The 72,089-nt window shown below is 35.0% G+C and overlaps 4 protein-coding genes across 4 annotated transcripts in view; 1 reads left to right on the forward strand and 3 right to left on the reverse strand.

The window, feature by feature from the left end:
- The first annotated feature begins 3,504 nt into the window (after window positions 1-3,504).
- Window positions 3,505-18,451, forward strand: LOC132548053 (adenosine deaminase domain-containing protein 1-like). Its single transcript, XM_060211878.1, has 13 exons — window positions 3,505-3,680; window positions 4,026-4,153; window positions 5,037-5,316; window positions 5,844-5,956; window positions 7,328-7,440; window positions 11,282-11,402; window positions 11,855-11,996; window positions 12,549-12,678; window positions 13,122-13,289; window positions 14,216-14,331; window positions 14,657-14,836; window positions 15,364-15,592; window positions 15,778-18,451. The coding sequence occupies exons 2-13, from the start codon at window positions 4,046-4,048 to the stop codon at window positions 16,022-16,024; spliced, it is 1,947 nt and encodes a 648-aa protein (XP_060067861.1). The 5' UTR covers window positions 3,505-3,680; window positions 4,026-4,045; the 3' UTR covers window positions 16,025-18,451.
- A 4,060-nt stretch (window positions 18,452-22,511) lies between these two features.
- LOC132548038 (elongin-B-like) lies at window positions 22,512-28,589 on the reverse strand. The gene is made up of 4 exons (XM_060211858.1): window positions 28,559-28,589; window positions 27,004-27,147; window positions 26,010-26,109; window positions 22,512-24,217 (listed from the first exon to the last, which is right to left on the reverse strand). Exons 1-4 carry the CDS (start codon window positions 28,559-28,561, stop codon window positions 24,102-24,104), a joined length of 363 nt encoding a protein of 120 aa, XP_060067841.1. The 5' UTR covers window positions 28,562-28,589; the 3' UTR covers window positions 22,512-24,101.
- Window positions 28,590-35,752: 7,163 nt separating this feature from the next.
- LOC132548041 (lateral signaling target protein 2 homolog) lies at window positions 35,753-39,262 on the reverse strand. Its single transcript, XM_060211863.1, has 4 exons — window positions 39,215-39,262; window positions 38,662-38,865; window positions 37,675-37,804; window positions 35,753-37,050 (listed from the first exon to the last, which is right to left on the reverse strand). The coding sequence occupies exons 1-4, from the start codon at window positions 39,260-39,262 to the stop codon at window positions 35,753-35,755; spliced, it is 1,680 nt and encodes a 559-aa protein (XP_060067846.1).
- A 21,994-nt stretch (window positions 39,263-61,256) lies between these two features.
- The window catches only part of LOC132548062 (tetratricopeptide repeat protein 28-like), a 113,909-nt gene continuing 103,076 nt past the window's right edge, over window positions 61,257-72,089 (reverse strand). Inside the window, exons 7-17 of the mRNA XM_060211887.1 lie at window positions 71,090-71,230; window positions 70,653-70,930; window positions 69,151-69,400; window positions 68,379-68,547; window positions 66,832-68,149; window positions 66,486-66,717; window positions 66,164-66,240; window positions 65,521-65,629; window positions 65,154-65,261; window positions 64,663-64,874; window positions 61,257-64,476 (exon numbers count right to left, since the gene is read on the reverse strand). Of these exons, the coding sequence (XP_060067870.1) occupies window positions 61,675-64,476; window positions 64,663-64,874; window positions 65,154-65,261; window positions 65,521-65,629; window positions 66,164-66,240; window positions 66,486-66,717; window positions 66,832-68,149; window positions 68,379-68,547; window positions 69,151-69,400; window positions 70,653-70,930; window positions 71,090-71,230 (5,696 nt within the window). The 3' untranslated portion in view covers window positions 61,257-61,674. The remainder of the gene's footprint in view (window positions 64,477-64,662; window positions 64,875-65,153; window positions 65,262-65,520; window positions 65,630-66,163; window positions 66,241-66,485; window positions 66,718-66,831; window positions 68,150-68,378; window positions 68,548-69,150; window positions 69,401-70,652; window positions 70,931-71,089; window positions 71,231-72,089) is intronic.

Genomic DNA, 72,089 nt, shown 5'->3' on the forward strand with positions numbered 1-72,089 from the left:
TAACGGGAGGGTGTTTATAGTGGGTGTAGTTTAGGAGTAACGGGAGGGTGTTTATAGAGGGTGTAGTTTAGGAGTAACGGGGGGGGGGGATGAATAACGCGAGGGTGTGTTTAGAAATAATAGAGGGTGTAGTTTAGGAATAACGGGGTAGTGTTTATAGTGGGTGTAGTTTAGTAGTGGGTGTATTTATAGTGGGTGTTTAGTGTTTGTAACGTGGGACGGGCCTCTGTGCAGTATATCAGGAAATCAACACAAGAATGCAACAAATGAACATATACACAAAATGAAAACTACAGACACCCAGTCACACTCACAATCACTCTCCATTCATACACTTTAACAGTAAAGATGGCTACAGTCTCTTCACAGAACGACAAAGTCCGAGTTGTAAAGGAACGACTCGCTCAGTTCCCAACACCAAGACGAATTGCTGACAAAGCAACCGTATCCTGATAGGGCGGTGACTAGCTTACATATTACAGCCGAGTCGCTACATGACAGCCTGTCCCTGGAGACAATCCTTCTTTGCAGTTGACCTAGACCCTGAGTGACTGAAATGTAACGTTGGTCGGTCCCGTTACTGCACGGCGAAGACCTGGCGCTCCAGCGGTGCTGACCTTCTGTAGGCTCTATGGTGATTTACCCATCATGTGAAGCTTAAAACAAAAACAAAAGACCACTAAACGTTCATCCTTCCACCCATGACTACAATTACATATAACTCACAAAGTTTCTTACAACTAACCAGTAAATTAACATTATTTATAATCAATACTCTATTATTTGTTTGTGTAATACAATGGGAATACACGACTACATTTTACAATTCTACGGTGCGTGATAAAATACACAATATCAAAATTCAACAAAACAACCATATCGTTACGCGAAACATACACGACGCTAACGGCCTTCTATAGAATTTATACCGTGACGCTCTCACAACGGTTCATGCGCACACGACTTCCACTCACGGCTTCCATACTTTTTTTAACACGAACGTAACCACATTTCTACGTGTACTTTACGGTTTTACAACGACTAAATAACTGACAAAATAGCCACTCTAGATGTACAATAACAATTTTCAAATGTATCCAGCCTAATTCAACGTTAAATCCTAGAAAATAAACATGCATCGTAAACACTGAAAGCTACGCATGAACGAACACGCACCGACAATAGTAGCTTGACCTATAAGAAGGACATCGTAAATATGGCAATAAACAACCACATAAAACAGCATAGAATACTTACCCCAGTCAGATGTCTGGGCTTCATTTCCACGACTAAACAAAGTCACTCACGCCATAAAATCGGCAAACAGGTGACGAAAACAGAACAAAGGCGTGCTGGTCACCTGGACAGTCAATGTCCACTGTTCCGCTCACACTCGCATACCCGCTCACGTGACCAACTCAATAACAATGCACAGGTAAACATACAGGTGTGCGTGACAGTGTTTATAGTGGGTGTAGTGAAGGAGTGACGAGAGGATGTTTATAGCGAGTTGTTTACGGTGCATACACTTGGTACTGTTGAGGAGTATTTGGAGGGAACATGTATGTATATTGGGTATGGTATAGAACTAAGAGGGGCGGGGATGGTGGATAGGGGATGGTAATGTTGAAAAATGGGTGTAATTTTGTATAAGGTATACTCGGGGTTGATAATTACAGGTATAGTTTAGACGTAATGGGAGACGTAATGAAAATTCATTGCAAATTAGGGGCGTAAGAATATCGATGTTGTTCTGATATACACCGGTATTCATACTGTTTACATTGATAAATTTCGTTGATGTCTCCTAGTGCGTACTACTTCTAAACATTTTATACACGAAAACCAGCCATGTCATCTATTTGCTTTGAGTAGTGGTAATGAGTCGAGATATTAATCGAATTCAAGTGCTGTACCTACATCACCTTCCGAAAATCATTAGAATTCATATCACACATGATCACCTTGAAAGTTGTTATTAGAAATTACAGTAACGCCTCTTCTTCTCCGTGCATGCTTGATATGAAGTTAAGTTTTCGCGTTAAAAAATCGACACAGGTAATCAGTGTAAAAGGGAACAGCAAACACTTTCCACATTTCAAACTTCTCAAGTTCCAAGTACTTATAGAATTTAGTTACATGGAGTGATCCTTTGATAGTATGGACCATGTTGTTACTAGTATTCAGTAATGCATATTATTATTGTCAGAACTTTCTGGATTTTAGTTACCGAAAATTGATCTTTTATAATTACTCTACATTTTGTGATTTAGATTTTTTAATAAGGAATTGACATCAATGATGTAACAATAATAAAAATATCCTGAAGAGATCGACCTTAAAAGTTCAAAATAAACACCGCTCAAAAACAGAACGCATTAAACTTATTGTATTTACAATTGAAATAAATTGAAGTCTGACCGACATCAGCTAAACCATCAGATACACATATTTTAACACGCATTTTAATAGCATAAATAAATATTAAATAATACTCACTGATCGGACATGTCTACCCTGTTTCTCCCTAAACACTAAATACTTCGACGAATAACGGTCTCCTACCGACACAACCCCTAAACAGGGTGAGCCCATACAAAAAGTAAGAGTTTTCTATTTACGAGCAGTGTATGAGACAGAGACTAGACAAACACTTTGTTTGACTTACATTCAGGTCAATTCCTCACCAAGGTGAACTCATACCCGATGTATGAAGTTCCAGTGACTGGTAGTGTAGGAGATACAGTCTGGACAATCATTTTCTTTGGCGTAAGACAAAGATCAAAATTTAGGTCAAAGTGACCTATTTTTAATATACATTGCCACATCAAGGCGAACTCATACCCGATGTATGAAGTTCCAAGTGACTAGCTAGCGTAGGAGATACAGTCTGGACAATCATTTTCTTTGGCGTAAGACAAAGATCAAAATTTAGGTCAAAGTGACCTATTTTTAATATACATTGCCACATCAAGGTGAATTAATGCCCAAAGTATGAAGTTCCAGTGACTAGCTAGCGTAGGAGATACAGTCTGGACAAAAAATTTCTTTGTTGTAGGACAAAGGTCAAAATATGTCAGAGTGACCTACTTTTAATACACACTGACACATGAAGGTGAACTCCTACCCAAAGTATGGAGTTATTGTAGGATAAATAGTTTCATTAGATAGTGCCATACTTTTGATACACGATTCATGCACTGTCTACAAGATGAGTCCATGTTCTACCTATTAATCTGATACGTTCCCGTGATTTATTGTGTAGAAAACCGAAACAAAATAGCAGAAGAACAGAGGGAAGCGTCGCAAACAATAGTCCTTTCCGGTTCTCGGTAGGACCTTATCAGTGGGTACAAAATAGTATTAGCACCGCCCTGTATCATTTGGAGACTCTTTAGATTCTCTGCATAAGCTATATGTAAACAGCAGAGATATCTCGGAAATACAAAAATAAGTTGCACTTCGTAGGTCTGTGCTGCTTGTAATGATTTCTTATTCACGTTTAATATCAACAATTTAACAATTACAGATAAGATATATTAGTAAGGAAACATAAACGATCTAAATCATCTAAATTGGCGATGACATGTAGGTTCAGAAATTTCTAATAATAGATCGTATTTGGAGGGGATTTCCCACACTTTCCAGCTAGTTGCATGGTTGCCCGGGGAAGAGACCAGGTACTGATATAAATATATTACCAGATTTCAGAGAAGATAAAATTGTTTGATCGGAGGTGCAACATCACGAATTTCGATATTTCTAGAAATAGATATATTAAGGTCGAGGCAACAGCTGATGAGGTTCTAACAAAATACCCAATCTCGAATCTTCAAAAATGTTATAACAATAAAGTGACTGGTCATTTACAAGAGACGAGTAATGTTTAAGTTAAATTAAGTTTATTCCGGTGCAGGACTGTTGTAGTCCTCTATACCAGGCTCCATACCAAAAAAATGTTTGATAACATACTGACATGTATTATATTGTTGATCTGATGTTTATCATGTTTGTTATGGTTACAGGCAACACACAAGAAACGATTATGTTTGAAGCCTCCAAACAAGCTCAAAAGAAGTACATTCCTGGGCTGACTGCTCGGCCGGATGACCAGCCATTACCACAAGGGGCTAGGCAAGATGATGTGAAGGAAGTGAGCATGGTTGACAGAAAATTTAAAAATTGACGTTCATCATCTTCATCATTTCTTTATTTTTCCTTTTCACTTTTAAGACTCTTTTTTCTTCAATATAATCATGAATGATTAAAATAGTTGTATTTTCACTTAAAATTAATCCTGAATGAAAACTGATGAAATTTGGCATATGCAGGGTTTTCCATAATTTTGTTAGTAGTAGGCTGTGTAGTGAAAGTAGGAGGCTGGCCTGCCGTGTACGTGTAGTCGTGTACGGAACATTATTACGGAACTGGATTGGTGTAGGCGGCCAAATGATCAAAAGCATTCTCTTGCTCTTCTTATATACAGCTGAGATTCATGTAAAATACATGTAGACTAACTTTTTCAAGATCAAATTTTTGTCTTTGCTTGAAGTCCTAAATGGAACCAAAATAATAAGGGAAATGCTGTAACACACACACACAAAAGAACCAATTAGTCAGGAAGTTAGCTAGCTAGATATAATGGTTAATTATTTAGTTATGTAACCCTGGTAAAATACTAGCCGCAATATACCACTCGGCAAGAGAGAACTTCTCTTTAGCTTGATTGCTTGAGCGTCAGACTAGTACGCCAGGGGTCCCAGGTTCAATTCCTAGCGGAGGCATTGAAATAAATAATGACCTCTGTTACAGTTACATAAATTCTATTTGTTAATTTGGGGATGTTTGGAAACAAAGATGACCATTATTTGCACTGAATAATTTGCATACATAGAAGAACAGTTCCTCAAAGCACCACAGATTCTATTACATGATCAAAAGATTAGAAAATAAAAACATTTGAACACAAAATAATTCATGCTGTATTGCTAACAATCTAGAATCAGGAGGCTTTAATCAAGATAATAAATTTTCAGATCCCTCCAGAACTGATTGAAAACTTCAAGAATGGTACCAAGCAACCGGTTATGGCTATTCATGAATACTGTTCCTTAAAAAGATGGGCAGTTTCTTTCCGAGAAGTGGCATCTAATATACAGTCATTTGGGACACAGTTTGCCATGACCTGCACAGTAAACGGTAAAGAATATCCACAAGGATTGGGGAGGACTAAAAAAGATGCTAAGTCTAATGCCGCCAAGATAGCAATGTCCATTATATTAGGAGTCTATGATGAGGTCGTGGAGGACTCCGATGGTAAATAGTTTATATCTTATGCATTAAGAAATAGAGTCAACTTAGACGGCTGTAAATAAGTATTAGATTATAATGACGATAGATTATAATTATGATTCAACACATGCCTTGAATATTCTAATACTGACATTGTATATATTTTGTTTAGTTGGAGTATTAAGAAATTCTCTTATACTTTGTTTTAAGTTGCCTGGCGCAGTTGTATGGCACTTGCCCTAGGTGATTGTTTTCCATTTGCATGTGAAAAGGTAACTTCCATATAGGAGTCTCCTTCATGGAGTGCCAAATCACCTAGCTTTTTCTTGGTGAAAAAATCACATGTCCAAACTACCCCCTATTTGAACTGACCAGATGTTTACTGTATTTCACAGTAAGACCTCTCATCCTGTCACACTGGAGCCAACAAGAGTATATGTTGTGAAACAAAGGTGTTTTTTTTGTTTGGTTAAAAATATAATGGTGAGTGATATTCCTATTTTAGATATATTTCAGAAAAATAAAACATTTCTTCAATTGTTTTCTTAAAGATGAAACTGTGATGTATGATTCCATGGGAAGAAAGCTGTGTACAAGCACAGGTATGACGCAGTACGAATCTGCTGCCAAGAAAAGTATAATGAGGCATCTTAACATGGAGCAGGTAATTATACTGATACAGTGTGACCTTTGACCAACATCAAAGAAAGAGTTTTTTCAAGCTCGATCCCCTACACTTCTTGTCATTGTAACTTCATTACTTTTGGAAAATGGAATTGCCTATAACAAGACAGTGTGTTGGTACATGATTGAACTTTTCCATATTGTCTTTTTTCTATCTTTCATTGGAATTGATTGCATACAGCTCAGATGCTTACCCGTAACAATGGATGTAGATCACATTTGGATTGTAAATAATCAGATTGATGTTAGTCACATTTGGATTGTAAATAATCAGATTGATGTTAGTCACATTTGGATTGTAAATAATCAGATTGATGTTGGTCACATTTGGATTGTAAATAATCAGATTGATGTTAGTCACATTTGGATTGTAAATAATCTGATTGATGTTAGTCACATTTGGATTGTAAATAATCAGATTGATGTTGGTCACATTTGGATTGTAAATAATCAGATTGATGTTAGTCACATTTGGATTGTAAATAATCAGATTGATTTTGGTCACATTTTGATTGTAAATAATCACATTTGGATTGTAAATAATCTGATTGATGTTGGTCACATTTGGATTGTAAATAATCTGATTGATGTTGGTCACATTTGGATTGTAAATAATCAGATTGATTTTGGTCACATTTGATTTGTAAATAATCAGATTGATGTTAGTCACATTTGGATTGTAAATAATCAGATTGATGTTAGTCACATTTGGATTGTAAATAATCAGATTGATGTTAGTCACATTTGGATTGTAAATAATCAGATTGATGTTAGTCACATTTGGATTGTAAATAATCTGATTGATGTTGGTCACATTTGGATTGTAAATAATCAGATTGATTTTGGTCACATTTGGATTGTAAATAATCAGATTGATTTTGGTCACATTTTGATTGTAAATAATCAGATTGATGTTGGTCACATTTGGATTGTAAATAATCTGATTGATGTTGGTCACATTTGGATTGTAAATAATCAGATTGATTTTGGTCACATTTGGATTGTAAATAATCAGATTGATGTTGGTCACATTTGGATTGTAAATAATCAGATTGATGTTAGTCACATTTGGATTGTAAATAATCAGATTGATGTTAGTCACATTTGGATTGTAAATAATCAGATTGATTTTGGTCACATTTGGATTGTAAATAATCTGATTGATTTCGGTCACATTTGGATTGTAAATAATCTGATTGATTTTGGTCACATTTTGATTGTAAATAATCAGATTGATTTTGGTCACATTTCGATTGTAAATAATCAGATTGATTTTGGTCACATTTGATTTGTAAATAATCTGATTGATGTTGGTCACATTTGATTTGTAAATTACCTGGCAATTTCCTAGCATTTAGGAGGTGCTTCCCAGGAACAGAATCCAATCACTGCTTTACAACAATATTGTGCCCAACACGGCATGCCCTTCGAGATAGAGATAGGGGATGAACCAGGACCTATGGGGTAAGATATATTTAATCACCACAAGTTGATATATTTGGCAAAATGGCTGTGTGATATAGGTATCAAACAGAAAGAAAAAAGTTGTCGTGCACCGTCCGCCATCCGTATACTTTTCTTTTAAAACACTACTTCTGCTTAACCCCTTTGGTGGATTTCAACCAAATTTGGTCTGAAACATCATTAGGGGAGGGGAATCATTTTTCAAATTCCGAAATATTATTCAATTCCTAGGGTCCTGGGGATGGGACCCCAAAAGGGTAGCAAGACAATATTTTGATTCAAAATGCTACTCTTCCTTAATGCTTGAATGGATTTCATTCAGATTTTGTGTGTAACATCAGTAGAGGTTGGAAAATCCTTCTTAAATTTAGAAATATTATTCGACCCCGAGGAACTTTGGGGTGGGGCCCCAAACATTGAAATTAAACAATATTTTGCTTCAAAACACTATTTCTTCTTTAATGCCTGGGTAGATTTCAAACAAATTTGGTCAGAAACATAATTTAGAAGGGGGAATAATTTCTTTTAATTCAGAAAGTTGATTCAACCCCTAGGGATTTTTGGACGAGGCCCAAATGTGGAGGTTAGTCAAGATTTTGCTTCAAAATGCTACTTTTCCTTGATGCTTGAATGAATTTCAAACAAATTTAGTTTGAAACATCATTAGGAGTGGGGAATCATTTCTTAAGAAAGTTGATTTGACTCCAAGAGACCAAATGGCTGCTCTTCCTTAAGGCTTTAATGGATTTAAACCAAATGTGGTACAAAACATCATTGTGGGTGGAGAATCATTTCTTTAATTCAGAAAGTTAATTTAATCCCTAGGGACTTAGTGGCAGGGTTCCAAAAGGGGAAGTTAGAGAATGTTTGCTGCAAAACACAACTCTTTCTTAATGCCTTGGTAGATTTCAACCAAATGTTGCCTGAAACATTATTAGGGAATGGCAAACATGCATGAAGTGATCCTGAGATTGTCCTGACCAAATCTTATCTTTACCCCTTGGTCCAGAATCAAATATAACTCGTCTAGATCAAATAATTTGAATTTCTTTTCATGTTTCATTCACACCAATGAAAAAAATATTTGGAGTTTGATTTTTAAGGAAAAGAAAGAGATGATTTGTTATTTTTCAGTCTGATCAAAACTTCCAACATGGTTATCACAGTAGTCATTTCGTAACGTGATTGTGCAACTGTTTTCCATTCACAAAACCTACCATTTATGAGTACTTTCAAAGAATTTGTCAAATTTGTCAGACCACCGTCCGCAAATTCTGTGCTTTGTTCATCCACACTTCGATTGTCAGATCTTAGCTCACCTGGCCTGAATGGCTAAGTGAACTATTGGCATACATGTACCGCAGCATCCGTCACCTGTCTCTCAACTTTTTCTAAAATTTTGACTAAAGTTTGCCTGAAGCATCCTTTGGTGAAGATAAACAAATTTTTTACAAATGGTGGCTACCAGCTCCCATGGGCCTGAGGGGCAGAGCTCAGAGTTCTTTAAAATCCTGCTCTACCTGTAGGAATTATTGAATTTTAGCCAAATTTGGTGTGAAGTATTCTTGGGTGAAGGGGAATCAATTTTAAATTAAAAGGTAAGGTTCTTAGCCTCTTAGAGCAAAAGGGACTGGGCCAAAAAAGGGAAAATTCTTTAAAATCCTACTGTAGGAATGATTTCCTTTGAAGTATGAATGATTTGACTGACCCCCTAAGGACACAGGGTTGGGTCAAAGCGAGTATTCACGTATGTAACTTGTTCACATATGTTATTATCATCTCGATGTATTATTAAGATTTCCTTGGGTATGGGTGTTAGTATCACCTCACCACTAATGTTGCACTGATCGTTATCAGCACTCTAGTGACTGTTTTGTGAGGAATTTTTATCAACTTTCACACAATTATTCAGAGTCATAAAATCTCAGATAAGCTTGAGTATTAGGGTCGTATTGTCAAGATTAAGGTCAGTATTACTATTTTTAGAAAATCCTTGTCAGCACTCCAGAGGCTGCATTCTTTGAGGGATTTTCTGTCAAACATCACAAGCATATAAGGAACCATAATATATCATACAAGTTGGACTTTCAGGATTGTTATGGCATAGGTCACTGTTACTGTTTTGGGGGAAATCCTTATTGGTTTTTTAACAGTTTCATTTTTCAAAGATTTTGATCAAACCTCATAATCATATAAAGAAGTAAAATTAATTGTGACAAATTAAAGAACATACATATAACGATAGCTGTTTATCCTGAATCTATGTGTACAGATCATATGGTGTATTCCAGTCTCTAGGACAGTTCATAGCCTTGAGTAAAGGATCAGCCCATTGGAGATCTGTAGTGTGTTTGACTGGGCCACCTTATATACTAAGCCATGCAAGCTTTTCAATATTGAACTTTGATCAACATTGCTTTCTAAACAAAAACATGAGATACCTCATGAATTTCAATAAAACATAGAATAATACCAATGTAAAGGTTTTAAGAAAGTACAATCTAAGTTTATTTGAACAATTTATCAGATTAAAATCTAATGGAAATGATTTCTGACTTGATGATGCTTAAGTCTCTTAATTTTTTACTTATTTGCATGAAAGAATTTAAACTTTAGTTCTGATACATGAGAGAACTGTCCTTGATCAGTTTCTGACAACAAGGGACATAACTCTCTTAATTAGTCCTTAAATGGTGATTACTAATAGAATCTTCCCCGACCCTGAGGGTGTGATAGAGAAATCTCCATCTCGAGGGGTGATTTTTGTTGTTGTCTAACCCGAGGGTTAGACTACAAAAAAATCACCCCGAGGGTTGGAGATTTCTCTGTCACATCCTCTGAGGGTCGGGGTTGATTATTTTTCTCCCACCCCATTATTTCCGCCATGACGTAAAAAAAAATCCCACGGTACAAGTGTCTGAATGGCACATGAATATCACCATTCACGTTTCCAAAATTCTACATTCTTCCCCGAGAGCAAAATGACAGACTACAAACGCAATATGAATAACCATTAAAAATATTTATTTTTGGAAATTAAATATTTTAATTAGCGATAGATACATGGAAATACTTGTATTGAACAACATTTAACTCCGTATCATTTATTAAGGTAGGGTAGGCTTGCCGCGATGTCATGGACAAAAAGGTGATTTCCTAGTTTATAATGACGTCAATTGTTTATAGGCGCGAAAAATTGCAATGGAGTGTCACGCGTGTGTTCATTCAGAATCACAGTCATAGATGATCCTCCGACGTTTATTTGTGTTCACTGGACAAGGATTGTTATAGTTAATGTTAACTGTGATGTTACAGTTGCGCATTATGGAACCTGCAAATAAAGCATCCACTCGTCGGTTTGAGTCAGTTGTGATAGCCGACTGAGGTCACCGAGTGCAGTCATGTGGGATAGATTTATCCTCCATGGGTGTTCCACATGTGACCTGTCTATCCTACATGGGCAGAGATGGGAGAAAAGTTTGTCCTCTATTATCAGGCCATCCTTAATTGCATCATAATTTTCAGGGCATATCATGTGTACTGTATATAACAAGATATCACACAAAAAATGCAACATTTGTGCTTTTTAATATAGAGTTATTGCCCTTTGTTTATGATCTGTTACTTTGTCTAAGTACAAAACTTATATACTGTATAAAGTACAGTTGTCTTATTTAACATGTCTGCATCTCTCAAGGGAGTTGAATATGGCATTCTTAAAATAGATCTAATGTCCTGTTAGTATATTCTGAGTTGTTAGTATATTCTGAGATGTTAGTATATTCAGAGTATTAAAAGACTGGACTTTGAACAACTAGTGTTACTTTACATTGTGTTGTAGGTATGAGGCATTTGTGTTAATCAATGATGATATTATTGGAGAAGGCACTGGCAGTAACAAGAAAGACAGCAAAAGATTGGCTTGCCAGAGTGCCCTTTACCATCTCACACAGCAAGATGAGGTATCAAAGATACAAATACTGTAGACTTTTTAGTTCCAAAGAACTTTCATAATAACACCATATTTCAATGACACACTTGCTCTTGCTGTAATTGGTTGTGACTTCAAAAACTTTTGTAGACTTTGAAATTTATTATCTAAAACATTATTTAAATAACTGAAATTGAAAATCAACAATAATTTATTTCAACTTTGTATTCCATACTCACTGAAAGCCTAGGTTGCAATCTGTTAAGATCAAAATTTATTTAACTGTTTATTCAAAAGCAGAAATTGGAAAAAAAATCAAAACAAAAAAGTTACATGATGAATACGTCCAATAACTTGTATTGACCTGTACATACAAACCAAATAAATGGAGAGTTTGTCCCTAAGTTAGTTTAATAGGCAAACATAATTGTAATTTTTGAGAGATATTTTACTCCAGAGTATTTCGTGAATATTGTGTTGAAGATGAAAAAGGCAACAGAGGTAGTAATGACAGAGGAGGACAAGATTTCTCAGATATGTGGCCTAAAACTGGAGAGCATGTTTAAAGAAGTACCATTGCTAGCACAATGTAAGACATCACTGGCAGCATTTGTCATCAAAAGAGGTAAGCCTGTTACAAGTTGATAGGTTCACTAGATTGATTGTAGACTGAGTTATTTTGTTACAAGTATTGGAACAGTATTTCCAAATGAATTGAGGATAATTCCTTTATTCCTTTGGAGCAAAGTTAACAAAATTGTTGGGTGGACAGGTGGCACAGTGGTAACACACTCGCCTTTCACCAAGCCATCTGGGGTTTGATTCCTTGAATGGATGTGGAAAGGTGTGGGGTCACCTGCCCAACCACATGGGTTTTTCCTGGGTACTCTGGTTTCCACCCACAGTAAGACCCGTCATGCACTTCCAACTGGGCCAACAAGAGAAATTAACATAAGTTGGAGAAACTTGCTTCACAACTGTTGTGAAATAAATACAGTTTATTATTATAAACAGAATTGTTTTTTAAGTATTCTTCAGTCTCGATAATTTTTTAAGTAAAATGCAAATTAACCGGAAAGCTGTGTCTAGAATATAAAAACAACAATAAAATTTGTTTCCATATGTGACATATTGAAATATAATTTTCAGAATATATTTTGATATAAATATTTTATAGGTGATGGTAATTGTGAAGTTGTTGCCGTAGGAACAGGTAACTCTTGTATAGCAAAGACAAATCTTACCTTTGATGGTCGGTGTTTGATTGACAGCTATGCAGTGGCGATGGCCCGAAGGGCTCTACTGAAGTAAGTGCATGTAGTTCAAAGGTGTTACAATAACTATTGGGTTTTTTTTTGTCTTACAGCCTGAACTTTTTTGCTCAAGAAAAACTATAAATACCGTTTGATGGAATATACAACAGTGAGAGTTATATCTGGAGCTATATAATTACTTTTGATTGACAGGTCAATGGTCATTGTCAGAAAGAGGTCAACTTTTCTTTTAATTGCATGTTTGACTGTTAACTAAACTTGTACAGATTTGAAAAAAAGATACTATGTTGGTAAAGATCAAGGTCACAGATCAAATTTTAACGATCTGAACAGTTGAACAGTTTCATGGTTGAACAAGAAGCCATGTGAATAATATTGATTGGGGTGAATAAGTGAAATATTGATTCAGGTCATTGTTATTTACCTGTTAGAACAGTGATATTCCACTTTGTCATATTGCTTCTTTTTTCTTGCAGATATTTTTTTAAAGAAATGAAGAGTTATTATGATGGTAGCAAAGTTTTATCAATATTTGAACAAATATCAGAGACATCGTGTATGTTAAAATTGAAGGACTATATAAGTTTACATCTTTACTTGAGTGAGCCACCTTGTGGAGACTATGGCTTCTACACTGAAACAGAGTAAGTAGAACTCAATGAAAAGTTCAGAAAAGTATGATATTTATTCTGGAATATAATCTTTTTTGCCTCGCACCTACAACCTTCAATACAGACGTTATTTTTGAGGATGGAATAATCTGAAAATGGGTGCAAGAAAAATTAGATAAAGCCAGACAAAAAATAGTTGTGTTTCCTGTAACACCTTGGAAAAATTTAGGGCAGGAAGGCAGGTAAAAATGTTTACCCAAATAAATCATTTAATATGGTATATAAAGGAGTGAGATCTTGCCTTTAGCAGTGCTTCTTTGAAAATTGCTTTCAAAAGATTAGGTAAGGCGCAAAATATTTAGAAGGTAAGGTTACCATAAACAAGATGTTTTTTTGTTTGGACTTAAGAAAAGAAAAACTTTAGTCAATTTCATGTCTTTTTGAAAAATTTACTTCATGTGTTTGTTAAAATTACAAAAAATTCAGCTATCAAGACAGAAAAACTTTTCTGATGCAATAAGACTGTAATAACCATATGAAATCAATCAAACAGAACATGTTTGTCCAGGCATCTGAATAGTCTGTCATAGAGAGTGTTGGGTCAGACAAACCTAAGCTATGTGATTTGCATGAAAAATATTTTGTATGTAGTTTAGTGTTCCACATTACATAGATCAGAAGTTGAGTAATGCAATATTTCATCTTTCTTATTGAACGATGGATTCATGAGACTGTAAATGACATAATAAGTAACACTATTTGATGTTATGGATGGTTTTGTACCAGTAGATCTATAGAAGTATACATGTGTAACTGTCATATGTATTTATTACAGGTCTTTGATAAAATTCATAAAGGTTACAAGTACATTTTTTAAATTGTTATTACATGGTATTCATGTGTGCCAAAATTAGGAAAAAAAGTTTTAAAATACAATGTATTTTGTTTTGCATGAATAGACCGACACCTAGTCCCCCGCTGACAGCAGAACAGAAAGACTTGGTCACAAAAGGAGCTCACTACCCAGCCTTTAGTGAAGACTTTCCAGGCTGGCTTTGTGTTAAGAATTATCTAGGTAATTACCACTGGCTCATTTTAGTTAACTTCAGTGGTGAGGGATTACACCTATTTTCGTACCATACCTGGTAAAACAAACATCACCGGTGAACATTAGGCAAACTTATTTTGTAGAACAGCAGAAAGGAAATGGAGAATTTTAACACGCAACCTAGCAATTATTAGACATTAAAATTTATGTACCAAATTCGAGTGTTTTACAACAATATTAGACTGGTTCTGATAACTGATATATCTTTTGTGTTACCCAATTTTAGATTTATTGTATACTTTGATTCGTCTGTAATAACCATGTTGTTTTCTCAAATGCCTTTCCTTTTCAGAGGAGGTGAACCCTGTAGAGGAGGAAGACACTGGCCAGCAGACATTGGCAGATCTTGAGACAGAGGAACTTTCTGTGATGTCTTGTAGTGACAAACTGCTGTTGTGGAACATTGTCGGTATCCAAGGGGCACTTTACTCCTGTTTTCTTCAACCTGTCTACATCAAGTCCATCACTGTTGGTAAGAGCTGATAATAATGTATGACTTGTTAATTTTGCAGGGATGATATTTTCACTGGCCAACAGATCATGGAAATTTGATTCATGAGATAATGAGACAGGTTTCGATATCATTTGTGATATCAACTGCAGTTAAAACTGTTGTGATATTGATAGTGTAACTAGCAGGCCAGGTCACTTGTTTAAGGATATTTCGACTATTACAACAGATTGCTTTTAATATTCACAAAGAGAAGATATTTTCTTATATCCAGATTGCAAAATATTTTAATTTAATGTTATACTTGTTGAATTCTCTCGCTCTTAATGAAAATTGCAAAATTTGTGACTGGCAAAAACACAATATAAAGTAAATCCATTGCTAGGCTTTCATCATGGAAGACTTAGTAAAACAACAGTAAAGGGAAATGGAATATATCTAACTCTGTGATATTTTTATATCATGACAGACAATTTAAATTACATATTATGTTGGAGTTTTAACATTAACATGTACTGTATACATTGAATAACTTTATCTTTATTCAGAACGTCACTTTGACCATGGCCACTTCTGTCGGGCAGTTTGCTGCCGTGTTTACGATGTGCTGCAGGAGTCACTGCCTCCACCCTACCACATAAACCATCCCACACTGACTACAACTTCCTTACCCTCCCCTGACATTGGGGTGCATGCCACTCCACTGTGTATGAACTGGTCTCATGGAGACGAAAAAGTTGAAGTGATTGATGGAAATACTGGCCGAGCATCTGACATGTATGTTTGCATTTCAAATTGATAATGAAAAAAATGATGTAAGAATGGTACACCCAGAGGCTAACAGTCAAATATTTTTTGTGTATTTCTATAAAACTTGATAAATTATCAACAGAGTTTGGTATTTTGAATGTTTTCAGACAATGTCATAGAACATTCACCACATGCCTGATTTATTGTTACAGGTCACCTCACAAGGCTGGAGCCAATGGTGCCAGCCGCCTATGTAAAGCTGCACTTCTACACAGATTTAAGGAGTTAGCTAAAGCCACCCAGCAATACCCATTACTCCAGATTCCATCTTTCACAGCCGCTAAAAACACTGCCAAGAACTACCAGACTGCAAAACAGGCATTCTACACTCATTGTGCACAGATAGGCATTGGGGAGTGGATTAGAAAACCTCAGGAAATTGACAATTTTGGGAAATGATACTGTCATCCCATGTGTGAAAATTTTATTTCATATGCATTAGACACAGCCCTTCACAGCTAACTAATAAAGAAATTATTACACTTAGAGCAAGACACTAGACAATGGTCAAAAACATTTCTGTAAAACATTAAGAGGAAATGTTTAAGTGAATTCATTGTATACTATTTGTGCCAAATATAGAATTTACCAGGTTTCTGTCTCTACTGAAACTGACAATTGTTTCTTTATCCTTGATATATGGTCAGTGCTGGATCTTACATTCCATATTTAATTGTGAATTGCTGAAGTGATGAACATTGTGCTAAAGAAGAAAATGAATTAATAAAACAAGCAGAGCATGGTTTATGATAAGCAGAAACAGAATTATGCAATGTTTAATTAAAAGAAACAGAATTGAACAATGTTTAGTTAATAGAAACAAAATTATACAATGTTATTGATAGAAGAAAAGAATTTTACAATATTGAGTGAATAGAAACAAAATGATACAATGTTGAGTGGATAAAAATCAAACAAGACTAGGTGGATAGAAACATAATCGTGCAATCTGAGTGGATAAAAACATAATTATGCAGTATTTTGTAGAATGAATCAAAATTATAAAATGTTGAGTGGATAGAAAGAATTATACATAAGTGGATGGATAGAAGCAAAATAATATGATCATGAACAATAAAGGTTGTAGAAGAATGAGTGGATATAAACAGAATTATACAATGTTGTGTGGATAGAAATAGAATTATACAAGCTATGATAAGTGCCTTTTTATATGCCTGTCAAAGACAATGACGTAAAATTGACAATGTATAATGGTATGGCTTTTATTCCTCATCAGAGTATCATATCATAGCCTTGTTTTCCCTCTTGGCATTTTGAATGAACATAACCAACTCCATATTTGTATTCTTTGTGGTACAATAAATCAGAAATATTTCTCTAACACTGGACAAGCACATGTTGTTCCACCTCTTGCCCTAGGTTGGTCTGTATGGAGTTTTGAATACGAGTATGATATTGTTTGATCGTCTCTATGAAGACGTGTGTACTTACTGCTGTGATGACATCATGTTGGCCAATAACATGTTGGTATTAACAGCTTAAAAGTCTATACAAGTTAATGGTTTTTATCTGCTTGGTATGTTGGAGGTCAGAGATTTTTTATAAGGTAAGAATTTAAACAATTTGATGTAATAATGTTAGAGGTATATATCAGTTAAAAATCATGACATAGAATTTCATCATATAAATTTAACTAGCTTCTTGTTCCACTCATTTAAGTAAAGCATAGTTCAATGTGGGTGAAAGTCTGTAGGTACAAAAGGTATGGCACTAGTATTAATTGGTATAAGTGACCTTGAACAACTTGGAAGGTTACAAGATGAATAAGCTAAGATGTGAAGTTGTGATAGTATAATGTTTGAGACTGACCTTATTACACTCTGAAGGTCAGAAGTTTGAGGTATTGTAATTGCCAACAGTATTGATAGAAGGCTAGCAATATAGGCCCATCTCGTCTCTTGTAACTGAAGCTGAAAATTTTGCATTAGCTTTTTTCATTATTATAATTTTTTTAACGTTTTAAAGTAAGGCATTGTACTGTAAATCATTAATTTTCATGGGGCATTTATTTTCATAAAATGAGTGGTACTCTAAATCTACAAATTCCTATGCCTATGGATTACATGAATTATAGTTCTAGTGAGTATTGTGAGGAAGATTTATCCATGAAAATGTATATCTTTAGGAAACCATGAAATTTGAGCCCTACAAAAAAATATGACTTTACAGTTTCTACATATGAATATTAAAAAGCTGGTGTTGACACTTCCTTGATTTTAAACAGTGTGCAAGATTGAATATTTCATGTGAGGAGTATGTGATTAAATCATTACATTTATGTAGTTGTATTGTCAGCAGTAATTCACAAAACAAGCTTTCTCAATATATTCCAGACTAGAGACTTGTCATTTAAAGCTAATGTATATTGATAAAGATGTTGGATATTTCGGTTCTTGCTTTTGATTGTGAAACATGACACTTAAGTGACATGCTTTCCAGTAAATAACAATCTAATTGATGAAACTATTTTCTCAACAATGTATAGTAACAACTAAAATAACTAGTGACTTTGCTTCACAATTCATTTTCCTGGAATATTTGTGCATGAGTGGGATATTTGTATGGGTAAGATTGCCTTAACTTATATTCGAGATTATTACAGGTGAATCACTTTTACACATACATGTTATTATTTATAAAAATACTGCTTCTCTATACTATACATTTATCATGTCTTTATGAAAACCAGTCCATGAAACAGGCATAGCTCTTTTTGTTTTTCTTTTGCGGCTGGGAAAATGCTTTCATCGCAAGTACAATTTCAAATTGTAATTATTTAATCAATACATTTCACATATTGTTTTTTTAAGCAAATAAAATTATGTTATTTTGTAATGATCTCAAGACATTCTTTGATTAATCTGCATAACTCTCATTGTGTTTTGGTTTCTATGCCAACTGTGTTCATGAGCCACGGTATTTCATGAAGTTCAAACATTCGCCATTTTCATCACCTGCGATAATCTGCTGATCAAGGAACCACTTAATCAGTTGCTATTGTCATCTACAACAATGATGGTACCCAGTAAAATCTGGTATGCTTCATCATCAAAATATAGCACTATACCTCCCTGTGACATTTTGACTCAACAAATTTTGGGAGTTATTTTTGTCCTTCATTCTTTTGAGCTTCTGATATTGTGTTTAGATCTTTTGCCTGAAGTTCTGACCAAATTTTGTTCATAAATGATTAATTTATTTTAATGATATGTAACTTTATTTTATCCTTATCATTAGACACTGTTCATCACCAGGGTCTGAGACTCGCTCTCCGAGCTTTTAAGACCAAATCTACACCAAGCCTCTATGTAACCATCACTATATAGTAGTCAAAAATAAAATGGCTTTGCAATACACCATTCAACTCTAGTAAAAGCCTTCAAATCCTGCATTTTCATTCATATTTGATCCAAAATATAAAACCTTGTTTCAAAACAAACCAAATACCATTCCACCATTTGGTATTCGGATTTCTTTTACAAAACATAAATATTGATATTGACCAAAATCAGTCATTTGGAATGGTAGAAATTCCATACTGGCTCTTGAATTCACCTGAAGTTGACTTTTCACTTCAAGAAATGGTTAAATCAGACACTGACAGTAGCACCTTTTGTTTATTCTTTTCGAAATTGCAGCTAAATTATAAAACATTTCTACATTTATATACAGATAGTTCAAAAGATAACGATTAGTTTGTTGCAGCAATGGTTTCACAAAATGAAGTTTATGGATGCCAGCTACTGAAAGCCTCAATATTCTTGGCAGAAGCACAAGCTATCTACCTCGCCCTTGAATATATTCAAACAAAGTAATGAGAGCTGTTATCTATTCAGACTCTCTTTCTGTACTACAAAGTCTTAGCAACAGAAATATCGAAAATATTTTTAATCGTAATACATGAATACATCATGAACTTGCCTTTAACTTTAGTATTGCTTTCTGCTGGGTTCCTTGGCACATGGGAATACCAGGCAATGAAAAAGCAGATCATGCCCCAAAGGAAGCTTTATCGCTACCACCTGTTGTTTTTAAAATTCATTTTACTGATTTCAAACCATTTATCAAACAATTTTGAACAACTCAGTGGCAGGAGGAATGACATAAGTATACTAACAATAAACTGCACTCCATAAAACCTATCCTCAGTGAATGGTCTCCATCCTATGGAGACCACCATTGAGATAAAGATGTCCTTGTCCGTCTTTGGTGGGCCATACATACCTTACGCATTTGTATATGTTGAAAGGCGAAGATAACCCTCAGTGCAAAGGATGTGATGAGCCGTTCACCGTAAAACATTTTTTATTGGACTGCATTGACCTTCTGTTTACTCTAGTGTTTTTTTATTGTAACATTACAAGTCTAAAGACCCTTTTTTAAAACTGTTAAGATAAATAAAATTCTAGGTTATCTGAAAGACGTTGGTTTGTATTATAGACTATGACTGAGAATTTTCATCTTTTGTGATAATATAACCATTCAAAACTTTTCGCATTGGTCTTTTTACATTTTAGTTTGATGTTATTTCCTTTTTGAATTACTGCGTGTTTTACTGGTTGATGGTCCTAATGACCTTTTATGCGTTGCCGGGCCGTTAAGAATGTCATAATAATAATAATAATTCTCTGTGGCATTCTGATAGACAATAATATTTGATTCATACAAGTATTTATTATGATACAAAAAAATTCTTTCACTTGTGATGGCATAATGTTGTTCCACTGTGGTGCTCTAGGTTGATTATTATTATCAATGAATTATTATAATCTTATTATTATATTGTCTTTCTTATTACAATAATTAGGGGCTACGGTTGTACATGTCCTTAATTTGGGATTCATCTGATATCTTATTGTTTACATAGGTTTTATCAAAATTTATGCTGCATTACTCTAGTCTTTCCTGATGTCCTTTTAAATAACTAGTGTATGATTGAAAAGTAATGCATACTATATCTAAAAGGAAACCACTTCTAAAGTGATTGAAACTGTGTTTTATCCTGGCTTTTGTGCCGTGGATAGGTATACAAATACATCTGCATTCTTCATTATGTCCCGTCCCCCAAACAAAGTGGGGGTACATAAAGTGTTTGCTCCGTTTCTTCTTCTTATTATTATTATTTTTATTATTATTTATATTATTCTTATTTCTTCCTCTTTCTTCCGCCGGTGAGGTTTCCAACGTGTTTCTCAAAAACTATTGCATGGAATTTAACAAAAATTTACACACATATTCATACATGCGAGGTGGACTGCAGGCCACTTGAATATTTCCAATCGGTCATCTGAGCAGTCAGTTGTGTTCAATTTTTTCATTCAGCCATCGATCGGTGATCTGTGGTCTAAATTTGGTCAAATTTAAGATATTGTCCGATTTGCGTGAAAATTGGTATATATATATTAGGTGGCAATCGGAGCAAAAAGGCGTAGTCCATTTTTTGTTCGGCCATTGAATGGTCATCTGAGCAGTCAGCTGTGGTCATAATTTGGCCAAATTTTAGATATTGTTCGATTTTCATGAAAATTGGTATATATGTATAAGGTGGCACTAGGAGCAAAATGGCGAAGTCCATTTTTCATTTGGCCATCTGAGCGGTCAGCTGTGGTCAAAATTTGGCCAAGTTGGGGGACATTTGTAATGGTTCCAATTACAATTAGTACTTGTTTCTATATTGCAATACATCAAAAAAATCTTTAACAGAAGTTGGTGAGATTTCTACAACTTCTGAGGGGTTTGACCATGTCTGTCACATCTCAACCCTTCAAAAAAGGGAGGAGCCAATGTTGGGTGTAAGTAGGTGGTGGGTTCTTGGTGGGGTATGGATACCAAAGGGTAAGCAGGGCAATTAAACAAAAACTAAATAGTATATATGAAGAAGAAATTAATCACAACATACTTGCATGTTATCTGTAGGTGGATGTTTAATCTGTCTACCAGTTTCACCTCGAAGGCTTCATTAGAACAACTTTCGCTACCAAGAACCCCCTGAAGTACTCTTCAGGAGGAAAACTTTTGATTGTTAACTACATCATAACGTACAATGAACAATTCTCAAGGGCAGGTAAGTGCCTTAATGTTCATGCAGTTCATGTTTCTTTAAAAGTTATTAAAAAAGTAATGCAATATTATAACCAGTGTTCGTTAGCTCTCATGGTCTTACTGTCCAATGGTTTGCTGAAGATTCTGCTCAGATGAGCAACGAGAGGAATGAACTTCCTTCTTAGAGACACTTACTTTACTGATCTTAGGCAAAACAGGAACGCATTAGTACGCAGTCATTAATTTCTTCATATATCTTAACCCTTTGCATTTATCTCCCTATCAAGACTTTTAATATACCTTGTTTGGAATGCAAACAAATATGTGTTTCAATTTCAACTGTTATAAAAACCGATTTAATAGCAATACCACAACCTCCTTTTAGAAGAAAAAATCAAATGGAAATTTTTGAATTGGTCTCTGGCACCATAAGTGATTCTCTGATTTATCCTTAGCTTTTAGCCCTTTGCATTCCATTTCTTGTCATCAATGCGTCTACTTTTATTGTGAAATTTACAGGTTTGCTCCAACATATATTGACAGAAGAATGATATACATCATAATGGAACAGAACTTTGCACCTACTTCCAGTCATTTCACACCGCAGAAATTTCAAATCAAAACAACTTTGTATCAATACTTAGATATTTTAATTAATCTTGACTTTTCAATCCAATACAACGATCAGAATGGTAGCATTTAAATCAACCAAAAAAAAAACCTGGCTTTCATAAAAGAGAAAAACTTATGTAGTTCATTTTCTTTCCAAGTTCAAAAACAAGGAAAATGAGAAATTGAAAAAAAGGAAGAAAAAGATGGAAAATAGGACATAAATATTTATTGGAGATGATTTTGACACTGCTACAAGTGCAACACTTATTCCTACTGTTTGAATAGGTAACAGTAATATGCAAAATATTTCAATATGGTAGAAATTGGAGAAAAAGTCCTTTCTCAAACAAGCAAAACTAACATTTCCAGCTGACATGAGATTTAATGTTGAATATATTTATAAAAAGAACATCTGTACAATTCGTTCAATATCACTATGAAAGATATGTCAAGACAGATTTACTTAAATGCATCCATATTGGAAATTACAGTGTGATAACTTAACTTTTTTTCTCAAAATTGCAGACATTTAAAATCAAAATGCCTATTATTTTTCACCTTTGATATTTGTTCAAGTTCAGTAAAATTTATTTTCAAAGACAGAAATGTATATTGCGACACACATTCAACAGCATTATATGTCTTAATACCCTTATCCACATCAGGCAATTAAATCATTCTGTATTATATTTGTATATAGTGTTTATTTAATATCGGCCTTTGTTTTAAGAATTTCTTCTCAATTCTATTTGCAATTTATGAAACAATGTTCAAGTAGGGTGGTGTTCCACATTTCTGATTGAGGTGGAGTTACAGATATTAAAATTTTGTTCTCAAAATTTTAAATCTGAAATAATGTATATGTATTGCTTAAGCATATGAACATAAGGGATTACTCCAGTTGTGTGAATTTCAATGAATCTGACCATGCTAGTTTTTTTCAAGTGAATACAGAGATTATTCAATATATCACAAGTCCACAACATTTTGTAAATCATTAAAAACAAAAACTGTACATATACACATAACATTTATATATAGATAATCTTATCAGATTTGTTTAGCCCCCTTCTTGAAGAACGCAGGTTCCATCTCTTGCCATTGATAAGCTTCAGTCCATTTTTATACCTGGTATAATGCCCAGTAATTAGTAATTTTCTCTAATCATTATCAGAGGTAGCAACTAGGTCCTAAGCTACTACGAGTTTGTTTTTATCTTATTAAAATACTACTGTATATTTGAATATTGCTTTATGTACAATACCTTGTTTTTAATTTCTTAAGTTAATGTATTTCTAAATTGAACAGATTTCTTGAGAGATAATGAAGTTGGCATCAACAAAGAAAATGTAACACTTGACCAATGTACTTGATTTTCTCTCTGAAAGGATAGTTTAAAATTTACTAAGTCTCATTCATCTGTTGCAAGTGGTCTTTAGCAGGCCACCACACACACACAAACACACATTATAAACTAACTTTGCCATGGTAACTGAATGGAAATTGGTGTTATATCGCAGACAAAAGGGTATGCTGTATTTTGTAGCAATGTTAAAACTAGAAGTTAATAAATAAAGAAAAACAAATCTACATGAGAAACAATATTCTTTCTTTCATTCTAAGATGAGCAGGCATCATTGATAAGATATGTCCGGAACCATTTCCATCCTCCAGTACTAATTAGGGTGTTTTGACAAGGTTTTTTTTTGTAATTTTCTTCTCTTCATTTGTTACAAGTGAGTTAAGTGGCTAATCAGCAAGAATTTTTTATAAACATATTTCTACAGCTTAAGACAGGTGATTATGATGCTGTTTGTTCTTGTGCATGTGCTGAAGTGGAATCTTGTGGCTTCATGACGTCTGGGAGTTCTGGCGGACTGGACAAAGGTGTCACCTCCAAAGCTTCAAATTCTCCATCTGGATTGTAAACCAATGACAATGTGAATGTTGTAAACCTAACTAAAAATAAAACACTTTCATATTCTAGTAAGAATACTTGAAGTTTGTGAAAAACAGTCACCCAAACATATTGTTACATATATTTACGCAATAATCATTGTAATCTGTACCATACAAAGAAATTATCAATGCATCATTAATGTATCATCCAGTAATGCTAGTCCTATAAATTGCCAAACTCAGACAAAGTACAACTGATAAATTGAATTTGTAAATAGAACATTTTCCCTCGAGTGGGGTCAAATAATATTGGCTCCGAGAACATAGCTAGAAATCAATGAAGAGATAACATTCATGTATGCATTTGGTGGAAAAGCCTGAGTTACATACTGTATAGTTAGTAATATTCACAGCCGATTTTATTTCACTTTATACAGGGTCATTCAACATAACAGGAAATAAAATACCCAACAAATCTTCTTACAAGTGAATCAAATTCTCTTAAAATGTGTATTATATGCCTGTGTACATGCCCATTGTAAATACATGTTTTGTTATCCTGTTTACTGCTAATGGGTAATAGCTCAAAATTGAAACTCTCATCAAAAAGTCAGAAACAGGACGAATCTGAACTAGTAGAAACATGAAATATCAGCCCTGTTTAATGAAATAACAATACAATATCTCAATAAAGCCTCAATATATGCATCACTTAGCAAATTTAAGTGATTCAATAAGTTTCTGAGAAAATTTCCACTTAATAATTATGTAAAGATAACACCAAAATATATCTAGCTCAGTGGTGTCTAATGAGAAACATTCGATGGATATATCAATTCAAATAGAAATTAATAAAAGTGGGTGTGCTGAATACAATCAAATACAAAGTTCAAAAGGCCACCATCAAATACAAGAGATCCCAGAGGGATCTTGGCACCAACCCTTGTTTGATCAGTATTTGCTCTTTGAAAGTTGACTTTTCCCTTCTTTTCTCTTCACTGTTTTTGCTCTGAATGATAAGAAATTTGAGTATTCCTTTTCAGAAATAGCAATGATAATTTTCATCTGCCAAATCCAAAATGGTCACCTGAAAGCCTTCTGATTCTTCTGATCAGTCCCAAAATCAATCGGGCACAAGTAGAGACCAAACGGAACATATGTATGAAATTTGACAGAGATCCATTTAGTACTTCTTAAGAAATAGAGATAACAATCTTTACTAGACAAAATCTGTGATTGCTGTCTGTTAGCCATTTTCTTATTCTGATCAGTACCAAACTCAAACAGACACAACTAGTGATCAGTAGAGTTACAAACATATGGTGATCCATTGCGTAGTGATTGGCCCAGCCCCTTACTTTTAGCCAGAGGTGATTTGTAGGTCCCCTGGGCAATTATAGGGATCAAGGGAACAGTCACAATGAAGGATTAACACAAGATACACATGAAATTTGAGAAAGATCTATGCTGTAGTTCGCAAGAAATAGCAATAACAAACTTAAAAAGTCAAAATCAAAGATGGCCACCTGCTGGCCATTTTGTTTTACTGATCAGTCCCAAAATGAAATGGGCACAACTAGAGACCAATGGGAACCTACATATGACATTTGGTAGAAATTAGTCCGGTACCTTTCAAGAAATGTCATTTAAAAAATCTAAGATGGCCACCTGTCAGAAATTCTGTTATTTTGATCAATCCTTAAATCAAATGGACACCACTTCAGACCATGGGGAAACTACATATGAAATTTGAGAAAGATCCATCTTGTGCTTCTCAAGAATTCTGAATTAAATTATACTGTTTACTTACCTTCCTGTCTGAAAGCCAAACCAATTGTTGCTGGTGCCTGTGCTCTTGCTGTGGCAAATGTGAATCCATAATCACCAAGTGTTTTATTGTCATCTAAGGGCTGTCAAGGGAAATCAAACATATACACATTTAAATTCAAGGGGTGAAAAGTCAAAACTCTTCTACACTAAAATATGTTGATGAAAAAAGGAGAAACAAGTTTAACAATTTGTCAATGTACCATTACCCTCATATAAATGGATTTTTTTCATGGGGATATTTTCACTTGGTTGTGAGTCTTTGTGGAATGTTATGAAAATGTTAATAAGGTCAAACAAAGAATATTTCCTGTTTTCGGTAACCTTACATTCAAATGTACCCACGCATTTTGTGCCTTTCCTAAATTTTAACTATACAAGACCTCTCTCCTATATATACTCTATGAAACTATTTAGAAAGTAAAAATTTTCTTACCTACCCTAAATTTTCCCAACATGTCACAGGTAACCCATGTTTTTTTGTTTGTCTTAATTGAGAAATATTCATCTCAATGAAGTTTTAAAACTGAAGGTGTAAAACTTAATAACAAGAAACATCTACATAAAATTATCCATACAGAGCACCTTTTTCTTTTATAATTAAGTCCTAGTCAAGAATAGAAAGATAACCCATTTTACCACAATACTATCTGTTAGTGGTGGAATTCAATAATATTTTTTGATATCAAATATGCATGATCAGGTGAACAATCAAAACTCATTATTGAAATTGTATTTGCTGTATACATGTTTCTTCTGTTAATTGGAGCAGCTAAATATCTGCCAGTTATAGCTTATTTCACTGATACATCTACATACAGTCCTGTACTCAAATGATTTTTATGGGACATATAGAATTTCAGTATAAACTTAATTTTAAATTGTTGGACCTATGTATTTTTTAGCAATAAAGTTGAAATGGACTGATGAAAATATACTGCAGATCAATCACTTTTATTGGAAATATTCAGATTTACCTGGTCATCTTTGTATAGCTTCTGGTCATCTGGTCTGGTTTTTAATATACCCTCTATTATCTTCTTTACCTCATGAACTGTGGTAGACTCCTTCGCATCTGTGAAGATGGTGCACTTTCTCCGCCTTATCATTAAAAACACATCCTACAATGTATAATTTTAGTGTGAAGGTCTGTACAGTGTACCAGTGTAATATTCACTCACCATGGCCATACCACAGTTACATCTGTGTAGCTATTGTGAGTCAGATTATTGATTTGTCTGAATATCAAGACCATCAAAATTACCGTCCATGGCTATTATTACATTCATAAATGTAGCAAATGTAGTAAAATATAATTCCTAGCCACATTTTATTTCCCTATCAATGAAGAGAACTTCTCATAGGCTCTATCCTTGATGTTGAGATCGGGAGAGCTCTTGGGTTTGATCCCTAACACTTGGTTACATCATAGACCATGTAAGAACTAAGAGGATATCAATGAAATATTCATTATCCTTGTTCAACAACCTCAACAAACATCACTGTTACCCCAGGGGTTGAGGAAAGAACTATTCTGGTAGGGGTTGAGGGTATAACAATATACTCAATATCTAGAGAGAACATGTCTTTATCTCAAATGAGTGTAAAACTAGTTAACTAGAAGACCTGGGTGTAATCCCTAGTAAATAGATATCATGACTGCTGTAACCAACAAACAACAAGCTGTGCATTTGTAATGTAATTGGGTTCAATGATTCTGTGGATTGGATAATTATGCACAAGTTGTTGCATTTCTGGCAAATCTATTAAATGAGATTTAATGGGTATATAGTATTATTACATTTTCAGAGTATTAAACTGATTCTGTTTGCATTTGCCATGTGTCTTCCAAGCAATTTGAGGTGCACAGGATCACTGAACATGAAGATTCATCAAGCAGCATTGTAACCACTCTCATCTGCATATAGAATAGTTTGTTTTTCTAGATTTGCTCTTGGTATTTTTTAAAAGACACAGAAATAATAAAATTAAGATTATGAGCCAACGACGTCTTACGAATCTACAATAGCTTCAGATTTTCATCTCCTTAACAGCTGCTCAAAAATGTATCTTTCAAATGAAACCAAACGTAACGATATCACAAAAGTATATACCGTACAAATGTAAACACTGCGTCGTACTTTAGTAGGTCTTGTAGAATCACCGGCATTACACAATATTATAAACAGCTGTACTAACACATTTACGGTACTATGTTCCAAATCACTAAGCGTTTAAAATAATGCTGTTAGTCTACGTCAACGAGAAACTGTTAAGTATGTCCAACATAACACAAACAAATCAAGCACGTGCACCAACAGGAATATTGAAACGCAGATGATCCCGATTTTTAAGGCCTTGGTAACAACTTCAGACGGGTCATACATGTAGAACTAAGCACTAATGAATAGTAATGGTTATAGAATTGAAGCAACAAAGAATGTATTAGATGAAAACACCTTTAGAATCCACCTACATATCCTCAGACAGATGAGATCAATGTATTTCACAAGGAAGAGTTCTTTCACTTACCATTATGGATTCCTTGTATGGAGTCAAACAGAAAGCGCCATCTACAACTGCATTGTTCAGCGTTAAGAGCGGAAGTGCCCCATATTTTGTTTTATGAGTCGAAACAGCAGGACCAAAACATCCAACTTAAAAACGATAACATTTCGATGAAATTTTATTCAAAGAAATCACATAAAATTATATCAGAAGAAAGAAAATAAGAAATATGAATAAAAAGGAAGGGGGGTAACTCTAATGGTAAATGTTCGTCATGTCTTTTTTAATCTGCTGTAAAATGTATAATACGCGATTGCAGCACTGTATTTCACTTATAAACTGACATAGAAATTTGAAATAATAATAATTCTTTTAATATTTAGACGATGACGGAATATACTATCTGATCTGAATAAGCGAAATTTCTAAAACCACAGAAAAGGAGAAACGAAAGTGTGCAATGACGTCGGAGAGGCCTAGCTTAAACTGTTCCAATTTACATCTCGGAACGTCTTTTTTAATCAGATAAAGCCCATATTTTTTCAGTTAATATTAAATAGTATTTATCTTAATATATGCACTTAATTATTCAATTAGCTTTCCAAAATCCGGGGGGGGGGGGTGACTACAATCAACTTCTGTCAAATAATAAGTACAAATATCAAAATAAATCAATCTTCAAATAGCAAAATCGTTGGAAGCATTGGTTACACAAAACTATAAAAGTTACATCATCACTACTAGCTGTAAGTCTCTTTTATTAAATTGATAACTGGTTTCAGCGGCACCGTTTGATGTCATGTCCGAAGTGTTGGCATGTCCTTTCTTCTGAAACTTCCTTAAAAGATGCGATTTCTGTTCCCTTCTATTCCTAGTGCACATTTTGTCTCTCAACTAAAACGACTTAATCTTCACTAAGTTGAAGTAGAAGTGTATTATGAAAACCAGTGAAATACATGTGCTCATTGTATATGACATTTAAAGGAAACCATTGAAATTATATTTTGATTACATTTTAAAAGGATAAATAGATAAATAAATTTCTGGTAGGAATCGCTTCCATGTTCAGCTGTGAAAACTAATAGAAAACTTGATTTTTTCACATCAAATTAATATATTAGTAAATTCATACATTTCACTAGAAAAAATACAATCAGACATATTTAGGTCTATGGTAACATTTTAAAATGAAAAATAAATAAATAAATGTTCAAAACACTTTTGGAAATACTAACAGAATTCTATATTCAAACATTTTGTGTTGATTTCTGGTAGGAATTGCTTCCAAGTTCAGCTGTTTTTGAAAACCAATAGAAAACTTGATTTTTTTTTTTTTTTTTACATCGAATTGATATATTAGTAAATTCATCCATTTCACTAGAAAAAAATACAATCAGGCATATTTAGGTATATGGTATAATAAATATACTCTATCTGCTGCGTAAGATATTGAAGCCTGTGATGTTCGTATCAATGACGAAAAAGAAATGCCACGTTTTATCACGTATATTCGTGGTGATTTTGGTTTCTATACTGTCATTTTTCCATTTCTAGATTACAAAGTTCACGGTTCCTAAACGATTCGATATTAAATGGCTTGTGTCCAATATAACGATGACTTCATACAAAATGTCGACACATGACAAATAAACCATTCACTGGATTATCAAGATGGCGCACATAAAAAGAAATCGCCGTAATTATGGGAAAATTTGTGGTCCTCACCATGTTCTCAGTGGGAAATAGCGTATTTACTTCTACAATAGAAAGTTGACGTGTTTGGTGTGTGTGTTAGTACATTTGTATGTTAACATTGTTCTCATTTTAGAATGGAATTGAGATGAAGGGGGACACGCTAGTACCCTTCTCCCATTTTGCCCTCATTAGAGTTTGAAATAAGATTTTGTTGATGTTTTGGTATCTGTGTTGTTTCCATGATGTACACGCCTTTCAACAGGAACCTGGGCCTAACATACAAGTACAGGTGACAAGTGAATCATTCCCTGACACGAGGGAAACACAGAAACTCGCCTAGGTCGGGATTTCTCTTTCTCCTCTACAGCCAAGGAGAGAGAAGTTACATAGCTCCGATTAGAGTCCAGAATTAAACGTCAGATTGCGGTAGGTTTTAAAGACAACACCCGCCGTAAGGTTTCACTTGCTTCCTTTTGTGTCATACCTATACATTATTGACAGTGTAAAACTATTTTAAAGTTAAGAATAATGATATATTAAATTATGAAGCCATCGAAGTAAAGACCACAACGAATGATATATTAATATGACATGTTACGTCAAAACGTCTTTGTCTCTTGCAATTTTCATATCAAAAGTCTTGGAATGTGCGGTGGCTTGGCGTGGTTTTGATGTGTGCAACACCAAAATAAGTTTATGAAGTGTGCAGGGCTTCAGTTGATTTAAAGGTGCGGATTGGTTAGATTAGTATATAAAGACTAGTTTGTAATGTATACAGTGACTAGTTTGTAATGTATATTGTGACTAGTTTGTAATGTATAGTGATTAGTTTGTAATGTATAGTGATTAGTTTGTAATGTATAGTAATTAGTTTGTAATGTATATAGTGACTAGTTTGTAATGTATAGTGATTAGTTTGTAATGTATATAGTGACTAGTTTGTAATGTATACAGTGACTAGTTTGTAATGTATAGTAATTAGTTTGTAATGTATAGTAATTAGTTTGTAATGTATAGTAATTAGTTTGTAATGTATAGTAATTAGTTTGTAATGTATAGTAATTAGTTTGTAATGTATAGTAATTAGTTTGTAATGTATATAGTGACTAGTTTGTAATGTATAGTGATTAGTTTGTAATGTATATAGTGACTAGTTTGTAATGTATAGTGATTAGTTTGTAATGTATATAGTGACTAGTTTGTAATGTATACAGTGACTAGTTTGTAATGTATATAGTGTCTAGTTTGTAATGTATATTGTGACTAGTTTGTAATGTATCGTGATTAGTTTGTAGTGTATATAGTGACTAGTTTATAATGTATACAGTGACTACTTTGTAATGTATACAGTGACTAGTTTGTAATGTATATTGTGACTAGTTTGTAATGTATATTGTGACTAGTTTGTAATGTATACAGTGACTAGTTTGTAATGTATATAGTGACTAGTTTATAATGTATATAGTGACTAGTTTGTAAAGTATATAGTGACTAGTTTGTAATGTATGTTGTGACTAGTTTGTAATGTATATAGTGACTAGTTTGTAGTGTATATAGTGACTAGTTTGTAACATATATAGTGACTAGTTTGTAATGTTTATTATGACTAGTTTAGTTTGTAATGTATATAGTGACTAGTTTGTAATGTATATTTTGACTAGTTTGTAATGTATGTAGTGACTAGTTTGTAATGTATATTGTGACTAGTTTGTAATGTATTAGAAGTCACATGAGAAAGTTCAAAATATTACTGTAAGTGAGATGATAATGTTAGAAAAAGTACTTCAATATAAGAAGATAAGAATTAGTATCAAAATCCACTTAATTCCAACTCAAAATAAAACCTAATTTATATTCACAACAACTGAACTGTATGTGTAATTCTAAAACTCTCTTGACAGACTTCCGCCGTATCTCTTAGTATAATTATATACACGTGCTTCAATTATATACTGTATGTATGTTCTTCATATTGTGATATACATGTATTTGACTTGATTTAGGCTGCGGTTGTCGTGTACCAAATCTTCCATCAAAGAGATTGTGAATGACATTGCTATTGAACGTTACGTTCAAAATTTAAATTTCGTTATTCATCACTCTGATTATTATTCATGACCTGTCAGTCTACAAACTAGAAGGTAGAATAACTGATAACTTTTACTCAGCGCAGTTCAGGACTTGTAACAAAGGTTAGTTATGTTTATGTCTGTAGAAAAACACTGAAACCGAAAGGTAATATAACCATACAGTATCTAAAAGTAGATTTAACTATGTAACATTATTTCAAATCTCGTCATTTAATCATATGAACTACTGGCATTAACCAGTCACTTCGTCACCTATCAAGACCAAAATAAAAAGTCATGACACTGATTTAAGACCATCTACGTAAAATTATTTTCTGGACTGTTATAACCTGTTGGTGTCATACTATATGTACTGTAAAAGTGGGCCTTTTGGACGGTTCATATTTTCGTGTTTATCAAAACCTTAAAGAAAAACAGATGTATTTGCTCACAGAAATCATTAAACAGTCTAAGATTTTCTACTATAGTTTCATTTTTGTGGTATTTACTTTTTGCCATTTTAATCCATCTTTGAAAATGGCGATAACAAGAATTATTCTAAAGTAATGTCTATAACGGTGTTCGGGTGATTAGAACAACATCGGAGTAATTCTAGTATCACCAGCAACGACATAATAGAATGGTTCTCGCGCTTATAGCCAAGTACACCGAAACTTTACTTAAGAATGAAAGAAACAGTATCATCCGAGTCAGCGTTTGAGAGTTTCTTTGTTCTTCGTGATAATCACAACAAGCACTTTTAATTCGTTCGTGTCGACAGCTGACAGATAGACTTACAACACAGACATTCTAGAGATATATGTTAAACTATTGTATGGCCGCCATCATGCTATCTCACAGAGAACTCTTCCATTTCATTGTACAATATAAAGTGGTTTCGTTGATTTTATCTAAGTTCTTGTTTAAGAACTTACTTGGATTAACTAAGATTAACACGGCGAGTGTTGACGACGAAGCAGAGCAAAATATGCTGATGTTTATCATAATTTCGTAGGCTACTATTTCTTATAAATACAGCAATAATATTAATACCCAAAACTCCGAAACCACTTATTGAGAATAAAGATGATAAAGTCCAACACGATACTCATTAATTCATTTTATTTAAAATACAAAGATTATCTGCAAGTTTGCAATTTACGATTTGATGACTCATTTAAGTGATTCGCCTGCACGATTGACAGCTTATAAAGAAACTTGCTGCACTATTGACAGCTTATAAAGAAACTTACAAGTTATTGCTAAAATAAATACTCAAATAGCAACGTACGTCTTACATCATGATGAAGTATTACACTGTTACAGCTGAGACACAACCGTAACGTACGTCTGACATCATGATGAAGTATTACACTGTGTTACAGCTGAGACACAACCGTGACGTACGTCTTACATCATGATGAAGTATTTCACTGTGTTACAACTGAGACACAACCGTGACGTACGTCTTACATCATGATGAAGTATTTCACTGTGTTACAGCTGAGACACAACCGTGACGTACGTCTTACATCATGATGAAGTATTTCACTGTGTTACATCTGAGACACAACCGTGACGTACGTCTTACATCATGATGAAGTATTTCACTGTGTTACAGCTGAGACACAACCGTGACGTACGTCTTACATCATGATGAAGTATTTCACTGTGTTACAGCTGAGACACAACCGTAACGTACGTCTTACATCATGATGAAGTATTACACTGTGTTACAGCTGAGACACAACCGTGACGTACGTCTTACATCATGATGAAGTATTTCACTGTGTTACAGCTGAGACACAACCGTGACGTACGTCTTACATCATGATGAAGTATTTCACTGTGTTACATCTGAGACACAACCGTGACGTACGTCTTACATCATGATGAAGTATTTCACTGTGTTACAGCTGAGACACAACCGTGACGTACGTCTTACATCATGATGAAGTATTACACTGTGTTACAGCCGAGACACAACCGTGACGTACGTCTTACATCATGATGAAGTATTATACTGTGTTACAGCCGAGACACAACCGTGACGTACGTCTTACATCATGATGAAGTATTTCACTGTGTTACAGCTGAGACACAACCGTGACGTACGTCTTACATCATGATGAAGTATTATACTGTTACAGCCGAGACACAACCGTGACGTACGTCTTACATCATGATGAAGTATTACACTGTGTTACAGCTGAGACACAACCGTGGCGTACGTCTTACATCATGATGAAGTATTATACTGTTACAGCCGAGACACAACCGTGACGTACGTCTTACATCATGATGAAGTATTATACTGTGTTACAGCTGAGACACAACCGTGACGTACGTCTTACATCATGATGAAGTATTACACTGTGTTACAGCTGAGACACAACCGTGACGTACGTCTTACATCATGATGAAGTATTATACTGTGTTACAGCTGAGACACAACCGTGACGTACGTCTTACATCATGATGAAGTATTATACTGTGTTACAGCTGAGACACAACCGTGACGTACGTCTTACATCATGATGAAGTATTATACTGTATCAGCGGAGACGTATTTATTATATCACGATGAAATATTTTACTGTGTAATAGCTGAGACACAACTGTGACATAATTCTTGCACCGTTATTAAGTATTGCATTGTATAACAGATAAACCAGAACTGTGACGTATTTCTTACGTCACGATAAATATAGATCATTACACTGTGTTACAGCAGCAAACATTAACACTTACCGCACACAATGTGGTCAAAATCAAAAGTGTAACATAAGTTTGTACCACAATGAACTGTCTTTTTGATCTGCATACTATGCAGAAAAGCATGATAGATAAAGCGTTCACTCATCTGATTGTGATGTCTTGGAACGTCTATGGTGTACTAAATACACGTGTAAAATACGCACAATAAATATTCTACGTTCATTTTAATGGCAAATAAATCTTTTTTCATGACATGAATGTATAATCAGACGGATGGACTAATTTCACGAGTTGTAAAGGAGATCCAATCGAGTAAGCACATGATTGTATAGTCATTATTGTCACTTCGGACATTCATTCATCGTAGTTCTCGTTTTCTCGTCCATCAGTATGTATCCAAGCATTTATATCTGCTTTACGCAAGAATAGTTTTTGTTCGCAGACAAAATAACAGCTCTACACTGCATTTCATGATATAATCATGGAATCGAAAGAAATTTATGTTTCATCCGATGCTCTCAGTCATAATTTGAGCACACTACATACCATTAATACATTCATTGTTCTTTGGTCTACTATTATATTCAAGTGAATGTAGACAAGTGTTTACCAACTAAGTCAGGAGTCAGTATGATATCACGCTAACATCCCAATGAGGAGTTATTGCGATGATATGATATGCTCCTTCGAGTTCAACTCAATATTGGCAATTGGAAGTTGATATGGGAGTGTTCTATCACGGGTTGCTGTGAAAATGCGAATTCTCGATAATGGGCGAGAGGACGTCGTTTCGATGGTGTATTTGTTCTCGGCGATGGTGTCTTTGTTCTCGGCGATGGTGTGTTTGTTCTCGGTGATGGTGGTGACTGTGTTCTTGATGATGGTGGTGGTGGTGGTGGTGTCCAGCAGATGGTTCTATAACAACAGGATGTGTATGAGTAACATGTGTGACTGGAGAATTAAAAGATGATACTTTTTGCAAAAGGTATGATATTTGTTCTCGTGAAAGAGGTAAGCTTTGATGGCGCCCACTTTGTGATAACATGAGGTCAGATAATTCCCGCAATAAATTCTGGGCACGTCGTTGACTCAGAATATCGGCGTTTCTTCCTCTGGATCTAACGTGAGTGTGTCGGACATTGCTAACAATTGGGATATGAGGAGACATCTGATTCTGACTGTTCAGTCGGTTAAGTTCTTGTAACAGAAGCTTCAGTTCAGCCGTGGCAACTCCACCTCCTGGTGTCTGAGAAGAAACCACGGCGCCGTTTGTGTTTCGGTTGGAGTTACCTGTTCGGCTTCCCGACAACATGCCCATCACATTGCTAACCATTGCATTGAAGTCAGTGCTTGATGATCTTGATGGCACCAATCCCGACAGCAATGGAGTCGGTTGTGATGGCGGACGTGTAGTTCCTTCATTACCTTCACTGAGTGAATTTAATTCATTCAAAAGCTGTTGTTCTAGACGATCACCGGTTGCTGATGTAGCTGTGGAAGGGCGTTGCGAACGGGTTGAACTTTGACGTCGAAAGGTTGGCCTTCTATCCGCAGATCGATTTCTCGACAGGGTCTTTCTATTTCTGCTTGCTGTAGAGCGCTGTCCATTTCCTCTCAGGGAGCCTATTCTAATAGATTCAGGAAGATTTGACAAAGTTGCAGCTAAAGTCTGGGACCCTTCATTGCCGGAAGTAGGTACCATTCTAGCCCCCTGGTTTGATGGGTTTCGAATGAAGTTGTGACCTCTACCTACAGGAGTTAAAACAGCACTTGCACCACGATTAGACGTCCGGCGCCCATTTGGATTGAAAGCGATTTCTAGAAGGACACCATTCGTGTCCCTCTGTCTCTGATTTGGTCTAGCACCTCGACTGTTGGGTGGAGTCGTAACTAATCTAGGAGGTGTAACTTTAGGTACATCGGGACACAATTTCGCAGGCTCACGATCATTTTCTTCTGTTGGACACCAGCAGCGGCAGTCTTTTCCGACAAAAGCTTCTTTGAATGGGCACTTGGGTATGAAACTACAGTGACCTGTGCAAAAGAATATTGTCAGTTAATCTTGAGGAGAATCTTTCCGTTTATATGATTCATGCCACGACAGACAAAACTTTTGTCAGGATTGAAAGTATGAAAGACTGTATGATATAGAGTAAACATGAAAATCGTAACTTTTTTCAGTAGAGCAAAATCGTCTACTCAAGTAAGTACTAATTTTTGTTTGTTTTTGTACAAAACAATATTAAAAGAAAATGGAAAATGTTATTAAATTATATATATCTTATGTACACAAGTATCGTATAAACAAAAATATGTCGAGAATTTCCAGCTGTCTATCAATAGGAATTCCAAACATCCTTTTTAGGGGATATCGTGGTGGTGTAATGATTAGACAGTTTGAAATGTCTTGGCCTTGTCGCCATAGATCGTGAGGTTAAGGCCAAGACAGGCCACGAATCAAATATTGTCACCCTTCGTCAACTGTGCTACAATGTCCAACATATATGTAAAATATATTGGACATTGTAAAACATGTTACCCACATAAAATTAGTCCTTTGATACTGAAGTTTGAACAGAAAGTTGCTATCGCTGATGTCTTGAATTCGAAATTCTATAATATCTATTGACGCTAGTGTCACTTGATGAGAATTAATACCTGAACAGTTGTACATAGCATTGACTGACATTACATCACGGAAGCTGATACGTGACGCCTTGCCCATCTTCTTCTGGAAGCTGGGATCCTTGGCTCGCATAGTGACCGCTGATCTGTTATAGGAAAACGCCTGAAATATGAATTTTGATATCAAGAATAAATTTTTGAACAAACTCTCGCTGAGAATTTTATTTTAAAAATCTGCAGATCTCAGGAAAATGTACGCAAAAATAGACATTAACAATGTATTTCTTTTCTAAATTTCGTTGTTGATGGAACGATGTGTGCTTGTGAAAGGTATGGATTGTTTACAAACTTCGGTTGCTCCAGTTTTCCCTTCGGTTTGGAGATTATCTCAATAGCTTCAATAAAAAAAACCCTGATATATAAGAAATGAGGTCGATGCATGGTTACAACCCTAGAAAAAACATCGACTGATGACGAGAAAGAGTTAATAATAATAAAGAAATAAAAAAAAAAATGAAATAAAAAACCAAAACTTGACATTTCTCCATAATAGCATCACTTCTCAGCGATGACTACTTTTTCCAATAATAGTATTACTCTTAATAATAAATCGGAGTTAAAATTCCACATTTTTCTTTGATAACATCACTAAGATAAACATTGCAGCGGAGACATACGCCGTTATTCAAATCTGTATACCCTCTGTTTCCACAATATAACAATCGATATCGGAGACACCTACTGTTTCCACATAATAACAATATGTATGAACACTATATCAGAAAAACCTATTTCCACACAATAACACAAGGTTTAATCCCTATATCGGAGACACCTTCTGTTTCCCAATAATAAGGTTAAATCACTATATCGGAGACACCTACTGTTTCCCAATAATAAGGTTTATTCCCTACATCGGAGACACCTTCTGTTTCCCAATAATAAGGTTTAATCCCTATATCATCAACAAATTCTGTTTCCATGATAACCATACATGTGAGCTATATAGGTGATACGTACTGTTTCCCCGTAATGCATTATGCTTAGGTAGTCATATGGAATGCTGTAGTTTGTTGTCTGGTCAGGATCGATTTGCTGAAAGTTGAATCTGACTGGAGGAAGAATGTGGTCATACAAAATATCGATGTACGAGTTTCGGTCAGGCCGAGCCTGTTCGTGGAACATTCCGATAGCATGGCCAATCTCGTGAAGAATGATGCTTCTCTGGAAAGTAGAACAACACAATTTCTAGTATAATAAAGTGATCTGTAATGTTTGTTGCTGGTGACTGAAAGAGTGTCATGAGTGTGTTGATTAAAAATGAGAAATTATAGCAATATGCTGGGCATCGCCTTGATAATTTGTTTGCTTTGCAACGCATTTCATCGATGATATCATACAAGCAAACTAAAGATATTTTCACTTATTTTGGGTTTTTAGGACACAATTCCCTTTTATATTGAAGACATTATGAGGAAGTTAAAGGTTAGAATTACAGATATATAAACACTATATGTAAACACCTACAGTACATAGATCACAAGGTGAATAGCAAGTTATCCACAAGACTGACCTTTCTGCAGGGTTTTGCCAGGCCCACCATTTGCTGTCTACGCTTCATTCCAACATAAGAATGACATCTGTCGAAAATTTAAAAGGCAAATTTCCATGTCAGTATCTAAGTAAGTATTTTTACATTTTTTGTAATTCCGCTACAATGTATTTCACTGGGGTGTGATGAATATTATAATCATCTTAACTTTAAGAATTGCAGTCTTGGAAATGGAACTTCTGATATTAACAAGCAAAGTATAACAGCAGGACAACCTACTCTCTCTCTCTCTCTCTCTCTCTCTCTCCCTCCCTCCCTCCCTCCTACTCTCTCTCTCTCTCTCTCTCTCTCTCTCTCTCTCTCTCTCTCTCTCTCTCTCTCTCTCTCTCTCTCTCTCTCTCTCTCTCTCTCTCTCTCTCTACTTTTCAACCCTAAATCAATATCATACAAACGTCAATGGTTATCATATGTGAGCGTTACGTCTTTTCTTGTACATTGTGGATCAGTCAGAAGGTGCTTGCCCTAAACATATTTTCATGTAAGTATTTCTTCCTCCATCACTCATACTTTGCTCTTGTTTTACCGATGTTGAATCCCAATCAGGATTCTTGGACAATGTTCTTTTCTTATTTTTAACGAGCGTATCAATTTACTACTGTATCTAACTCTAAAACTGTATAAAAAGGTGTTTTTCTTTTGTAAAGTCCACTGTTTCATTTCTGTAAAAATACACAATCAATGGGTTTATCAAGCACTTGAACATGATTGAAACCACAATATAGAAGACAGTTTCCTAACCCCCCTTATCAAATTCATGTCAAAAATTGTTGCAATATTAAAAACAATATGGCGATAAAATTGTGACACATCTCAAATTCAAAGCGTAAAACGTTTAAATACATTAAAACATATTAAGTATGTAGAACCATCCAAACCGAACAATCCTAAGAACACTACAATATCAGGTTATAATAACAAAGAATGAGACTTACCCGTCAGAATCCTTGATATGTAATGAAAAGGGATCTGTGTGCTTGGCCGGTACAAAGTTCACGCATGTGTATGACTCCCACTCTCTAAGAGCAAGGTGTATATCACGTCTTTCTGTACTACCTATCGAATATAAAATAGAAAAATAAGAAATGTCAGGTTTTGTCGTTTCAGTGTTAGGTACAAATTGCTGATACATTTAATTCATTTTGGTGTGATAAAGAATTGTTAATCCCGTTGTTTGCCGTAACCTGCATGCCTCGCCTTAATTCATACGAATAGTAGGACAATTCAGAATATGTATAAAAATTACGAAATTGATTGAGTTATGGAACTTTCCCATTTAGATTTTGTCAAATTTCGATCACATTTGATGACTACAATCAAATTTACACAGGTTGCATACATACTGAAGTCTCTCGACCGCATAGTGTAGGGTACCCTTCCGCCTGTCCACTGAGCGTTGGCATTCTTTAACAAAGCTCTCTTTACTCTCGTCCCATCGTTTTTTGGACTGTAAGCGGTAATTCAAAGTAGTTAATGTTTTGCAGAAAAAAACCCAAGAGAGCAAAAACAACTTGTCAATGTAAATATGATTTTTTTAGTTATATACAAGCCAAGTATAATTTATTGATGTTCGACTAAATTTCTTAATGTGCACTGTGATTTAGTTTAAATTATTCGTTAACAATACTAAATACTCGCATAGTAGTTAATCTCTACAATTTTATTTATTTAAGATAAATCACGGAACATTGAGCATCATGTCCATTTGTCAATAGCTGCAATGCAAGTGATTAGAGATCTTTTATTTCGTCGAGTAAATTTACCAGGAAAGACAATAGCAAATTTATTTTTGTTGGTCCGTAGTAAAAGAATTACAGCAGGTACATTGATTAGAACACGTATTTTATTTGCTTTCATGATTGGTAGATTGAAATGGAATATATGAAGTCGTTTCTGCATCAGGAACAAAACAGATGATAACCTACCGGTACTTTTGTTCCATATCCTCCTGTGTAATCAGCATGTCGTATTCGATCTTGTAAGTACCTGGTCCGATATCCGAGCTAAAGCTGATACCTATAAAAGATTATATAATAACATATGAAAGATTTACACGGATGATCCTGAAAAGATACGGGAAGATCAAGGCCATATGTTCCGGAAGAGTAAGCATCCTCTGCTTCATCGACAACTCCCGTCATGTAAGCTCTGGTTAATCCAATGATAACAAGGTATAAACCAATGGAACCAACAGTAAAACTAACGAGCATTAAACACGTCTAGCTTCATATCATACAAAGCAATATAATACTTGTCTATGACGTCACTATGACGAGGGTGAAATCTGTTTTACCACGATTAAATTATTACCTTATAACGTCAATGAGTCAATGGAATATCGTTTGAATAATTTGTTTCCCATTATGTCTCTTTTTAGAATCTTTATGATTGGGAGGAACACAAAGTAGCTAGTTCAATTCAATGAATTCAATCTATTAGAATGTATCATTAGATATGTTACAACAACAGATTTTCCCCCAAAATAATTAGTGGAACTGGGTATTTTCTCGGTTAGTGTAGAGATAAACTATTATTCAGGTAACAGATATCCACGTTTACCTTTAGTAGGGAAGTATTCTATAGACATTATATAAATAACATTATTCAACTTTTAGTAAAAGGTAATAGTGGATATATTCAGGCGCCTTTGCTCATAACAAAAAGGATAATGTGCATGTATTGGATGGTTCAATGCGAAGCTAGTGATGATTAAGTGTTTGCAAGAGGCGAGGAAAATGTGATATACCTACATAAGGGACAATGTTAAATAAAGTCTACACTGTAAACGTACGTATTTTCAATAAAATTCAGTGAAATTACTTCATTTTTTCAATGAATCGTTTTTTTGTTTTTGTTTTTGTTTTTGTTTTTTTTTGTTTTGTTTTTTTAATCTCAGTATGAAGAAAAGCTTCATATGAGAACGACATGGATTATGTCAGGGAAGAAGAAGAAAAGGGATTGTTTCGGAATACAATATGGACTTATCTTGTTTCTGTAACTATTAGACAAATAGCAAAGTTAACAATGATAAGCAATCTGTACGAATCATTTATATTTAATCACGAGAGCAATTAAAAACCTTCAAAATAAGTACGTTTGCTTCACACAAATATTAAGAAAGAAAAGTAGAAAAGCGAAAGCAGATCACTCACTTTTACCTGATTCGGCTGCGATATCAGCAAACATCTGATCAATAGACTCGTGTGGCTGTTAAAAACAAAGAAAAACTAGCTCAGATATATTTTATATTGTAGATAACAATAAAATACATTTGATGCTGATACCAAAGCTTACAATTTTAAAATTGAAATTCGTTTAAGATAAAGAGACATGTATATGAGTTTTCATTCACGAGTAGTAGATTTTTATGACGAGTTTAATAGATTTCATCAGGAACATAGAAACGAATTGAAGATTCTTTTTATCACAATATCTCGGATACAAATATTCATGAAAAAGCATTTAGGTTGATACCAAATGTGATATGACAGCATAATTACTTTTATGTTTGGGACATTTCAATGCATTAATCAACGACGTCCCACTTAAAACAACAAACAACACTCAGCCAACCACCGCCCCTCTAGGTCAAATTACACGTGTATAATATTACATGGATGGGCAGATAACAGGGTAGAAATATACTATAACATGTAATACATCGTGACATGGTGTTGGTTACTGGTATCTTGTGTATAGACGGTTAATTGAACAGTTTGCTCTAAACAGTGTTTATCATCGTGCTGGTAACATACACCTAGTATATAGGTGTTGTGAACGTACATCAATGCATTAAATGTTCAGTATAGCACTGAACAGGAAATAAGTTAAATAGTTCATAGTATTGATCGACTGGCTTAATGATTTTTGAAGAATAATTAAATATGTATAATTGATGGGCCACTTATTACATGAATTTATTACGTCATAGTGACAATTATACCTTTCATCGAATATAGATATGACAGGCAGCTACTCATTTCGTCAAAATCATTTAACTTAACACGTGTTGTCCATTAAAAACGGATGTGTATATTTTATCAAACATGTTTCCGGATTCTTTTTTTTTTTTTGCACTATTGATGTTCACATTAACACCTTGTCAAGTTAACATTACAACATTTATCAAATTTCATTTGAGATAAAAAGAAATAATTAAATTGTTCCTGAGCGAGACCTAGAAATTTCGTTTAAAGAAATATAATACAAAATAAATCTAATTGTAATAACAAGGACAATGTCTGCATATAAACATTATTGCCTTTTCAATTAAAAGTATGTAAAACAAGCAAAAGGCGGTCCCTCCTCAGAAACCAATCTGATAGAGTTAGGTCTTTTCTATAATTGGTTTCACTAGGTGGCTTACCAAACTATGCGGTACATCAGTTATGGCATTCGAAGACACAAGTTCTGTTCTGGAAGGAGCATGCACAGAGATCTCTGCAGGACTGACACCGGGTTCTTTAAACATGGATAGTTGTTTTCGGAACTGATTTCGCAATTGCATAACAAGTTGTTCTTTTTGTTGCCCAGTAACAGGTTCTGATTCTAACAATTTTTGTTTCATATCTCTGACTTGTCTTCCAAGACGGCTTGCCGTAGAACTACCAATCTGATTTTGTCCAACCAGGCGCTGAAGAAGCACAGCGTTTTGTTGCACCTCTCTTGTAATCAAGTCCTTCGTTTGGGACACCATTGTAAAGGGCTGTCCTGATGCACTTTTTTTGTTCCCGGTTACGCTTGACTGAGTTGGCCTTGGTGTCCCAAAGGTAGGCAGTTTAAGAGATGGACCCATATGGTTCTTTAGGACTCTGTACAGCTTCGTCTGACCTGCTGGAGTTAACCTACTAAACACTTGATACAAAGCACCCTTTGGACTTCTAACAGCGTTTTGAATATTTACAGGTCGAACAGATATAGTTGTAGTTGTCCGACGACGTGGAGCAGTTTTGAAAAATCGCCGCGGATACACACTTGATGCTGCAGGTCGCGCGGCTGGCATTAAAGGGGTCACTGTCGGTAATATTGGACTCAGTGTGGACATGGGAGGACCCATTGTTGGATGTACATAAATGTTGTTATGGAACGGGGGCACCGAAGTCGGCGAAAACATGGAATTATGTGTAAGGAAACTATCCACACCTGTATTAATACTGGTACATCCCAATATAGCAAAGAAGAAAATACGAGTCCATTGTTTCACAACATCCATGATGAAAGGTCTATGTTCTGGAAGGAAAACAAGAAAGTTTGAATGAAATGTAAAAGGCGAACTATTTTATAGGTCGACACAACTTCAGATAATGCATTATACGATAACCACATATATCATCATTCATACACACTCGCGTATATGCAACCAGGCGATTAGAGTTATGGGCACGTTTTTTTATCCCTTTCCATCTTACATAAGACCGTTCGTCTTGTCGAATGCTATGAAGCCGGACACACAAAATTCTAACTAACATTGATTCTTTTGGATGAATTCTATGAATCGTGTGTTGATTCTTAACTGGAATTTCTTTGAAATCATTAAAATATCTTTGTGGGCGGGTCTGTAATATCTATAAAACCAAATTTCCCGTCATTTTGTTAACAGTGTTTCACCGTTGTTACATTTTCCTCGACACAATATTCAGTTTTCGATTAGGAAAGAGTTCTATTTTTCTGGAGAATGTGATTATTAATCTGCATTACGTCTCTTTCCAAGCTGTTACTATAAACATTTACACAAAAAGACGTGTTCTCGTGAATTATTGAAAACTAATTAAGAAATATCAAAGTATTCAGTATTTTTAGTATTTTTCCCATTAGATGGTGTTTCTTTCACCCCCTTAACTGCGAGAAAATTACCACCTTCCTCCAAAATCCTTCCCCGTCTCAACTCCACGGTGAGACAAGAAAAGCTTATACCTACTAAAATGGGGAAACACCTGTCCATGGTAAGTGAACAGTGTTTTTCTTAACACTAGGGTGACAACTGCTCACACTCTCCTTCGTTCTAAATGTCATAACAAGGTCGCGCCATTACTTCATGTAGCATACCAAGTCACCGTACTCAACGAACCTGAAGCGTTTTGTGACTTTTACGGCAATTGATTCACAATATACACATATCAAGAGATCAAGAGATGAAGTACATTCAGAAAGATTACAATATGATTCCAATTTTTGCAGGGTGTTTTACCTGTGTATTAGACGCCGTCCTGAATGTTATTCCTTGTCATGGTAGGGCCACATTATCTGCCAACACAACAAGGAAAATACAATTGGAATGATCAAACAACTGTTGGTTGCTTCGAAAAATTAAATATTCTTTATATTCGTAGTGACGTAGTAAATCCCAAACAATCGTAGTTTCACTAAAATGGTCAGTATTGTTTAACGTGGTCAATTTACATTAAATCATATTATTACTTTGTCAAATGTTTGTAAACTCCTATAGTATCAATACCAACAAAGACAAACACATTTCCGTCATCACAGCTTAATCTAACATATTTATAGAGATACTCCACAGTAAAAGTCACGTGATACAACGTAAATCGATAAAGTAACGTTATTCCGCCCATCGACGTGACATTTAATTAAAATAGTAACATCAATATGTTAATTACAGTCAAACAATCCAGGCCATCACTTTAAATATAACTCAAATTAGAGCTGTGGTTTCTTCCTTGTAGAACCAGTCTACCTATTAAAAAAGACGACCTTCGTTTATATAATTTCATATATTGATATAGAATTTAGAATAGACATATATCCTAAATCTTCTATCGCTACACAAAATGAATACATTAAAAGTAACAAAAGGGACTCGCTGATTACCTCAATTCACAACTGATAAATGAAAGAAAACTGAATGATACAAAATCTTTATCATCAAACACCAAAAATTATATCACCAGGTTTCATAAACGTAACAATGTTCTCCTTCGGTTTCTTGTCGTAAGTCATTCCGCTTTTGTTTTCAACACCAAAACGTTAAAACTATACAGAATAGAGAATTAGTAATTGATCAGTGTGTTTATTGTTTTGAATGATTAGACGATAAGGTTCAATTCTGGTAAACGACATTTCACCACCACAAGAGATTTTCCAACACTGGATAATATGATGTATGACAAAGTGATAAACGGGCCATAACTCTGTATTAAACCTAAACCCTCGGATTACTTCAGCGACACTCCGCGGCCCAAGCTTCTGCTAAAGTATTAAAACTATTTAAATTGGATAGGACTAACTTATAATGCCATTGAACTTGAATATTCTGGTGAAGTCACAGTAATATCCATTTTGGTCTATCTGTGTACTTAAATGGACATCAGAAAGAAAAAAAAAAACAAAAAAAACCTGACTTACAGAAATGAAGAATGGAATGACATAAACTCCTTTCGTAACGCTGATAATGCTGAGAAAGAACAATCCTCTCTATTAGTACCTTTGAAGGACTTGTATATAATTAAACTAGTAACATTCACTGTTGATCACTGTAATATGTGCACACCTAAAAAATTCCAAACGCTCTTTAACTCATTATACAATGCGAACATCTATTACTATGTGATGTATCTGCAATAATGTGAAACCACAAGCCACAACATGACTATTCAATCAATTACCGAACAAAGCACAAAGCTCTGATTGGATGTTATCTTGTTAATCATCAGCAACTAATGAGAACCTGTCCGTGACCTTAGCAGGGATAATTAGAAGACATGTCTTACAAACGAAACGTCTAGTCCCCCTTTCCTTCATTCGATAATGCCGATGAGCATTGGACAAATATAATATACAAGCAATATTATTCAAGACTATCTCGTAGATCATACGGATCAAGACAAAACTATTTCATTTTTCTGAAATACAAATTATCAAAGACATTTTCATCTTGAGTGATCTGTTAGTGGTTATATTTTACATGTTTCAACATAAAAAATATTTCGTGTTAATTTTTGCTTTTCTAAGCATAACAAGTCGGTCATAAATTTGTAAATAGGTGTAACAAAATACACAGTAATGATTAACTATTTATAATTCATAAAAGCGCCTACCTTTCGTACGTCAGAGGAAATGTTGAGGAGGCCGTGTTATTCCAGGAAATCATTTCCTTGCCCGCATCTCTTTGTCATGTAAGCCAGATGCGGTCTGCTCACTGTCGTTCCACAATATAGGCGGGACAAAAGTCATTTAACGCTTTTGTCATCCTCTATAATGTATGTAATGTATAACAATGAGGTCGTTTTATGGATAGGGACGATTTATGATCAGTCGTTCTTACCTGTGTATTCGCTTCTATATTTTAAAGTCGACATGACTTACTACTTCTAGCATACTGAACGATGAGTTCACAAGGTAGCGCCTCAATGTATACTTACAAAGTGCAGTACACCGACTACAAAGGGGGCTAAAGGCGTCACTGGTAACTGGAATACATCTCTGGTATTAGGATACCGTAGGTTTGGTCGGCTAAGTGTTACGTTATATATCACCTGTGATGTTAACATAACTAAAATCTTGTCATCTTATTATTTTAGTGTTAGTGTTAAGAAAAAAAATTGAAATCTTAACACAGTTCAGATCTTATCAAGGTTTTAAATCATATTTTATTGATTCATATTGATTGATTTGCATGCTTATAGTTGTATAATGTTTCATTTACGCTGTATATATGTATACATATATATATATATATTTATAACAAGTTTCTGTTGTTACTTAACTGTAGCTCAACTTCTTGTCGTATACTTTTAGTTTATTTTGCTTCCTTCTGAACAATAAATGTCTAGTTTTTCTTGAAGTATTTAGTTAAAAACATATGATTGTGTGGAAAGGAAATGCTTTTCTGGTACCCTCAGTTCGGTATGGTTTTTACCTTACCTATATATTGTCATACTATGTATAGTGATTGTGTAACAGTGGGTGAAGTAATGTAAAATAAGTAATGATATGCTGTTCTCAGAAAACGGAAAACACTATGTTAGATCTACGTTGTATAACATATGGACCATTATGATTTATAAAAGTTGGAGATTTCACGAAATAATATCGTGATAGAACACATCGTTTTACATTCATTCATCTGACCACGATCAACCTAAACCAAAAGCATGAAATTCCAGTGACAAGTATTGTAGGAGATGGGGCTGAGACAAACGTTTTCATTGATGTAGGTCAAAGGTCAAAATGACATACTTTTGATACATGGTAAACTTTCTCATAATGGTGAACCCATACCCCATGTTTGAAGTAGTGTAGAAAAGGATTGCTTAACGACAAACGGAAGGACGGGCACAACGCAAAACTAATAACATCCGTTTCAGGTGATGGTTATCAAAAACATAGTGAATCCGGGGAGGGAGAAAAAAAGCAGACAATACGAACCAAGAAAACTCAGAAATAAGCATTGCATGTTGGGAGATGACTTCGGAACAGTGGTCCCTTCAAAGCATATATCAAAATCATTACAGTTGATTCATTCGTAAAGAAACAAACCAAAACAAAACAAACAAAAACAACAAAACAAAAATCAAACCAAAAAACAAATTATGGCACATGGAAATCTTTTCAGTTTATTGAAACGAATGTACTTTGTAAAATATTGCTTACTTACATCAATATATATTCCGAAGGACACTTCAGATTAGAAACAAATTGAAAAATGTGCAAAAGACTCACAAGTGAATATACAGAGAATACATGGTCAGTGTCTAAAAATGTTAGCTGTAGAATGGCAAGGGTGAAGAAAGACGAAAGTGGCGAGTCTCTGAGGAGCCACTTTAGTCATTGTGTCCAGAGCCAAAATACAGCTTATATTTTAAGACATTGGCTATGTATTCTATCTAGCCTGTAACATTGAATATTGAAGCGTACACAGTTTTGTTGTTCAATCTGTGTTTACCTGACATTGACGTTAGGCTAAAATTTGCCTGATGACGGACGAAAAAATAATTGCGCGGCGCGGAAACATAGTTCCAAACTTCATCGGATATAAAAGCGATTTTACGAATTTTCATAAATCAACTTGTTCATTACAACATATAAAATCGCCTTATCCAATCCTTATTAAAATTTCTAAACGTAATAGTTAACGAAATTCAGAGAGCAATTCTGTTGAATTACCGCACGTGCTAAAATACAACTGTTTTCCGTCACTGCAGAATACAACAAAACTACATGTTGCAGGTGTATTCTGACAACGGCACTTCCAGTTGCAGGATAAAATCCTTTAATAAAAAAATCATTATAAGATACATTAAAGTCAAATAATGAATTTTACTGTATCTAACGGCAGTTTACTTGTTCTAGGGCTCGTCAGTGATGCTTAAGTTAAGTACCTGGGAGGCCACTGAGGAAAATCGAATTTGGTCGACATAAATGCATATAACAAGATGGGAAGGTGCACAAAGCCTAAAAATTCAACAAACTTCATATTCTTTAAAATTAAGACGATCTCGAAAATTACTTTTGAAAACATTATTAAAATGTGTAAAATTCTCGGCTTATTTGCAGGCTTTTAGTGTATATCTCATAAAAATTGAAAAATTGAATTGACAAATTAAAAGAAAACTTACTTGAGTCAGCCCTTAATTTATCAAATTTTGACCTATGACACATCATGGCATATTATACTTGTACCATTCAGAAAATCTCTTTATTTTCTCAATGTAAATAAAAACAGTACTTGTTTTATATCTTTTTTTTTTCTATTTTCAGGAAGTTCAAGGAGAAACTTGTTTTTTTCAAATTCTTGAATGTTTGATAATTATTTGTTTTATTTTGAGTTTTGCCTTCGAATAGGACACAATAAAATAATTTACACTCGATCAGTCAATCAACCACTCCCGGTCAGGAAAATAAACAGCCTGTCAGCCTGTTGAGTTAATTAGATGTATGTATCAATTTATTACGTAAAACTATATTTATCCTGATCGCCATTACCAGTGACAGGTTGTTCACAAAAATGTGAACTCCAGGTAAGGTAGTTAGTGGCAGGATTTAATGATAAGGTGATGTCAGGGTTTTATCAACTTTATAGTTGGTATATCAATCACATCTTGGTAAACCACATGCCGTGTTTTAACTCCGAATTAGTTCCTTTAATCAGTTAACTCAATGACCCGGACTTAAAATTCAAATTTTGAATTATTTCTACTGCGCGGCGGATGTTGACAGTTATGAATGCAATGGTTGCTCAATAAACTCAGTACATTTATTATATAAGTAACATGAAGTGTAAATATATCATCTCGACTATCAACAAATAAATGAAGAAGTGTTTATAAAGTTATCTAATGTAAAAAAAATGTACTTACAGGTGGCATAGCAATAGTCATGTAAACAATAGAAGATGACACATTCCAATCTAGAAGTGGATGTATGGAGGAGGGAAGAGCAACATTTTGTAGCCATTCTCTGTATCATTTGGATGTATAATGAATAAAAACATATTTTGGGTTTTCGGAATTGATCGCAGAAGATTAAAAAGATAAAATATTATTAATGTTATTAATTATAAGTAATCACTGGAGTGTAAAATACCGCACTCATTTGAATATACCTTTATCTTGAACAATGGAACAACATTTCACTAAAAGATTTCGTCATTGTTACCAGGAACAGCGTTATTATCTGAAATGAATGAACTCCGCGAAGTCGCGAATCGCGTTGGCGTGTTGTAGCCATGCGTCATCATTACTGGTCGTTAGATATGTAGGTCAGGAAAGCATGAAAGGTTCCGCATTCGTTCGTGAAAGTACAATAGTTGTTTATTCCTCGTTCAACACCTGATGAATTGGTAAAAAACAAGCTTATGGTTATGTATGCGAGTATTGTCTAAAACCACAACAAAATAGATCGCACACAAACATGTCATCCGTGGTCATAATTATTTTTTGAAATATACGAGTCCACAACGATTTTTTTATTTAGATTAATTGCCGATGACGTAATGATACCTAAGTGCTGATACACCTAGTGTAAAAGAAATAACTTTTGTAGAAAAAGAAACCACTGTTACATAAAACTCATCCCTGTGTCGTTAGAAAGAGGAACTTACATAGAATAATTTATGCCATTATCATAGGACAACGTCAGAATTTGACAAGATGATTGACCTAGTTATAACAGATATTACCAGTGACTCTAAGTGATGAGACGGGACAGGTATGTCCTAATTGACAGTTACGTTTCTATATATTTGCTTTATTGAATTATCATTTGACTGACGATACTCCCACTTAATCTTATCCCATTGATTTCGTCTATTGTCATTCACTTTTTAAAACAATAGACAGCTGGGATCAAATTCTTTTTAAGTGTTGATGTATATATTTGCAGAGCTCTATTTCTGAGCGTTGATAATTGACATTTTCCTCTTTGTACAAGAACACAGAACTAAGGCCACGGGGAACTAGAAAAAAATGACAAGGTCATGCAAAAACTCAACGGTATCTTTTTCATTAACGTTGTAATGAAAGCTATTACAAAGATTATTGTAAATGTGATTGTTTTTGTACTCTTCGGCAAAAACTTCTAATCGCAATTTTGTTGTATTAACTGTGCTGTGAACTCTGCTGCATCAAGCCTTTTCTTTCACCAATTAGGTTATGTCAGTAGCTTCCTGATCTACAAATAGTCAATATTAATTATCTACTCATTACCAAATTCAGTCAAATGCCCTCTAGGCTGCTAACATTCCATATTTTTCTGCTTCAAAAATATTTGAGATAAAAGCAAATTCTGGCTGAAACGAGATACGGTTATACATAGGATATTTAGAACGCATATAGATAATGACATCAGACATCGGGCAACAAGGCTTTCCTTCATCTTGAATGCGGTACTCTACGAACATATTAGTGACTTTGGTGTTATCTTATATAAGAACAACATAAAAATACATGCTATTATTTCAAATAGTAATTTTCAGAAATTCCTTTTTGCAACTTATCAGTATAAAATTGCTGACATAGATATTCCCTAGGAAAGAAATTCACATAATGATTTCTTGGAGAAACATCTTGATCGACAAGCTTTTTAACAGCCTTTTTAAATGTCTGTTTGATATCAAACGTGGTATTTCTATACGCAACTGAAACACTTTAATGTATCAAGTTCGAAATTCTACAATTTACAACCCTTTGTATTGAAAGGTGCTGATAATTTTTATTTTGTACAACCCTTTGTATTGAAGAACTATGTTAATTTTTCTTTTGTACAACCCTTTGTATTGAAAGGTGCTGATAATTTTTCTTTTGTACAACCCTTTGTATTGAAAGGTGCTGATAATTTTTATTTTGTACAACCCTTTGTATTGAAGAACTATGTTAATTTTTCTTTTGTACAATCCTTTGTATTGAAAGGTTATGTTAATTTTTCTTTTGTACAATCCTTTGTATTGAAGAACTATGTTCATTTTTGTTTTGTACAACCCTTTGTATTGAAAGGTGCTGATAATTTTTGTTTTGTACAACCCTTTGTATTGAAGAACTATGTTCATTTTTGTTTTGTACAACCCTTTGTATTGAAGGGTTATGCTAATTTTTATTTTGTACAATCCTTTGAGGTCATTGCTATTGATGAAGTACATTATTACCAGCAAAATCATAACGACTGTTTTAGTGTATTGTCTATGTACCTCATCAATTACATTTATTCATCACTAGTATAAATATATCCCATGAGAACACATTACCAGTTGTCTGACTCACAACCAACGCTAAGCCAATGAACATCTGTTTTAAAACTTGCACCTTCAGCGCATATTTCAACTAAGTACGCAGTAAGATATTAAATTGGTGTTAATGAGATACCATTCATCATGTTACATATATAACGAAAATTGTATGTTTAAACGATCATTACATAATGGTCTTAACAGTTCCTTAAGTCACAATGCAGTGTATATAAACTAGCAAGACAATAAAATGATAAAAACTGGACAGACAGTAAAATGATAAAAACTGGACAGACAATAAAAGGATAAAAACTGGACAGACAATAAAAGGATAAAAACTGGACAGACAATAAAATGATAAAAACTGGCAAGACAATTAAAGGATAAAGTTTGTTGGGAAAAAGAAAACAGAATTTCAAATAGAAAAATTCGGGTCCAGTGGCTCATTAGAAACGCACTCTCGTGTCAACTTTGTGAACGGGGTTCGATTCCCAGATCAGAAATGAAAATGGTACTCAGGTTCCCACCCACAGTAAGACCTTTCGCGCACATTCATCCGGTCCAACATAAGAGAATGATATAAGATTGTAAAAGTTGTAAGATAAAATTTATATAATGATTAAACCTTGCTTGTCGATTTCACGTGGTGAAACTCATAATGAATTGCTTTGGAATTTGCTAAACTTATTCTAATCATGATTCATATGTCGTCAGAAGCAACTTATTTACAGAACACATAACATGCAAGACAAGCATAACGTCTCAATTCAAAAATTGGCAGAATGCATGCATCTATTTATATCTATTATCATCAGATTTTGTTAGCACGTGCGAAAACATCTGCTCCGGTGAAGTTGATGAAACAACAACTGACAATAGCCCTATTACAGTTCTCTTTATCCACCTTCACATATATTTCTTATGATTAGAATGTGTCATTCCGAGGTATCTCACAAGTGTCTTTGTGCCAGCGATGCTGAAAACCTTTCGGAGTTCAGTGTACATTTTGTATTTGTATCCTGTGTGGATTCCGGAGACGATATGACAATTGTCACATATGATAGATATCATTCAATCTCGGAACACGTAGGCTTATAATTTCACACATCCTCATGTCACTCTGTCGTATCGAATCGTGTTTTTTGCCTTTGTGTGCATACTAAGGCATTCATATTTTCAGTTTTAATTAAGTTTTAATTAATTACTGTATGTATTATGAAGAAAAATATTGTAATTTTGCCGAGAAAATTTGTAAATAAGTAAACATCCCATGTTCATTGACCCCTAGTCACAATTTTAGATGCAATATCATGTAGATAAATATTGTCAATCACGCTTGATATAGATATTATACGTAAATATTAAATATTATTACGTCAATCTTAATTGGTGACTCAGTCATACATGAAAACTTGTCGATAAAAAAATAACAGAATTCCTGTTCGATGGTAATACTATATATAACTTATACTCACCGTTATATACGGCTGTAAATAACCGTTATAGATGACATGTCATTATAAATGTTTGATAGAGTATAATGTTCATAACCTTTATATGCATCATGTAATCTACATATCATAGGCTTACAACATATTGTAATTTACATATCATAGGCTTACAGCATATTGTAATTTACATATCATAGGCTTACAGCATATTGTAATTTACATATCATAGGCTTACAGCATATTGTAATTTACATATCATAGGCTTACAGCATATTGTAATTTACATATCATAGGCTTACAGCATATTGTAATTTACATATCATAGGCTTACAGCATATTGTAATTTACATATCATAGGCTTACAGCATATTGTAATTTACATATCATAGGCTTACAGCATATTGTAATTAACATATCATAGGCTTACAGCATATTGTAATTTACATATCATAGGCTTACAACATATTTCAGGTTTACATCAACTTTATACTTCAATTAATTATCATAGGCTTATAGCATATTGTAATTTACATATCATAGGCTTACAACATATTTCAGGTTTACATCAACTTTATACTCAATTAATTGAGAATATTCGACCCTTCTTCATGCATAAACAACAAAGAAAATGCCCATATATGGCATTAGAATAATTACAAGAGAAGAAATCAGACACATCATTTCTATAACTTCCTTTGTATTTTACATTATTGTATAAAGAACGCATTAAATTTAGCATCTTACCCACAATGCACTCCTCTATCAGTTTGTACCACAGACTATCTGTTGATGAAATAAAACCTTTTTTTTGTAATTAATTAAGCAGCAATATAATTTTTTTCCTTTTGAAAACATTTTACTAATAATTATTGTACATGATAAAAGTATAGCATCTATGGTTGACTGTTGCTTCCTGAATCCGAACTGAAATCTGATATTTTAGATTGAGCTGTGTCAGATTTAACGAGTCACTCATTTAATAAAGAAGTGAAACTTTTCCCCAAACAGCTGACTAAGGTTGTACCTCTTAAATCCTGGAACTGTATTAACTTCAGACCATGATGTAGGATAATAGCTGGAATTAAAAACCAAAGCACACATCATCGGTAGGGTTTCAATTTGCTTCACTGTCCAGGGGCGTAGCAAGCCTAGCAGAAATGTGTAAGCCCAGGCAAGGGGTCTGAATTTCATGGTTTCAATGATGTTTTGAATCGTTTTCTGAGACAGTTTTTTTTATTTATCTAACAACAGACTTCAACCCCTGATATACATTTTCGACCTTAGTTTTGTAGTTTTGTCCGACATACTCTATGCACGGATTTTTGTGTGTGTAAGCCCAGGCTTTTCCTTTCTATGGAAGCTATGCCCCTACTGTCATTTACATCGCGGGTTACACGTGTTTGATTCGGTATGTAAATTTTGGATCCCCCTTTTTACAAAATACACCCTCTCCCCCTATCCAAAAATCTTTTATCTAACAATTCACAAAACTACCTAGAATTCAAAATTCTCCTCAATTCTTGTGACTGTTCAGGGACTTGTAAGACGTATACTGTAAACCTTGTCACCAGACAAAATATGTCAATCTTTTTAGATAAATAGTGTTTAAGATATATGATATAGTTACATTGTATTAACCAAATTCTTTACGTAGATATGAAAAATCCATCTTTACCTTCTCCTAGTTTTAACATGATCTTTGATCTCTGTGATGTTTTCCTTGACTTTTGTCTTGCAACTCATATATTTCACAAGATCGATGTTGACATAGCAAAATAAAAACTTTAAAAATGATTATTATTCACGTATTCACCTGTGAAACACTGTTAACAGGTCATCCTACACCACAAAGTCAGTTATTTTAATCGTTAACCTGTAAACTAATGATCAATTAATGCTGCAACATAATAAAACATTCTGGCACATATTTGTATGACTGCCTAAAGGCATTTTTTCTTGCTACCTCACGCTTACCTACCTTTCCAAATTTTGTTACGATATTGTTTTATATGCTGGTAGGTTGATATTTACATATAGTATCTTAAATGAAGTTATTTTTATTGCAAGCCTTCAGAAGCAAAAATTAAAACTTCATGGCGAGTTACATTTTGACAGGTTTAAATGTAGAAGACAAAATCAAACGGAGGTAGCAGTTTTATTGCACCATTTCAATTCATGACGTCATACACTGTCCATATTATAATATCACAACGGATTTCTGACTGGCGCCGCCCATGAAAAACGCTCCAGGTATATTAGAATAGTGACATAGACACCGGCATTTTCGCTGGATAACAGATGGATTGTGTGATAAACCTATTTCTGATCCCTGATTCTTAATTCACATTTTTGCTAAAAAATGAACACGAGAAAAAATTTGATTCCGAAATGTTTCAGCACTGCCCCTTATGGTAACGACATCTTCCTGTTAACGTATCGCGGGAAGTGACAGACATTTAAGTTCAAGCCTTGTTTGGAAACGAGTAGGACGAGTCCAGCTGTAACCAATCAAACAACTAACCAACAAGACCAAAGATGTGATTTTTATCTTATCGATGGTGCGGTCATAAAAGTGAACTTTCACAGCTACTGACAGGGGGAATCTGTATATGAAAATGACTGATCTCTAACGCGAAATCCAGGATCCGCTCCTAATGGTCCTCAGTTACTCGACAGAAAAATGATAGCAATACAATATATGGTCTTATATAAAGGTTGCTTTAGACGTGACGACTGGAATATATCGTTAGCATAAAGAGAAGGTCTCATAAGCATTTTTAAAAGTGATTTAGTCACAACATTACTTGTTTTTTTTTTAAACTTGCATTATCAGCTTTTAAACTCTCCTCATTCAGTCCAATATCAATTTTTGTAGTCTGCGGCTCGAACAATGCATCCATGTCTACTTTGTCTGTGACACATCCTCACGAGGATGTATGTCTTAACGTGATTATAGTACATGTAGGCAGGTACATATAGCTGTGACAGGGTAGGCAGGTACATATATCTGTGACAGGGTAGGTAGGTACATATATCTGTGACAGGGTAGGTAGGTACATATATCTGTGACAGGGTATTAATTTTTTAGTATCGCTGTATGTCGGGTAGGTTGTCCTATTCCATGGAAAGAAACGAAGATTGTTGTGGAGTAATCGATAGAAATGTTTGATGGTAAAGTTGACCAAATGTACATCTTTGACAGAGTTACTGTTGTCCTGGAGGTTCAATCTGCCATACAGGTCGAAGAGCAAGTGACTACCATTTATGGAGAATATTTCCCTTCTTCCACACCTATCTAACAGTATGTGAGTGGATTATTTGCATGGTGGAGAAAGGTTAGAAGATAACTCCCGGTCAGGACGGCCTGTACCTACCCAGAAAGCATTGACACTGTACGGCTTGGTGATGGGAAACCATAGTAATACTCTTTATTTCTTTTATCTAAACGGGATACTGCATGACCAACTACACATGTCCCAGGTACATTTATGTGCAAAATGGGTCCCAAGAATGAATTGAATTCTTCATGTTTGTTCACGATATGATTATTCCATGCAATGTAGAAATATGAAATCGAAAGAAAGGGAATACTTAAATTTTGAAAAAAAAAAAAAAAGCCCCAAGAAAATGACTTTATCATGAAGTGAACTCACAATTGGAATGAAAGTGTAGTATAAAGAAGAGAAAATAAGAACCGATGTTTGTACAGGGACAGAAGAGTTTTAACTTAAGACCCTTCCATCCATGAAGAGTATCTGGTTCCATCATATTTCTGGTATCACAAGATTTTTAAATTGCAGTCAATTTGATACTTTTTGGCCATGCCAATCAGCCCCTTGGGGACAGCCAGAGTAAAGCACCTTAAGGCACTTACATTCACGGAGAGTATTTGATTCCACCATACTGAGAAGAATTTTGAATTTTTTGTTAACATGACCTTTTTTGGCCATGCCAATCAGTCCCTTGGGGACAGCCAGAGTAAAGCACCTTAAGGCACTTACATTCACGGAGAGTATTTGATTCCACCATATTGAGAAGAATTTTGAATTTTTTGTTAACATGGCCCTTTTTGGCCATGCCCATCAGCCGTTTGGTGTCAGCCAAGGTCAATATGTACCTAACATTAAGCTGTCATACGATACCAACAATTCTAACCAAGTTTGATCCATTTTCAATAAAAAATAAAAATCTTATGCTCAAAAATGTGATTTTACTACATAAACTTTACCCTCTCGAGATGAAAAATTACAATAAAATTGACAATTTTTGTAAAGCACTTTACGACCTTTCCCATCCACAAAGAGTATTTTATTCTACCTATTTGGGTAAGATAAGATTCTTTTCAATTTCAGTCAATTTGTCCTTTTAGGGCTCGCTCCTCAGGCCCCTGGGGATGGGAACCATATACAGTAATATTTCTTAACTGTTGGCCATGGAAGGTTTCTGCCAAGTGTTATGGAAATCAGTTGTGGGGTTTTCCAGAATAAGACAAAAATTTTAAATGTTCATGAAGGGACCACGTCTTACAAGGAATGTACAAAGCATATTGTAATAGGTCCCTATCAGACTTTGTCTCTGGTGACCAAAACAATTTTAAGAAATCAGTATGTAGATTGGATTTCTTTTCTTCTCTTACAGCAGCAAATCCCCAAGTTTTAACAAGATGTACAATAGTTGTAAAATAAATAACATCAGACAGTATGGTTTTATTTGTTTTATTTTATCTTCCTTTAGACAGGAAGCTTTGAAATTCTCCTGTAGTTCAATGAACCACTGAGAGTATATTATATAATATATATATATAGTATAAAATATTATAGAATGCATAGCTCCAATAAAGTTAGGTCAGCATGATATTTACACTGTAGCCAATGGAAAACAATACACACATATAACCACCAGTAATATTATGTCATTTATGTGACAGATCAATCCAACCCTGACACCTCTAAAGATCTAAAACCCAACTTAAAGGTGGGACGGGACTACTACAATAAGTTAGGATAGGTTTATATAGACAATATTACAACACTAACCACTATCTGAACACTTTGTTATTGGTTTTTATAGACATGAAATGTTTTAGTCTGACATGAATAACTCCAGTATTTACGTCTAATAATTAACTTTATTTCAAACTATGAGATTTGATATATTATAAAAACTGTTAAATGACGATGTCACCTGTAGGTTGCTTTAGGTCACCATGTTATAGTGATAGATGTTGAGTACTAAAAATTACTGAAACTTTTTGATTCATCACATAACTTTATGCTATAGGTGGTCATAAAAATAATAGTACTCTGATTATTTTGAATATATAACCAGTTAATAGCATCAATCATGTGTCCCTCTTTAGAAGACAATGTATCATTTTTCCAGACAATTTTATTCCAAAAATTTAAATAATGTAAATTTATTAATTGTACTAGACTATTAATTTTATGATTATACAAACTCTTCTTGGATTCTCAATATTATTAATCCAGGTTAAAACTGAAGTTCAATGTCAAGACAGTACAAGAGTGAAAAAATGGAAAATAAATTATTCAAAATCTTGATTATACTAAATTTACTTATAATCCATCATCCAGGTAATTAACTTTTAATACAGGTTCTGTTTTATTTATCTTCTTACTCCCCCCTCCCCCCCATCCACCCCCATCTTCCACTTCTCCTTTTTCACTTAAATATATATTAAAACTGTTTATCATACCAGAAACATCACATTAAAATCATAGTTATCAAGGGTTTACTAGACAAGATATGGAATCATAGCAAGGATTTTAAACATGCTCTTAACCATCTTTTTACTTTTCACTTGTATTAAGGATATGTGCCACCTTCTATATACAAGATTAATCTTTCCAACAAAAGAGTTCTTTATAAACAACTATTAAGCATTTTTTTTGAAAAGTTAATATGAAATACCATATAGGCTGATAGGTTTACAAGGTATTACTTACATAATGTTTCATTTTTGTCTCCCTTGATACAAGAATTCTAGTATAATGTATTAACTTGACAAATGGTTTTATTCGAGAAGTAGCAGTATCTGCACAAGGCTTTATGGATTAAAATGGGAGCATTGTAACAAAATTTACACTTGGTGGTAATATAAAATTGTTTTACTGGATAAATACAATTACCATAAGGTTTCAATGGACAAATAGTTGCTTTTTACAATAGGTTTTTACAGGATGAATATAAAGTAGCATATTAAGATGTTTTAGAGACAAAAGACCACACTAAATCAATGTTTTATGTATTTTTTTCACAATTTTGTTGCACAGAAGGACATCAATCCCATTTTTATAGACCAAGTTCCACTAATTAGAGAAAAATAGGCCTTCACATCCATATTCATTCTCTGTATATTGCTAACCTTTTTTTTCGTTGATTATCATAATATATTCAATAGGCTATATCATTCACACCTGTAATGAACTTGAAAGACACCTGGTCAGAACATCAATTATTATCCCCGTTTTCATCACAGGTACATTTATAGATTCCATACCTCTGTAATATACTGTTCTTAATGAACATTTGAATTATTATGCATATGATTAGTGTTACTGGAACACCACACCTTCATTTAAAGCTCAAACTAAAGGGTCGTACTTCTGTGTTCTCTAAAATATGTCAGGAGTTATCATTTCATTTAATACATGATACCTTGGATTAAAATCTTTTAAACATTCAAATTTTGATTTGAAATAGATTCCACAGTTGAATTTCCCTACATAATAATAATATAAAAAACTAAAAAAAAAAAAAATGGTTGCTCGAAACAATATCTGTTAAAATTTCATACCAGTTGTAATTAAAACCAGGTAATGAAAAGATACAAAAAGAACAATGATTAATGGTTGAAATATCTATCATGTCATTTTCCTCTGGATAAAATGAAAAGTTTGGCACAAAGAGGCATTCATTTCATAACTATGTACAAAGTCTATCCTTACACGTATATACACAAGGACATACATTAATACACATTCAAATCGGCACATTAAAATGTTAGTCATATGATAAATCTAATTTCATGCAAAACAAAAAGTCACATTTCTTTCGAGAAGATGGCTCAAACACTTGATTGATCAATGAACTGAAATATAAAAATTCTAAAATTCTAAACAAAACCAGACACTGAGGGGCTATACAAGACAGTAAAATTTGGTGAAGTGTGATTTCTGGTTTTATGTTAAATTCATTAAGAAAAACAGAACATAAAAAGATGAATTGCATTTGTTTTCGGTTCTCAAACATAACAGAAAACCTGTACACAAATATCAGCACTTTGACGACTGCACAACTTGAGTTCTCCTGATTGGACGATTATTCTCTCTTCCAAAAACACTCCTCCCAGGGAGTTGTCCCCCTTCAGTTGAAGGTTTGGACATGTCCTTTAGTCCAATAGGTTTGTTTACACTACTTACATTGGAGGAAGGTGCCACATTTTTTCTACTGAACAAAGATGTCTGATTGTGACCTGTATGACCGTTTACAAGAGGTTTAGACACACTGCCATTAGGATAAAAAGAACCCTGGGAGACATAGCCGTTACTATGGGGACCAGCCCCTTTAGGTATGCCACCATTCTGATGCTGTCTATTACGATAATTTGGCATTTTGAAGTCATTCATATTCAACTTAACTACGCCCTTCACTGGGACAGGGCCTGACTTGATTGGACGGTAGGGGTGAGGGGAGTTACCCTCTAAGTCACTGGGTTCAGAATCTGAGAAACTGACACGTTTCTGAGGTCTCTTTTTACTGGTAGCCCTGGCAGAGGCTGGTGAACTGTTGAGGATAGATTTGGTCTTCTTGCCTGATGAGAGATGCTGGTATGGACTGTTACGAGAGGCAGTGGATGATGTAGGGCTGGCAGACTGGGGAAATGGACTTCCACCTCCTGAGGCTGTGGAGGCCACAGGACTGCCCGACTGGTAGTACTGGTGGTGTTGTGAGACTGATGATGATGTGCTACTGCTCGAGTGCTGGTACATATGACCTTGAGTGGGAATAGAGGTCACATTACAACCACTGCTGGCATGAAGGAAGACGTCATCACGATCTGGTGTTACTGGTGTTGTGGGAGTACTGGAGTATCGGCTCTCAGGCAGAGATACAGAGTTTGGTGTAGAGGAAATATGCTGATGATGCTGGAGAGGTAGCATATCAGGTTTAGAGTCTGAATAGTGAGTTGTATAACGATTATTCGCCCCTACACTGTATGACTGTCCAAATTGTGAGGGTATGCTATTGTTATCTTGACTGGCATTAGAGGGTGTCGATGGACTACAAATGTTGTGATACTGACCACTGGCCTGAGACACTGGGCTATCAGGCTGATGGTACTGACCACTGCCAAGAGATGATCCCAAGCTTTCTGGACTGGTGCGTGAACCCCCAGTAGGGGTGGAACTGCGACTGTTTGAGTTGTATGTATTATGCTGTACTGGACTTCGCCCCCTGAGTAGCTGGGCTGTCCGAACTGCTTGACTGTAGGGTGGTGGTAAACCTGAGGGACTCCTCCTGTTACCAACACTTTCCACACTAGATTCAAGGCCATGTTTCTGGAACATTCCATTGAGATCTGGTACAGAATTAAAGTATGGACGGTGAATGACTGACTGGGCTGAAGAGCCAGTAGAACAAAGACTACTCGTACTTGTGGCACTGTCTGGTCGCATGGCCCCACCTGGCACAACACTACTCACATTCCTCTTAGAAGATGCTGCCTGAGGTTTAAAACTACTGAAGTTCATCTGACTGCCTGAATAGGGACTACCAGTGTTCCCCCCTCTGTTGTACACTGGAGAGGAGTTTCGTAAATCAGGCATACTCTTATGACCCAAATCTGACATGCCACCTCCAGCAGGAACTGTTCTTCGTGTCACAACATAAGAAATGTCGTTGTCATCCACACTAGGCGATTCCCTACTCGAGGACAGATCGTCTTCTGATATACCTTTCAGGGATTGCATACTGTAATAGCTTCCTGGGTAATTTTGAGTTGAGTTGTCCTCCTGATAGTTTGCTGTAGTGATCTGTTTTGACAGTCCTTTAGGTTTAGAAGGAACAGGAGGTGGGACCTTGTTGGGCCTTGGCACTGTCTGGGGTCTTACCAGTGATGTAGAAGAAATGTGACCATCCTTATCACTATGTATCTGATCTGGTCCACCAGAGGGTTTAGTAAATGCGCTGATTTGTGAAGAGTTCTGAAATTGTCGCCTCATGAATTGTGTACTTGACTGAGATTTTAGAAAACTTTGCATTTGTAATCCTTCCAGAATGTCCTTCTGGGGACCAAGGTCTTTCATAACTTTCATTGCAACTTCCTGAGGATCAAATTGTGAGTTTACAGCATCCATGCTCTGTTGACTCGTGTCACTTTGATTTGAAGAAGTCACCTCTGAGTTGATGCCCGATTCACTAGACATTAACACAGGGTCCAGTTGTGACGATAAAGGTAAATTCTGGTTTTGAGACACCATGAATTGATCACTGATTCCACTAGTATCTGACATATCTGACTGACGATTTCCATCATGTCTTTTGAACATGTCCTCTGCCTGACTACTATCAGAATAAGAATTTCTCTTTTGTTCCTCCAATAGAGCAGAATCTTCACTTAAATTACTAGTGAATGACAATGCTGATATCCGCACATCATCTGCTCTATCAAAGGAATAAGATTCACTTTGGTTACTTGTTTGTCTGCTCAAGGAATATTCCTCTGTCATAAGAACAGGACTTTTTTCCTTTCCCTCAACCAGCTGATACTGATCAGCTCCAGCCTGGTGGTCTGATTCGGAGTTTGTCCGAGGTTCCGGTATTGTACTACTTTCACTCTCCGAGTTCGTTGACACCTGCATTCTATTGTCCCAGCTGTCACGGCCGTCGGTCTCACTCTCGCTGTTTTCACTTATCTCCTGAATACCATTCATGTCGCCTGCCAGATTCATGGAGGAGTTTGAACCTGGGGGATACATGTTGCGAACACGGCTCTGATGCTGTAAATTCATAGCTGGGTCAGATACATTGGCTTTCTTAATCTTTCTGTGAACCTGTCGACCTGACAATCCACCCTGCAACATGTAGAAAACAAATTAGTATGATGATAAGAAAAATAAAGAATTTCATTCCAACCTGTAATTTTTTTTCTACTAAGAGTGTGAAAAAGAAAATGTCAACCCACCGTGAAAAACATAGAATTTGATGACAAATGAAGTCACATCTTTCATGATAAAAACAGCTTAGAAATTCAATCTCACCTGGTTCATGAGCTGCATTTTGTTCATGATCCTCATCTTTTCCATCTCAGCTGGGTTGAAAAGTGACTTTTTACGTGAGCCGCGGGGCGAGATGGGTGGCGTGCTGCCCTTGGAAAAGTTTGAGGTGGAGGTGGAGCCGCTATGTGAGGAGGACAGACTCTCAAGGCTACTTGAGCTGTCCACTGACAGAGATTTGGGCGCCTCTTGAGTGTCTAGAAAACAAGATCAAGGTGAAACAAATGTTTACTTATCATTTTACTATTGGAAAATTGAACTTAAAGCATATTCAATTAATTGTAAGATTAATTTCTGTCAAACCCCTCACCTCCTGAAAAAGTATTTCTTAACATATTTCATAATCTTTAAGGAAAACAAATAATGTTATCCTTATTTAATCTTTAAAACTGATTCAACAACACTTCACTAAAACTATCAATGATATCCACTTTTATAAACGGTACACATTAAGCTGGTCTATTGAACTAACTTACCAAAAACTGCAACAAGACTTTGTAAAGCAAACTGCAGCTGTCGTCTATTGGCTTGTTTCCCTAAACGGAGTGTGACCTCATCTTGTCCAACCTCAACCAGATCAAGTCCTGTAAATATCAATAGACATATGACTTAAGTACTTAAGTACTGGCTAGAACCAGGAGGGCTTTCCGCTTACAGTGCATAGTTCAAAATTAAAACTTGATCTTTCTTTCTTTTTATTTGCCAACAACAATTCAAGCCTTGGCCTAATTTCACACAACATTTCTGGTCAGACATAAATGTATACTTTTCCCCATTATACTTTCAGCTGGCCCAACTTTATAAATTTTCCCCACAATTCCCATCTAGTCCCTTTACACTTACCAAGAGATGCCAGAAACTCGTGACAACCAGGAACTCCCCACAACTTAACATTGATCTGCACATCAATGTTACTTTCCTTGGCAGCCATTTTGCTTAGTATGTCTCTCATCTTTAGATAAATAAATAAAATTAAATTAATAAAACTTCAGAAATTTGTATTTGTTACATAATAATTTTTCCTGTAGAGGATCCCCTACTTCCTGTTGAGGATCCCCTATTTCCTGTAGAGGATCCCTTACTTCCTGTAGAGGATCCCTTACTTCCTGTAGAGGATCCCTTACTTCCTGTAGAGGATCCCCTACTTCCTGTAGAGGATCCCCTACTTCCTGTAGAGGATCCCCTACTTCCTGTAGAGGATCCCTTACTTCCTGTAGAGGATCCCTTAATTCATGATGTTATGTACAAGGTAAATAACCATACATATATACCATACATATGCTGCAATAAGCCAAGACGTCCATTAAGATATAATCTCAACTGTAGGATTATTACAGGACATAGGTTATTGTCAGATAAATATAATACTTAATTAAAACACATCACATACTCGTTACATATTAAATATGTTATACAATGTTTAAATAGGCTTTTATATAAAAAAGTAGTATGAAGGGTATACTACAGGTGAGTAAGTAAGACATACCACACGGATATTAGCCTCTCCTGCTTCGTAGTTGGATAAAAACTTAGAGAGAGCTGCCAGAGAACTGGGAGGTAACCCTAAAAATGATAAAAATGAAAATGAAAATACATTTACATAAAGATGAATGATTAATTTCTTAATCTCAGAAGGCACAAATTTTTTGTTATATACTTATTTTTTTCAAATGTTCTTGAATAACACTTAACATATGAAATCTATGAAAATCACTCAAATGGCATAAATATGGATATTGTTCTAAAATGGCAAGGATTACCAAACATACTTAATTTGTCTAACACACCATACCGCAAAGAAGACATACCTAGGAGGGCTTGAAGACTAGCACTAGCTTGTGTAAGTCGGTCTCCAGGATCAGTCTGGGGGAAAAAAACTGCAGGAGGAAGCCCATTACTGGCCGACTCAAATCGGAAGCCGACTGCTTGAAGAAGGTCCTTCCAGCCAGGGATAGCACCTACTTTGTTCTCAATAGACTGACTTGTTGTGTACATTGAGTTCTTTATGCCTTGATGGATTCTCTGGAGTGATTTCTCAATCTGTAAAAATCATAGGTAAAGTTAAGATCAAATGAAAGGAATTTTATACTAACAAGGTCAGTAGGAGTTATCTCCCTTTATATACGAATCTGCCCTGAAGTACACATAACTTACCAGATGAAGGAGGACTCTCATGGCCTCCCGGCAGGCAGTAGGTGACTGTAGGATTTCACAGATGGCATGGCCCATGAGTGCAACTTTACTGCTTAGCCGGACATCATGTCCTACTAGGACCCAGCCACCCCAGTTGGATGGGTGGGAGAACTGTTTAGTACACTGGACAGACTTAATAGCACTGGAAAGAGCCTGTGTGACCTGATGACCTTCCTGTAGTGATGAATACATTGTCCTCATCAACAGTTTGGCGGCCTGGTCAGGTACAGGCCATAACGAATATAACACACTCTGAGCTCCTGCTGATAAAAGAGCTCTTGTAAGTCCCACAACTCCGTCTGAATTTATCCTTCCTGCTCTATCGTCTGTGTATCCTGAACTCAATACAACAAGTTTGGCATGGAGTTTCATGTTGAGAATATCAGCAGCTGTGAGAAGATATTCAGACAGAGCAGGTCCATCAAAGCCACCTATATCACTTGAACTATCATCCGAGTCTATCGTTGGAAATCGATGGGCTGTAGATATATTATCACCTGGTGAAAGAACTATGGAGGCAAGTTTCCAGGACAGATGAGTAGCGAAATGCACAACTTCTACCTGCTCAATTTGATGTAGCACTGCAGGTTTAGTTGCATCTTGACCAATCATGGGACGGCAGGTCAACAGTTCACTCACTATCCTTGCCTCATACTCTGCACTTGGAATCTCCTTCAGGTGCCAATGTTGAGCAATGACTGGAGACAACTTAGGATTTCCAACAACTATCGCACCAGATGAGTCTATTACAGGGCGGCCCTGTTTGTCTTGTTTCTTTGCATTTTGTAATGCAGTTACTGAAGGCATGACACTTAGATTAAAACGTTCAAACATATATTCCTCTGTTTGATCCTTTCGGAGGACAGTGAATGGTATGAGGTAGAGTTCCCCCTGGAGGACAAGCACCAGGTCCACTGGGCCCATCCCCCATTCCTCTGTGGCCTGTGTCAAGGCATCCTCCATCGGCTCGATGAGGAGCTGATACAGGGCGCTGATTGGTGCTTTTGTGTTATTGCTGGTTTTATTGCGTAGACTGTTTTTGCGGTTCATGGAGTGAAAACTGGAGCTGAGGCCATTCATACTGACTGAAAGACTAAAGAGACTGCTCAAACTATAGTTACTGCTGTTGTATTTGTGGTTACGATTCACCATGCGTAAGAATCCTGTGCGGTCATTTTCAGCATTCAGTTTGTCACCAAGCTCCTCAAGGTGTTGTTGCCAGACATCGTCTCCCTCACTGTCAGAGTCACAACTCACACCTTTAGATGTTAGGGAAGCTCTGAAGAAAACACAAACATATTCTTTAGTTTATAGGCCCATGAATTCCAATGATCAGTTATATTGATAGTCAATATTTATCAAAAAATGACCTTATGATGATGACAATGTCACAGAAATTCATTTTTTGGCCCACTAAACAAAATATATCGGTACATATTTCTTAACAAGGGTTGTCTCCCTTGACACTAAAGCCTATCTGCATTGAGTGCCTTTGAGACTATACTAACCTGGATGAGTAGTTGTCTATGCCCATGGATTCACGGACTTGACCAACATATTGGTCTAACACTGAAGATGATCCGAAACTAACACTTTTCATACTAAGTGTGTCATTAAAAGATTCCCCATCAATGTTCTCCAGGTCAGCCATATTTGCCTCGTGAAACTTCACAATACCTGGAAAAAAATAATAACAATTGCAGAAAAAGTGCAATAAAATGAAATATGTTAACTGAAGCTTGATCTGTGTTCTAATGGACAGCTTAAAGGGTTCTACATTAGAGGTAATACCTATCATCATATACAAACAGCATAAAAACTGTCACCTTCAAAATTATACTCCAACCTGACATGGTCAAATTTGACACTTCTATCAATGCTGCTGAAGGTGCCGTGATATTTTGTTAACTTTCTATCTTTTAAAATAGACTTTTAGTTTAACTCATCCTTCGTAGCCACAGAGATAGTTCAATCATAACTAAAACAGGAGCTAATTAATTCATATTCTAGCCCTGTTATATTTTCTTCTTGTTTCATTAAAATTCAGAAAGAGTAACAATGACAACAAATTTCTTTTATTTGTCAATAAAGAATTAATTAGATTTTCCAATGTATCCTTATCACTCTCATTCTTTAATAGACTTATACCCACTTATCACTAGTTACAGTTTAGTATAATGACTACCAATGCTGTCATTATGTCTTTAATAAGGCCATTAATCTTAAAGCTTTAGATATTGTGGTTTTAATATGATAAATCACACACTACTTTAGTTGTACCTTGTTTTGGAGTGAGGAGCCAGCTGTACAGATAGCCAGCAGCAATGCTGTAGTATAGGACAAGAGACTTCTGTTTGGTGACGATGTTGACAATCTGGTCGGTGGTGATTGGGGGAGGGTCTACATTACCACGGTACAAACCCTCCGACCCTGCCTGACGCTCCAGTAGATAATCAATGAATGCCCTTGTACAAGCACGTTCTGCTATGACAAGTGCCTCTTCGTGTTGGCCCAGAGAAACCAGTACCCTCTAGAAAGTATATAACACATGTACTGCATTGATCCTTCATTAAAGTTTTTGAGTTACAAACACAATGATAAAATAGCTCATTTTTAATATCTAACCACCCATTATACTTTGATATCTACTACAAGTACAATCTTATACCAGGATTCATTGGAGTATATGGAACTTTAACTTATAAATTTCATCGCAAAAACCAGGTATCAGCATTTCATAATGATAGATTATGTTATTGGTTTTTATGAACTTTAATACTAAATTAAATTTAAGCTCTTTCTGACTGACCACAACACAATGATCAAGTTCTCTACCAAACCAACACAAATAACTTGACAAAATGGTGAAGGAAATATGTTTTAAGAGGCTTGCTAATAGGAAACTGTTATTGTACAAATGTCTAAGTGAGAAAAAATCCCAACAGAAATGTAATGCTTTAGGTAACATGCATTCTATCACAGCTAATAATGGTCCTGGCACAGTCAATAACTTGTCATTAACAGTAAGTATGCAAAGTTACATCATCATGAAACTCTCATTATTTCTTACTTTTTCATAAATCAATTATGAAAAACAATAATCTCTGGTTACTTTGTGTAAAACTACTTTATCCCATCCCCCCAGTTAGTCTCTGTGGGTGTTTTATACGTAGGAGTAAATGTATGTGAATGTGCCAAACTCTCCATTCAGTTGTTGAATGTTTCTGATTTAAAACAGGATAATTCATTATAGCTGTAGAAATACACAGCAAGGTTAGTATTAATTTGGCATGGGAAGAATTCTGACTTCATCAGCAAATCTACTTTCTAGGATTCCTGATGTAACAGTGAGAAATATTTGCCTTCAGAAGTTTTCTTTCATGTTAAAATAAGTGAAATACATGACTGTTTTCTTAATTACTGCTGTTTCTGACCAAGTATTTCATCATAAGCTAATTATCAATACATTAAACATCTCAAAATAAAGAAAACTATATGAACATAGTAAAGCAGGTTTATACCTTAAAACCATTTCTACTTTTGTAAACAATGTTAATGGAATTTTAGATAGATTTCATTTACAATCACACAATTCAGTAAAAATTAGATAAAATCAAAACAGGCATATATCCCATTTTGCTTTAGCAATGTTTTTTGGGGAAAAGATGAATACACATGGACTTTTGGTCAAATAAGCAAAAGAAGTACTTGCACCAAAAAATTTGAATAATTGTAATTAGGAAAACATCAACTGGCTATTTGAGGGTTGCTGAAGTACTGACCTGTAACGCTTGGTAACACGCTGTCTGAAGGTCAAACAAGGACATCTTATATTCACTATTGAATTGTGAGTCACGTCGTATACTCTCAAACAGATCGGATGCTTTGTACAGCTGTTGTTGACACTCCTCCAAGTCACCTTTACCCCAAAGTGACAAGCCAAGGCGATGTCGAATTTTAGCCTCATCCTCATGTCTGCCCAGTTGTTCGGCGATGCGTAACCCCTGACGTAGATAATCCACGGCTTCTGTATGGTTGTTGAGGGCATGGTGCACACGACCTGGGGTTAAAATAAATAATTTTGTTATTTGTTATACGTTAATATACTTCGATTTAACAAATGTATGATTTTAAAGAAAGCTGAGTAATTCAGCTCCTAAATCAGTTAAGCTTTATTATCATTTTTGAAATACAGTTTATGGAAACACTAACAACTCACCTAAACTACTATAAGCAAGAGTTCTGGCGACACTGTCATTCATCTCTGCGGCGATGCTTAGATGTTGTTCCTGATACTGGATTGATTCCTTGTAGTTACCTAGAGACTCATGGGATAGCCCGAGGTTTCCATAGGCACGACCTGTCAAATAAAACGGCAAATACATCAACACTTGTCGATATTATATAAAACCGTTCCCTACTTTTTATCAAATTTGAAAGAGAAGTCCAAGCATAATGAAAGTATCTGCAAAAAGATATATTGTAAATTAAAACCTTTTACACAAATGTACTTATCTATCCTAACTTTCAAAACACAAAACATATATATGCAATAAATATTGTAACTTGGTGAGGTGTTGCAAGTCTTTTGTTTTTCAGTTGGAAACTACGATACTTTCCTGAAGATACAAGACAGTTTTTGTGCCTTCTAGACGAATCTGTCACAAAACCAGAGATATATCCAACAGCTAGAACAATATCCAGCACTTTTGTTTGAATCCATAGAAATACCTGATTCTCTTTTTTTTCATGACTGATGAGCAGACTGGTCAAAACCATTTGCACAAGGAACTTTAAGAGTCTTTCTTGTAGGAATTACAAAAAGGTCATATGTTATAATATAAGCAGAGCCACATATAGCCATGTACATTTAACTACTAGGAACATTGGAAAGCTTTCTAAATGGACTAAAAAATTCCAAAACTAAGCATCAGATGAAAATTAAGACAAACAAAGACATGATGGTAACAAGTCATTCAATAAGAATACCCAGAAACCAAAAACTGAATTCTGCATCAATTAACATTTAAGTATGCATACTGAATTATGACAATTTTAAACCCTCTTGTTGAAATATGACCAAATCATGACATATAAAACCCAAATTGTCCCTTACATAAGTTTTTTCACAATAACATGTTCAAAGCCTACCTTTGGTACCAAAATACCCCAATACAGAGCCCATAATATTGGACTATATAAGACTGCGACATCACACT

The sequence above is a fragment of the Ylistrum balloti genome, unplaced genomic scaffold, assembly GCF_031769215.1.
Source record: "Ylistrum balloti isolate Yb309-2 unplaced genomic scaffold, AGI_CSIRO_Ybal_v1 Utg370000, whole genome shotgun sequence".
Classification (NCBI taxonomy): Eukaryota; Metazoa; Mollusca; class Bivalvia; order Pectinida; family Pectinidae; genus Ylistrum; species Ylistrum balloti.

Excerpts from the sequence above, each read along its gene's own strand:
- LOC132548041 (XM_060211863.1), bottom strand. The coding sequence starts at position 39,262 with ATGAAGCGTAGACAGCAAATGGTGGGCCTGGCAAAACCCTGCAGAAAG. Across the intron at positions 38,866-39,214 it reads TGGCAAAACCCTGCAGAAAG|AGAAGCATCATTCTTCACGA; the intron begins GTCAGTCTTGTG and ends TCTACTTTCCAG. Across the intron at positions 37,805-38,661 it reads TAATGCATTACGGGGAAACA|GCGTTTTCCTATAACAGATC; the intron begins GTACGTATCACC and ends TTCATATTTCAG.
- LOC132548038 (XM_060211858.1), bottom strand. Across the intron at positions 26,110-27,003 it reads AGCTATACAAAGATGACCAG|CCCTTAGATGACAATAAAAC; the intron begins GTAAATCTGAAT and ends TTCCCTTGACAG. Across the intron at positions 24,218-26,009 it reads TTTGGCTTTCAGACAGGAAG|ATGGAGAATTTGAAGCTTTG; the intron begins GTAAGTAAACAG and ends TTTACAATCCAG.
- LOC132548053 (XM_060211878.1), top strand. The coding sequence starts at position 4,046 with ATGTTTGAAGCCTCCAAACAAGCTCAAAAGAAGTACATTCCTGGGCTG. Across the intron at positions 14,332-14,656 it reads TTGTGTTAAGAATTATCTAG|AGGAGGTGAACCCTGTAGAG; the intron begins GTAATTACCACT and ends TTTCCTTTTCAG. Across the intron at positions 15,593-15,777 it reads ACTGGCCGAGCATCTGACAT|GTCACCTCACAAGGCTGGAG; the intron begins GTATGTTTGCAT and ends TTATTGTTACAG.